The following is a 68,169-nucleotide window of genomic DNA, read 5'->3' on the forward strand; positions in this document are numbered from 1 at the left end:
TCAAACATTTTGGTCTCAGAACAGCATTACACTCTTAAGTATTTTGATGACCTCAAACCCTGTGTGTGGAATATAAATAACAAAAACAGGTTATATCTCTCAACATTGACTGTGTTAGAGATGAAAACTCGGAAATTTGTATATTTATTTATTAAAAACAATAGTAGGTTTAATATTGCATGTTAATATAAACAACACTTCATATAAAACAATATTTCCAAAAGAAAAGCTTTTAGTGAGGTGAGTGACTTTGTCTTTTATATATATGTATATATATATATATATATATATTTATTTATTTATTTATTTTTTAAAGGTTTTATTTATTTGACAGAGATCACAAGTAGGCAGATAAGCAGGCAGAGAGAGGGGGGGAAGCAGGCTCCCTGCTGAGCAGAGAGCCCAATGCGGGGCTTGATCCCAGGACCCTGAGACCATGTCCTGAGCTGAAGGCATAGGCCTAACCCACTGAGCCACCCAGCTGTCCCTTTGTCTTATATTTTTGCAAATGTCTTTCTTGTCTAGCTTAGTAGAAGGCTGCTGGATTCTCTTATCTGCATCTGTATTGAATCTGTTGACACGTACCATGTATTGAATCTGTTGACACGTACCATGTGGCCTCTGGAAAACTCTACTATAGGCTTGTAAGAGAGTGAGAGAGAATATTTTAATATTATTATAAAAATACCTTTTATCTTATGTTTGGGGAAGTCTCAGGGACCCGAGGGGTTCTCAGAGCACACTTTTAAGGACCTCTGCTTCAGCCTACAATAAAAGTGGTTTAATGCAGTGTTTAGGAATGTGGACTCCAGCAGCCATTCTGCCTAGATACAAATCAAGTCTCCACAACCGAGTTGGTGGCTTCAGAAAAGTTATTTACACCCTACCAAGCTATATATGCAAAAAAGTAGCTAAAGGTGCCTCCCCTACATAGTTGTGGTGAGAAGGAAAGGAATTAAAGGGATTAATGTTGTCAGAGTCTTAAAAACATGCCTGGAACAGGGTTAGTACTATATGTTTGTCCAAGCTGTGTATTGGAGTGTGTTTCCGTATTTGTCATTCTTTCCCACATATCTTTCTACATCTGTAACAGTTCCGAGCTGTTTTAATAATTATTACATTGATACATTTTTAATATCTGGTAGGACAGAGCCTCCTTCATTAATCTTCATTTTCAAAATATCTTGGCTGATAAAACTTGTTTAGTCTTTCAGATCATTTACCAAGATCTAGGAATATTGAGAATTGATCAGGATTACATAATAATTAAAAACAATTTGGCTGTGGTTTTTTTCATTATAATATTAAGCTTTTAAATTGTGAAACAAGATATTTCTGCTTATTTGAACAGACACTTTGAATTCTCAGTAACTTGAAAATAATTCAAGTTCTCATGTTGCTAGATAGGGGCTCCGGGGTGGCTCAATGGGTTAAGCCTCTGCCTTCAGCTCAGGTCATGATTTCAGGGTCCTGGGATCGAGCCCCACATCAGGCTCTCTGGCGGCAGGGAGCCTGCTCCTCCTCTGCCACTCTATCTATTTGTGATCTCTGTCAGATAAATTAAAAATCTTTTTAAAAAAAATAAATAAAGTTGCTAGATGGGGACGCCTGGGTGGCTCAGTTGGTTGAGTGTCTGCCTTTGGCTCAGATCATGATCCCAAAGTCCTGGGATTGAGTCCCGCATCTAGCTCTTCTCAGTGGGAAGCCTGCTTCTCCCTCTGCCTGCTGGTCCCCCTGCTTGTGCGCGCTCTCTCTCTCTGACAAATAAATAAATAAAATATTTAAAGTTGCTAGGTAATCAAAGAAGAGTCTTTATCATGAAAAGATTTCAATTTTTAAAACTAAGAAATAAAACTTCAGCTTAGAAAAGTTTAATTTGAAACCCCTAATAACAATGGTTTTGATAAACACTAAAATAAATATGTTCAATGCCTTTGTTGGGTCCGGATGCTTAGAGCCATAATCAGCAGCATTTGAATTTGGGTAGATAACTCCTCTTTGTAAAATAATTCACAAGGAAATACACTTCTATGATCAGAATTTTCTTATGTCAGTAACAGGAACAGATTTGCTTTCACACTGATTTTTTTTTATTTCACCAAATAATCATAATTAACATTACATATAAATCCCCCATAGCTATTGACTTCACTGATTACAAAACTATCAAAGAATGACATTGTTAATTGCACATGTGGTCAGCAGAAACTGGAAAATTTTTCATCATTGTAGAAGACAGCCCAGAACCACCTAAAGTAAAACAAAACTAAATCGGAATATGGAAGGAAATGTTCTACCTATAAAATGTAAAAATACTATTTTCAGGGACACCTGGGTGGCTCAGTGGGTTAAGCCACTGTCTTCTGCTCAGGTCATTATCCCAGCATCCTGGGATCGAGTCCCGCATCGGGCTCCTTGCTCGTCAGGGAGCCTGCTATTCTCTCCACCTCTGCCTGCTTGTGCATTCTCTCTCTCTCTCTCTCAATCTGACAAATAAATAAATAAATAAAATCTTTGAAAAAAAACTATTTTCTTCTTAAGATTTTATTTATTTGACAGAGAGAGATCACAAGTAGGCAGAGAGGCAGGCAGAGAGAGAGAGAGGAGGAAGCAGGCTCCCCGCTGAGCATAGAGCCCGATGCGGGACTCGATACCAGGACCCTGATATCATGACCTGAGCCAAAGGCAGAGGCTTAACCCACTAAGCCACCCAGACGCCCAAAAATACTATTTTCAGTGGAAATTTATATATAAACACTGCTGAAGTACATTATTGATTGAATGCCATGTTACCAGTAAACATCTTGGGCCATTTTATAAGATATATAATCTCCTACCTTGAGCTCTGAATGGTTAAGTCATTTGCTAGAGATAAATCATACAGCCATGAAGTAACAGAGGCCAGTTTTTAACCCAAATCTGTTTGACTTCATATCCTATGTGCATTTTTTTTCTCTGGGGAATTTGGAAGTTCTTCTTCTTTTTTTTCTTTTTTAAAGATTTTATTCATTTATTTGAAAGAGACAGCGTGTGTCTGAGCAGGGGGACGGGCAGAGAGAGAACGAAAGGTACAAGCAGAGTCCCCACTGAGTGCAGAGGGGATCCCAGGACACTGAGATCCTGACCTGAGCAGAAGTCAGATATTTAAAGGAATGAGCCACCCAGGTGCCCTTGGAGGCTCTTTGACACCACAACGATCTCCCGAGAATAAGGAGAGCCTGTCTGTCTGTTCACAAGCGGTTACTCCTGTATAAACCTTTAAGACCCCATCATTTCTGAGGTCTCCCCTCATGCAGTAAAGGCTCCTTCTTTCTAGCTTGAAAGTATTCCACTTAATGTTGGAAGAGTTCCTGCACCCAGACTTCCCTTCTTCCTACTACTTCTCAGAACACATTTTCCGTCAGTCCGCACGGCTCCTCCCTGTCCACAACCTTTTCCTCTCCCTTCTCCTCCACTGTTAATTCTTCATGCACGTGCTTATTCACTCCTACTCAAGTATTTCCGTATCTACCACATGGCTTCGCCCAAAGTTCTAAGTGCTGATGGTACCTGCTCGCTCTCCTCTCTTTTAGCCTTTCTTGGTCTTCTCTTACTGAAGTCCTTCTTTATCCCAAGGCTCTGTGGTTTATGAGTGATCCCAATGAATCCTTGAAGGGAAGCAGAGCTAAAAATCTTGGCCTGGCAAAATGCCTCGAAGGCCTAAAATAAAGTCTTCCTTTTAATTATTCTGTTTAGTGACCTTGGTAAAAACTTTGCTTCTCTCTCTCTCTCTTTTTTTTTTTTTTTAATTCTTGTTGAGTGTATGTAACTGCTAAAGCTGGATATTGATTAACTTCAGCAAGATTGGATCACCTCCCAGTCCTGTCTATAGTCTCCACAGAGCCAGGTCACTTGTACTATGTTAAATCGCATGCTATTTCAGGAAAACTCTTAAAAGGTAAATAACAGGGGGTAAAAAAATGGTAAATAGCGACATTACAGAGTTATCCTGGAACTACACTTTCACTGTTCTCTATCAGGAAAATTTGAATATTTGTTCTGCTAACAAATGATATTCTTTAAACATACCTTTTTGTGGAAAATAAAAAATAATTTTCACATTTAATTTTTCCAGGCAAATAAGTCCCCCCAAATAACTAACTTTGTATAATTCAAAGTAGAGCAGATTAACATCACCCCTTTATATAGATTGTAAAAAAATCTATTTTTTGACATCAATACCTGCTTCCAACTCACCTCCTGTTAATCTATGAATGCTAAAAGCATTAATTAGAAATTGTGATGTCACATTTACAACCAATTTTAAAAATGTCCAAAACCCTTGTCTCATAGCAGTCACAACAAAATATTACATTGAGAAATTAAGTCTTCTAAAGAAGGATCAAGTGAACTGGTCAATGTCCCTGGGCTGCAAATACTCACTTGGCTTTATGAACAAAATGTAAGGTACATTTCTACACACTCAAAATAGAAACAGTAACATTAGAGGATTAAAGGATGTATTCCTAAGAGGCTGAATTAATCATATATCTAACTTTACTCCATTTGTAAACTTGAGTAGAGCTCATGAGTGTAATTTTTGGAGGAATAGAAATTATTTTACTTTTTCTCTGATCGCCAGGGGAAGGTGTTGGTTGGAAAATAATAGACATGATTTTTCATGTATTAAAAAAATCTTTTCAGAGGTGCAAAAATTAAAACATCAAATGACAAACCAAGTGTTTGTTATGTTACAATATTTAATAGAACGCTATCTTGGCACTCTGACAATCCTAACATAATTTTGTCCTAAAATGTAGAGCTCTTTGAAGTCTGTGACTCCAACTTTATCAGTGTACTTACAAAGAGAAATAACATCCAGGCCAGGAGACTTGACCACATAAACTATGTCTGAGAAAGTTGTCCTCTGGTAGAAGAATTTATAGGGGCCGCTGCACAAGTATTGACTGATAATAATAGAGCAACACACCATACATACAAGGAGAGCCAACCACCCCATCCTACATGAAGAAGGGACCAACAGCTTCTCATGGGATCTCTTAGCAGCCCTCTCTCATCCACGTTAATTCTATTACTTGCTCTCACAAGTGGCCTCTGGCCTGTCCAATACCTGGAATTGACTGATTTACTGACTGACATTTATTTAAATTTCTTTGCAAGCAGTAGGCATATAAGAACTTCTTGTTTGGTAAAAGTCAGGGCCTTACCTGCATTCTTTCCAACATTATCTCAAAGGCTCTCGTGCTTTTAGTGGACGTGCCTGCCTGCCAGCCTTGACCTCTGGTCAGTGTTTGTTCTTCCAATTTTTGTCTTGTCTGAAACATGCCTGACTCTAATTCCCTGTGTCTGTCCACTTGCCTCTGAGAAGCTCTTGCTCTGTCCTTCCCTACCATCTCAATCACTTCGAGATTTCCCCTAATAACTTTGGTTTCTGGGTGCTCTGAAATGTCTGGTAGCATTTCCACTGCCTGTTCTTAGTCTTGTTAATCCACATGATCTTAGGCTTTGCCAAAATTCAGAAGAGTGAGCCAGCAGGATGATTGGGTCAGAGTTAGTTTCTACATTGTATTTTCCTTTGACTACACATTTTTATTTATTTTTTTAAGATTTTTTAAAAAATTATTTATTTGACAGGGAGAGATCACAAGTAGGCAGAGAGGCAGACAGAGAGAGGAAGGGAAGCAGGCTCCCCACTGAGCAGAGAGCCCGATGCGGGGCACAATCCCAAGACCCTGAAATCATGACCTGAGCCGAAGGCAGAGGCTCAACCCACTGAGCCACCCAGGTGCCCCTGACTACATTTTTAAAACAAAATAGTATTTGTTACTTAAAATGGATGAAGGAATAATTAGCATACATATAGACAGAAATCCCAGGAAGTTGTTGGGTGGTTGGTTGGTTTACGTAAAGGTCTACCTTCCCTCCAACTCTCCCTTCCGGCTTATCAACCTGAATTTGTTCTTACTCTAAAGTATTAAGATCAAAGGTTCAAAATAGCCAAAGAATCACTGAAGTACCAATGAATCACAAAATACAGAAGAATCACTGAAGTAGTAATTAGTAAAAATTTACTCTGCACACACCAAAAAGTTTGCAAATGGGAAGTACTTAAATCAGAACATGCAAAAATACTCAGGGGTATATTGTTAAAAAGCAGCTTAGGGGCGCCTGGGGGGCTCAGTCAGTCGGGCATCTGAGTCTTGATTTCAGCCCATGTCACAGGATCCAGCCCCCTGTCAGACTCTGCACTCAGCACAGAGTCTGCTTGTGGTTCTCCCTCTGCTCCTACACCCCATTTGCTCTCTTTTTCTCTCTCAAATAAATAAATAAGATCTTTAAAAAAACAACAACAACAACAAGAAAGCAGCTTTATATCATCATGAGAAAGCAATGGCAGTTTATTCTTCATGGCGATTGGCTACAAGATTAGAATTTTCAGTGATTACTTCCTATCAACCTTAAGAAAGGGTTCAAGTTTTGCATATCATTTCCAAAGGCACAAGCAAGAAATGATCCAGGTCAAGTTAGCCTTGCAAAATAAGCTAAATTGAGCTTTGGATGATTAAACAGGTTTAGTGTGCTTAGAATTAAAAAGAGAGAGAGAGAAAGAACAGTGTTAAGACAAAATAAAACAAAGATCAAAATAAAACACACTATCCCCAGGACCAAAGATCTCAATAGTAAGTGTTCAGTAAGTATTTGTTATTGCTATGATGATTGCCACTTTTGACATTTCAGGAATCAAATGACCCCATTAAAAGCAAATTTGGTCGTATTTACAACATTTTAGAAATTTAGAAAAAGAAGTCACTTGACGCCCTAAGTGACTTTGCTCCTTTCTCCTGGATAAAAAGAAAGAACAGAATAGTCTCAAATCAAATTTAGGATTTTTACAAACTTTCAAGTATAGCAGTCTTTTAAAATGATCCCATCATGCCATGACCCTCTATGAGCCATATGATGTCTGTAATGCTCAGTTTCTTCATGTAAAACACAGGAAATGGACAGCAGGGTTATAAAGAAGCATTTCCCCCTGAATACCTCAGATGTATGATTTTAAACACATCGGTAAGTTGGATATATTGAAATGTACTGCAGTGGTAGGCATGTCCTTGTCATATATATTATTCAAGGATTTTTTTGTGCAACAAGTTGCTTTAATTAATCATTCAATCTGTCATTTATGATTTAAAAAATTCTTAGTATTGCATACATACAGCTTTGAAATTAATAGAAATTCAGTTGATAAAGTGCCTTTGATGATATATAAGAATTTAGGATGAATTTTGATATTGATAAGAAAATTGAATCAAACATAAGTTCCCAATACTAGGAGAAAATACTATATTGCTGAGTTTTATGTAGTGCCAAAGATCATAAATAAGTACCCGAACTTTTAAAATGTACTCAAGCTGAAACTTGAGAACCTAGTTAATTTGTAAAGTTGGAAATTATTTTTATAAATTTGTGAAATTGAAATACCACTTATCTTTATAAAAATCACTTGAATTTTCAGTTGTTGAGATATCTCTCATAACTATATTTCTTTTTAAAGTTGAAATAAAATTCTAAAAATGAATGTAAATATGTTCCTTGCAATTTTTTGGCAATTCTTGAATAAGAGGAGAAAATTACCAAAGAAAATTATCTTAATCCAAAGACTCTGGTTCCAAACAAAGCCTTCCCTTAAAGTTTAACATAGTTCAATAATATTTTATGAGAAAGAGCTCAGAACACGGATTTCCACTGCAATATTCAGCTCTGCCACTAATTTATAATACATGCCTTTTGTGTATCAGTTTACTTCACTGGACCTAAATTTTATCTCATTAAATAAAGGTGTTGCCTTAGAACAGTGTATCCTAAATTTTGACTCTGAAACAGTAATTGTTCTTCTATTAAGGTCAGGTTGTATAAAACAATAAAGGTATCTATCCCAATTTTTTCTTTGAGAACATCAATAAAGTACGCATTCAAACTTTTCCCTTTAAATTAGCCTGTGTAGTTGCACACTGGCAGAATATGTCTCCACACTAATATTTTCCCAGTAAAAACCCTTCTTAATTTCAACACGCAAACTTTCCAGAATGTAAATATCCTTCAGTAATTTTTTCATCTAATATTTACATATGGAAATTTTAACTTGACATCCTTGGAACTCAATACAACATTTTAAAAAAAAGAGTTTTATGGGAAAAGTCTTGAGATACAATCCAATAATAATTAGTAGTAAACACGGATTATTAGAAAAGTCTCAACAAAACATCAATAAAGTGATTATGCATCTTAAATGTTGCTGGTATTAAAGGAGGTCATGGTATTACATACTCAAAGATGTTTTTGTTTTGCTCTGTTTTACAAGCATGTTGTTTGATGATTTCAAAGTGATGGTTTCCATATTCCTAATGTAATAATTTGTTATTATATATAGGCCTTTCCCTCCCCACCAGCTTTGATTAAGAGTTTGGAGTTGACTGACATTAATTTTTCCTTTTAAAGTACTAGGAAATGACTCCTGTCTGGTTTTTAAAGTTTTTAATTTTAATTCCAGTGTAGGTAACATACAGTGTTCTACTAGCTTCAGCTGTACAATGTAGTGATTCAACAAATCTGTACATTACTCAGTGCTCACTGTGATAAGTGTACTCTTTAATCCCCATCAGCTATTTCAATCATAACCCCACGCACTTGCCCTCTAGAAACTGTCAGTTGGTTCTGTTGAGTTAAGAGTGTTTCTTGATTTCTCTTTCTCTCACTCCTTCCCTCCCCCTCCTTTTCTTTGCAAAGAATGTCTGAATGGATTAGTCCTGTTAAGCTAGAGATTCCTATGTGTAGCTTTTATCATATTTTGGTTAATATATACATACAATAAAACTTCTGTTAAAGACAGAAAATATAAGGAAAAGAAATAAATAGCTGATGGAAGAGTATATAAATTAATCACCAATAAGTTTTTCTCTAGTTAATGGGAAAGACAATAATAATTGTTTCTATTTCTATTTTTATTTTTTATTAAGTTTTTAATTTTAATTCCAGTATAGTTAACATAGTTACATTAGTATCAGCTGTACAATATGGTGATTCAGCAATTTTAAACATTACTCAGTACTCATCGTGATAAGTGTTCTCTTTTCTGTTTTTAATTAGAGGTATGGAGTAAGCTTGAAATAGGATTATAGGACATCGCAACACAACTGTGAAGGAATAAAACACAGAAAGTTGGGCAAAATCTCATATTTATTGAGTTCCAAATATAAGCCCATCAATGTGCTGGACACATGGTATATGCTGTCCTAACACAACTTTCCTAGAATGCTATGAGATAATCAGTAGTAATTTTATCTTACAATTGAGAACGTAACCTTAAGGAGGTTATGTAATTCACCCAGACCTATCTGGCTATGCAATGTAGAATTCAGATTTGAATCCAGTGTCTCATTCTCCAAAGTTCATTCTTATTCCTCCATAAAAATTGTTACCTCTAAGTGAGCAGATTTAGAGGAAGGAATTAGAATAACTACTCTTTTAGCTAAATTTTATTAAGTGTTGATTTGCTGCACATCAAATAAATGGTTAGCACGTTGCTTATATTTAAAAATTTTTTAAGAATTCAGATTTGTAGTAAGTACATTTATCTCAGGATATGAGAAATGAACAAGTCCACTGGAATCCTGCCTAAACCATAGTAGTTGTGATATTTCTGCTTGATTTTTATCTATAGTTCTTACCATCTAGCTAAGTTACTCATTTTGTTTGTCTTCTCTCTCCCATATCTAATGTGTAAGCTTCATGAAGGTAGAAATGTTTATTTATTTTTTTAAAATTATTTTTATTAACATAGAATGTGTTATTTGCCCCAGGGATACAGGTCTGTGAATCATCAGGCTTAAACATTTCACAGCACTCACTATAGCCCATACCATCCCCAATGTCCATAACCCAACCACCCTATCCCTACCACACACACAACCCCCCACCTCCCAGCTCCCAGTTTGTTTTGTGAGATTAAAAGTCTCTTATGGTTTGTCTCTCTCCTGATTCCATCTTGTTTCATTTTTTCCTCCCCTACCCCCCAGAAATGTTTATTTTATTGTTTGTTCGATTTCTAGTGAATGCAGCTCCCATCCTTATTGCATGTATGTTCACTGTGAAAGCTACTGGAATCTCTTTAATTTTTGTGTTCCCAACTTTGCTGATGCTGTAGCTTTTGGGGGGTTTGGAGGTGATATTCAAGGATAGCTTTCAATCTGATGGTTTTTGATCTTCACCTCTGAAGAATTTTCCTCTATTATTAATTTGATATCCTTCCACTCCCCTTTTTCTCTTGTCTGCCTGCTGGTCAAGGGGTTAACAGAATTTTTTTTTTTTTTAATTCTACGGTTCATTTATTTGTCATTTCCTTTTTCTTTCTGAGAAATTTACTTAACTCTATCTTCCACTCTCCTTTTAAAATTTTGGTTTGTCGATCTCTCTCATGTTTTCTGATTATTTTTTCTTTGATGGTATTTTACATCTGATACCATAGTGCTTATGATGTTTGAAATTTTTAACTTTTCCTGTCTTATTTCCATTTTCTTAGAACTCCTTTTATTGTATGGGGTTTTTGTTTGGTTTGGTTTTTAGTATTCCCTCATTCATTTGGAGGTTTTCCTCAAATATCTGATGTTCTCTGGCTGCTCATTCATATTTTAAAGTGTAGCTCTTAGAAAGTTGATTACATCAAGGCTGGTAGATCTCACCATATCATGAGCAATTAGGCAGAAAACTGACCATTTAATTTAGTGCTAGTCCCACTTTACAGTTTGCAAGAATTGGAAGATCCTTTCTGTTAGACCTTTTAGTTTCTTCAAAAGAGATTAAATGCCCATACTGGTTTTTTTTGGAAATAGAGCAAGGTTGCCTTCAATATGCAGAATTTTTACTTAGTCTGTGGACCTGTGTGTGTGTGTGTGTATTAAGATTTTATTTACTTGACAGAGAGAGATCACAAGTAGGCAGAGAGGCAGGCAGAGAAAGAGGAGGAAGCAGACTCCCTGCCGAGCAGAGAGCCCAATGCGCGATGCTCGGCTTGATCCCAGGACCCTGGGATCATGACCTGAGCCGAAAGCAGAGGCTTTAACCCACTGAGCCACCCAGGCACCCCGTAGTCTGTATATATTATCCCATCCCTCTGGAATGCTTAGCATTCTATAATCCAGGCATCTTTTGCTTAAATTATCCCAAGAACACACCTCCAAACTACGCTGGAGAGTTACGGAATTTGACTGTCTGTAAGAGAAGAAGAAGGCACCACAGGTACTATTCCATTTACAGATGGAACCTGCTTATGTTCAGCCATATACCTCCCTCACAGATCTGCTATACCAACTCACTCCAAGACTCAGTCCCTCAGTGGTTCTTTGTGGCAAGTTAAGAAGCGTTTGTGGAGAAGTCATTATCCAACTAGCAAAAACACAAGATAGAAGCTCCTTCTGTCCTGCTCATTCGGGTACCATCTACTTGCTTTAAGCCTACAAACTTTTGTTGAAATCACTGGTCCATTAAAGCGTCTTCTCTTATTCTTTGTCTTGATGACTTTACACACTTTTGTTCTTTAATTCTCCTTTAGTGGGAAAGGAAGAGGAAAGAGAGAAAATACACATAATCAATTTGCCTTATTTAGTCAGAAAGCCCCCCAAATCTAATTTTTTGAGAAGTACTTACACATGACTACCTGAAAAAACTTCCCTTTGTTCTCATTATTTAGAAACAAAAATACAAACACTAAAAAAAAAAAAAACATTTTTGCAAGAGTAAAAAACATAAGAATTCTGAGTATTAGGTCATGAAACCTGTTTCTGTTTATCTTGATGCCATAGCAAGTAAATTATAATTACATTTACAATGATAAAAATTGAATAAGTTTATTTTACTTTGAAATGCATATTTATATTATATATTTTTATGTTACAATTATTTTAAAGTAAGCAGAATGGGAAAATTTTTAATAGATCAAATTCAAAATTTTCTTTATGTATTATGAATACTAGAAAGTATGCATTAAAACTAATTTTATAAAAATCTTTAATAACTGAGGGGGGTTGGGAGAAGGGGGGTGGGGTTATGGACATTGGGGAGGGTATGTGCTATGGTGAGTGCTGTGAAGTGTGTAAACCTGGCGATTCACAGACCTGTACCCCAGGGGATAAAAATACATGTTTATAAAAAATAAAAAATTAAAAAAAATTTTTAATAATAAATTGGTCTAAAACATTTTACTTCAAATAACTTCATCATATGCTAAGTACATTTTTAATGTTTTTAAAGCATCACATAATAAATTTTACTCTGAAAAGAATTTGTGGTTTAATAAATTTTATAGAGTGTTGAGTTAGATCCCCTGTAGCCCTTTCTGATGTTGGTGAAACTTTAATAGTTCTATTATTTGTAAATTATATTTTAACATTTACTTATTGCTTAAAGTGCATCCTGAATGTAAGATTTTTAAAAATTATTTAACAAGCACAGATATTCCTCAACTTATGAGGAGGTAATGTCTCAATAAAGCCATCCTAAAATTGAAAATATTATAAGTAAAAAATGCATTTATAATACCCCTAACCTACCAAATATCATAGATTTACCTAGCATGCCTTAAATGTGTTCGGAACACTTATATTAGCCTGAAGTTGGGAAAAATCATTTAACACAAAGCCTATTTTATAATAAAGTGTTGAAAATCTCATGTAACTTATTGGACACTGTACTAAAAGTGAGAGAATTGTTGCATGTTACAGAATGGTTGTAATTACATGGGTTGTTTACCCTTGGGATCAGGAGACGGACCGGGAACTGTGGCTGCAGCCCAGCACCACGACAGAGGATCTCACTGCATATTGCTAGCTAAGGAAAAGATCAACATTCAGAATCCTACTGGTTTCTGCTGAACATGTATTACTTTCACACCATCGTAAAGTCAAACATTCCTACATGGAACCATTGTAAGTTGGGCACTGTGTTTGCGAAACAGTAATTATATGCTAGAAATTCTTCTAGACACCAAGGATATAATAGTGAAAAAAGCAAGTAAAATCTTTCATGAAGCTTATATTCTTGGGATGGGAAGTGCAGATAATAGTAAACTAACATATATGGACAGTATAAGTGTAATAAAAAGAAATAAAAGGGTATGATAGAGAATATATCTGGCATTACCTTTCAGGTGGGTGACATTTTTCCATCTCTTCAAGTTTGGGGGACAGAGAGTTGGGCCCACTGTTGTTCCGTCCCTTCTTTCAAATTGTTGAAGTAACAATTTCAATTTTATTGAGGCGTAGTGGCTAGACACCTGGCACTTTGGGCATGGTCAAGGTGGTCAGCACTTGGTGGAAGCCTGGACTAAAACAAATAAATTATTTAATTCTAGCTATATAACATTGACTGTTAAAAGGCTGTAAGAGGTTATCTCTTAGCTTTTGTTTTAAAGGAAGTTAGTACTAAAAACAAATAAAAACAAACCTTTTCCTCTTGAAGTAGTCGGAATATATGAATAAGAATTGAAGAATAGTTTTCTCACTATGTGGTTCCATCCTATTTAAGACCATGTTTGTGTATTTCCCAAAATCATTTCAAGAACTACCAGGGGACACATTTTACACTTTAGGAAAGCTGGCTTACAGAATTTTGGTGATGGAGATGATAACAAATAGACAGGAAAGACTTCAAATATTTAAGGCCTAAGGGGCCCAGCCTACACAATTGTTAAAATGTAGTATAGATTACTTACACCATAAAAAAGTTAGGAAATGAGTCAGGGCTTAAAGGAGAAGCAGGGCTGTTAAAACAAAAAGGAAAGCAGTTCATACAAGGTAAATTGCTTTGGCAAAATATATTGTAGTTGCTCAAAAAATGTTTGTTTCCTGGTACACTGAATAAGGAGTCAAAAAGAGCACAATTGTTGGACAGTAAGGAAAGAGTATCTGGAAGAAGTAAGAAATCCATTTAATAAAGAGGGTGTGAGTTAACATTTTATTAGACTGAATTAGCATTATTTCCCTCTAAAATCTGTTCCTTCCCTCTTTCCTGTTTCAGGGAATGGCACTACTTCCTGGATGTGAATTTCTCAGGTTGCAGGACTAGGAGTGGTTATGAGTTTCTGTGGCTGTGGATTTGTTGCTACCTTCCAGGCAGATGCCTGGATGTTGTAACTTGTCATGTTCTTTTTACTGAGTAACCTACTAAACACCTTGTGCTAAATCGATTTCTGACCCATCTCTAACAAGTGCTCAAACCTTCATTAAATTTGTTCATGTACTCATGCCACTTCTGGCTTTGTGTGTGTGTGTGTGTGTGTTGTTATGTGAACATACTTTTCTATGTGCCTCTTTTTCTTTTTCCTTTGATATTTCAAAAAATTTTGCCATGGATATTTAATCATAAGCCACCTTAAAACATTTTTGTAAAATTTTGTGTTTGTATATAAGATAAAGAAACAGACTTCAAATTCTGCTCAGTTACCCAAATCAGAGTCTGTAGTCCATTTCCATATTGACTTGTTTATATATCCCAAATTGAATCCAGCAATAAATGTTTCCTATTCTATTTTGAACCTCTTTTCAATCTTATTACATCAATTTAGAGTTGCTGCTTTCATTATGGATTCAGATTTCTTAAATAAGTTGATATAGAGCTATCTAACTGGTCAGATGGCCCTCAGTTTCTCCTGTTCTGAAGTTTCTTCATAAAGTTCCCAGAATGAAATTTCACAAAGTAACAAAACAAACAAAAACAGTAATTCATAATATGTCTCTTCTGCTCAGTGTCACTCAGTGCCTCTCCAACTTTCAGAATCAAGTCCATACTCTTCCCTTCGGAATATAAGACACCTAAAAATATGCCTTCCATCTTTTGCTGACCCCTCCTTCAAACTTCTCCAGCCTCATCTGTCATAATGAACCTCTTGAATGCTGTTTTGATCCACTAAGCTAGTTGTGATTTTCTACTGTACCACGTACTCTCAGATTTCTCTGGTTGAAATACTCTTTCAGAACTGTGCACCACCGAACACACTGTCCTTGAATTAACAAAGTATCAGATGGTTATTTTTAAATTAATTAATATTGGCCAGTAGCCCAGGTCTATGAGCAAGGTCATCTTAGGAAGTAGATGACAAAATGGATGTATGAGCTAGACCTTGTCCACGGTTGCTAAAAGAACTAAGAGAGAATAAGAAAGTCTCAACTCCACCTTGCCTAAAGCAATAGATATATTGCAAATTCATAAAAGAATACTTTGTTCTATCACCATCTACCATCATACATCTTAGATTATTGGCAGATGGCCTAATGTTGTGTGAACAACAATGTAAGTGATTGTAACTTCTGGTCAAAAGAATACCATGACTTCTTTACTCTCAAGATGCTTTTCTTATTTTTTGTAAAGATAGAATAAGAAATCTTCATTTCTGGCAGTCTCTGTAATCCCTAACTTCTTGAAAGAATCTGTACAAAATGAAAAAAAAAAGTGGCCCTGTGTACCCTAATCTGGAAAGAAATATCCAGCTGATCTCAAAAGATAAAATGTATATTTATTATAGAATAAAACTCAAAATTCCGATACAAAATTCTGTATTTTAAAATTCTGTGTTATAACTTTTATACATTAATTATTAACATCCAATTTCCTCTCTGCTTTCTGGCATGGAAGACCAACTTTAAATTTCCTTGAGAGAATATATAGATTCTTAAACACAGCAATATCAGTGGCAAAAAGGGGAATAGTAATTACTTGGAAACAAGAAACTGTTCCTTCAACAACGGAGCGGATGTTGGATATAAGCAATGGACTCCATTTGAGAAAAGTGTACCCATTAAAAAATCAATACTTTTAGCTCTAGGGGGTCAGAGCAAATGTTTTCAGATCCTGCCCAAAAAATTAAGGACTTGGAAGCATTTCACCTGGCAAACATTTTAAGCTTAAGATATGGCAGACTTTTAAACTTAAGAAGATTAAAAAAAAAAAAAAAACCCTTTAAGAATTGATAGACAAAGACTTTGCGGAATCAAAATATCATGAAAATAGTATCTGTAGAAATAAGCTATACATTCATACCTATGATAGAATTGCCTATGTCAGAAGGGAGGATTCAAATTGCTTACTAATGCAATTTTTTCTTCTCTTTTTAATTTTTTATTTATTTTTTATTAACATATAATGTATTATTAGCCCCAGGGGTACAGGTCTGTGAATCGCCAGGTTTACACACTTCACAGCACTCACAATAGCAATACCCTCCCCAAGTTCCATAACCCAACCACCCTCTCCCTACCTCCCTACCCCCAGAAACCCTCTGTTTTGTGAGATTAAGAGTCTCTTATGGTTTGTCTCCCTCCTGACCCCATCTTGTTTCATTTTTTTCCTTCCCTATCCCCCTAAACCCCCCACTTTGCCTCTAAAAATACTCATATCAGGGAGATCATATGATAGTTGTCTTTCTCTGACTTATTTCACTCAGCATAATACCCCCTAGTTCCATCCACATCATTGCAAAAGGCAAGATTTCATTTCTTTTGATGGCTGCATAGTATTCCGTTGTGTGTATTATATACCAAATCTTCTTTATCCGTTCATCTGTTGACAGACATCTAGGTTCTTTCCATAGTTTGGCTGGCTATTGTGGACATTGCTGCTATAAACATTTGGGTGCATGTGCCCCTTCAGATCACTACATTTGTATCTTTAGGGTAAATATCCAGTAGTGCAATTGCTGGGTCGTAGGGTAGCTCTATTCTCAACTTTTTGAGGAACCTCCATACTGTTTTCCAGAGTGGTTGCACCAGCTTGCATTCCCACCAAGAGTGTAGGAGGGTTCCTCGTTCTCTGCATCTTTGCCAACATCTGTCATTTCCTGACTTGTTAATTTTAGCCATTCTGACTGGTGTGAGGTGGTATCTCATTGTGGTTTTGATTTGTATTTTCTTGATGCCGAGTGAGGTGGAGCACTTTTTCATATGTCTGTTGGCCATCTGGATGTCTTCTTTGCAGAAATGTCTGTTCATGTCCTCTGCCCATTTCTTTCTTTTTAAGATTTTATTTATTTATTTGACATAGATTACAAGTAGGCAGAGAGGCAGGCAGAGAGAGAGGAAGGGAAGCAGGCTCCCTGCTGAGCAGAGAGCCTGGCACGGAGCTCAATCCCAAGACCCTGGGATCATGACCTGAGCCAAAGGCAGAGGCTCAACCCACTGAGCCACCCAGGTGCCCCCCTCTGCCCATTTCTTGATTGGATTGTTTATTCCTTGGGTGTTGAGTTTGATAAGTTCTTTATAGATTTTGGATACTAACCCTTTATCTGATATGTTAACTGCAAATATCTTCTTCCATTGTGTCAGTTGTCTTTTGGTTTTGTTGACAGTTTCCTTTGCTATGCAAAAGCTTTTGATCTTGATGAAGTCCCAGTAGTTCATTTTTTGCCCTTGCTTCCCTTGCCTTTGGCGATGTTTCTAGGAAGAAGTTGCTGCGGCTAAAGTCAAAGAGGTTGCTGCCTGTGCTCTCTTCAAGGATTTTGATGGATTCCTTTCTCATATGGAGGTCCTTCATCCATTCTGAGTCTATTTTTGTGTGTGGTGTAAGGAAATGGTCCAGTTTCATTCTTCTGCATGAGGCTGTCCAATTTTTCCAACACCGTTTGTCTTTTTTCTATTGGACATTCTTTCCTGCTTTGTCTAAGATTAGTTGACAATAGAGTTGAGGGTCTATTTCTGGGCTCTCTATTCTGTTCCTTTGATCTATGTGTCTGTTTTTGTGCCAGTACCATACTGTCTTGATGACAACAGCTTTATAACAGAGCTTGAAGTCTGGAATTGTGATGCCACCAACTTTGGCTTTCTTTTTCAACATTCCTCTGACTATTCGAGGTCTTTTCTGGTTCCATATAAATTTTAGGATTATTTATTCCATTTCCTTGAAAAAAAAAATTATGGTATTTTGAGAGGGATTGCATTAAACATGGAGATTGCTTTAGGTAGCATAGACATTTTCACAATATTTGTTCTTCCAATCCATGAGCATGGAACATTTTCCCATTTTTTTGTGTCTTCTTCAATTTCTTTCATGAGTACTTTATAGTTTTCTGAGTACAAATTCTTTGCCTCTTTGGTTAGGTTTTTTCCTAGGTATCTTATGGTTTTTGGTGCAATTGTAAATGGGATTTACTCCTTAATTTCTCTTTCTTTTGCCCTGTTGTTGGTGTATAGAAATGCAACTGATTTCTGTGCCTTGATTTTATATCCTGACACTTTACTGAATTCCTGTACAAGTTCTAGCAGATGTGGAGTAGAGTCTTGGGTTTTCCAAATAAAGTATCATATCATCTGCAAAGAGTGATAGTTTGGCTGTAATTTTTTCTTCTTACACTGAAGACTAAATGAGAGAACATGGACTCCCCAATAATACAAGTTGAATGAATTCTTTTTTTTTTAAAGATTTATTTATTTATTTGACAGAGAGAGATCACAAGCAGACAGAGAGGCAGGCAGAGAGGGAGTTAGAGGGAAGCAGGCTCCCTGCTGAGCATAGAGCCCGATGTGGGACTCGATCCGAGGATCCTGAGATCATGACCTGAGCCGAAGGCAGCGGCTTAATCCACTGAGCCACCCAGGCGCCCCAGTTGAATGAATTCTTAAAGGTGTTTGAAACAGATTTTTTTTTCAGGCTTTTTTTAGGGGATTTGGAAAATTTTTAACATCTTGCTGTTTTTGAGGGTAATATTCAACTGCTAGGGGTTTATCTGTCATCCCAGTGGCATTTGATAATTCAGTTCAAAAACAATGACAGTTCATTGTTCCCCACAGGACTTCAATGTTTCTATTTGAAATCTATAGAAAGCTGAGCCAAGAACAAGCAGCAAATTTTATTTTGGATCCCCAGCTGGGATAATTCTGTGGTAAGCTGAAGAGTGAAAAGTCCAGTTCTTCTAAGGCTCAATCAAAATATCCCAACTTTAAAACTAGGGAATCATCAATGAAAATAACATATTTGGAATCAGTTAAATGTGTTTATTTTTTTTCCTTCAGCCTACCACGTATCAACAGATCTACCCCCTCACAATAAAATAGAAGGGAGCCTGCCACATTTTCCACTCTCACTATTTTATGAGTTATAAGAAGTAAAAACCAAATGGAACACATATGTGAACTCTGCTTAGAAAGGTGAGTCACAGAGGCAAGATAGTGTGAGGGAATTACATGGAATTTCCCCTAGGGTGCAGGATTATTTCATTCTGATTAGACACCTGCACAATTTATTTGTTCATGAAATATGAAAGGGATTATTAGGAACACTAATGATATCTTTTGCTTGTAAGTTAAAAATAAACTAAAAGTAACTCTGATGTTTTTATTATATGAAACAATTAGACTGGCTAAGGAGAACAAAGGAAAATGCTGGGTAGGAGTGGCTGTTTCAGTTGCATGCAAAGAGCCTCATTCAATCTGTGCACTTAATTTCTACTCTAAAATAACCTAAGAGATTCAAGGCTTTCAATTCTTTTTTCTTTTTCTTTTTGCATGTCCTTTTATGAATACTTATAGACATCTAACCAATTTATATCCTTTCAGACATTGTTTTCTTCTTGCAGGGAAGTTTTTTTCTAAGCAACTAGTAAATATTAGCTCAAATCCTAACATCAATTTGATTCCTGATTTGGGTCAATTTTATAAGTCACCTTTGTATTTCTCCTTGACTTTGCTTATCTTTCCTTGAGCTTTTCTCTCTAAATCACTCTTTTTTTTAGATTGTTTTCCAATAAACAGAGCTCTGTATCATTCTGTTGATATAAAGGGCTGTATTTTGAAGACAGCAAAATGGTAGTTAGATATTGATTTGTTGATACACTGGAACTTTACTACCACATTTCCCACTAATCTCAGACTTCTGGGCCATGATGGATTCCAAATTTGATGACAACATTGTCTTGAACTATTCAAAGAGTAGCATGAGCAAAAGGCAGTGTCTTATAGGGTAAATGCACAGATGGGACTTCAGAAATCATGCACTCAAATCCCTCAGTTCTACAGATGAAAAAGTGACCCAAGAAACACTAATTTTTGCACCTAAGGATGCAGATTTCCTAAGTAGCAATTGTAGCACTTGAAATTGAGCTTTATGATTTCCTCTCCAAGGAGGAATACCACAGATGACCTTCCCTAAATTAAATATGGGCATGTGTTAGTAATCTGCTATGCCTTCTTTATAGGAATTAATCACTCATTTGCTCTTAATTAAATAGTTCTTCCTTTATTAAAAGTTAAACCTAGATAAGAGAGTATAGAGAATTAAATATGTGTATTTCCACTAGCATCTGGAAACCCTATGTATTGACATCTAACGACTATCTCAATTTTAAAACAATAATATGTTCAGTATTTTATATAATTGTTCTCATTTAGACTCAAACTACCCTATGAGAAGAGTATACATAGTATCCCTATAGTTTATACGAGGAAATGGAGGTAAAAAAAGTCAACTAACTTGCCCAAGACCACACAGCAAGTAAAGTCGTGGAGCCACTTAGAAGAGGTAGAAATCAGGGTGTTCTGCATAATAGAATGTTTCCATGGGTTTAGTTTGGGGATCATAGTTCAGGAATCACAGTAATTTTATCTCTTGAAAAATGATACCTTTCACTAAGTTGCATTCAGTGTTGTGGCCTTGGCTTACGTGTTGCAAGGCCTATGTGTACAGTTGGGCAATGTAGGTCCTATATGATGTCAGTGAGAGCCAGGGCATGGAGAGCATTGAAGTGATGCCTCCTACAGAAGCCATTGCATAGAGACATGGAAATAGAAACTGCTATATTATGCCATTACTGCACTTGTTAGAGGGAAGAAAGAAGTGCTTGTTTTATGGGGGAAGGGGGCAGGGCGGAAGGAGAGAGAGAATCTTCAATAGATTCCATGCCCAGGACAGAGCCCAGCATGAGGCTTGATCTCATAATCTCCCTGAGATCATGACTTGAGCCTAAATCAAGAATGGGATACTTAACCAACTGAGTCACCCGGGTGCCCCCCAGAAACTTTTTTTCTGGGTGTACTGGGGTGGCTCAGTCGGTTGAGCATCTGCTTTGGCTCGGGTCATGATCCTGGACTTCCAAGATTGAGCCCCACAGTGGTCTCCCTGCTCAATGGAGAACTTGCTTCTCCCTCTGCCTCTCACCCAGCTCATGCTTGCTCTCTCTCTCTCTCTCTCAAATAAATAAATAAAAAATCTTAAAAAAAATTCTTTTCTAAAGAATATATTCATACTTTCCTTGTGGGAAATTTAGATTAGTGTTCACTATTTGTGTTTTGATTGCCATGAAGTTCAGCTTTAGGACCATAGCTAAAACATTGACAGGATAAATTTTTTCTAAACTTTATTTTTTGTTCTATTTTTATATTTCCTGTCTCTCAGAAGTATCTTAATTAAAATAAAGAACAGAGATTTCTTATTTTTCAAAGTACAAATAAACAGAAGAATAGTAAAATGAAATGGTTAGAGCCTCTAAAGGTCAGGCACAGGGCAAAACTAGGTTAAACCAGGGAAGCAGAAAACCTTCCCTGTGACTACAATTAGGCTATCAAATACAGAGTAACAAAAGACACTAGTAGTTCACTACTGGGCAGTGGCAAGATAGTGGAAAAACCTCCCTCCCCTCCCCTTCCCATGATCAGATATATAGGGGTGCATGAATATTGAGGGTAAAGAGAGCACAAACATTGAGAAGATTTCAGCAGCACTCCAGTCTTCACTCTATGAACAAGATATTGCTAGACTAATGTGAAGTCTGGGGTGCATTGTAGATGACCATTAGCAGTAACAAAATCAAACTCGTTTCATGACTACATTTACTCATTCCTCCATGGTAACTGACAGAAGAGTGTCCATTATAAGCACAAAAACTATTTACTTGTCTCTATTGTTCTACTAATGATATGTATCATTAACTCTTTTAAAAAGTTATGAGACACAGATAGATAAAACAACAGATACAGAAGATAAAACAACTCATTGTCAAGAGACAAAGCGATCAACAGATCCAGACTCAAAGGAAAGACACATGCTTGCACCATGAAAGGGATTTCAAGCTAGTGTGACCAGTGTATTAAAGATTTTGTGGAAATGTGGACAATATGTATAAACTGGTATGGAATTTCAACCAAAAATAAAAAAAAAATTTAAAAAAAGATAAAATGAAAATGCTAGAAATTACACACACAGCATTAGAGATAAAGAACTTCTTTGGCAGATCCTCCAATAAAATGGTAATGGTTGAGGAAAGAATCAGAGAGCTTGAAGAAAGCTCAACAGAAATTATTCAATGTGTGGGGAAAAAAGCAGAAAAAAAATTCAAGAACTGTGGGACAATATCTAACAAACTTGTAACTTCAGTCCCAAAAGAAGAGAGAACATAGGGCAGAAGAAATATCTTTTGCAGCAACAGATTTTCCTGAAATAGTAAAATATTACTAACAGCATGTCCAAGAATCTCAGAGAAACGTAAGCAGTGTAGATAATTTTTTAAATCCCAAAGACAGTACACATTCAAACTGTTAAAAAGAAAAAAAACAATAAAGATAATGAGAAAATTTGAAGACTGATGTGGGAAAAAGACCCATTACATAGATGAACAAAAATTAAGATTACAATGGACCTTGTTAGAAACTATACAATCCACAAGACAATGTCACCTTTAAAGTATTAAAAGAAAGAAAGGAAGAAACCTGTCAATTCAGATTGTATACCCAGTAAAAATAAGGGGTTTTGTTTTATAAACAAGAGGTAATAGAATTCATTACCAGCATTTATATACTTTAGGGAATGTTAAATGGAGTCCTTCAGAAAGAAATGTGGAAATGTATAAGATTAATAGCCCTGGAAATAGTAGAAATTAAGGTAAATATAAAATGGTACTTAAAAATGTAACCTAAAATTGTTTTTTCAAGCAAAAAAACAAAACAGAAAAGCAGGAATAATGTTTTTGAATTTATAAGATAGGTAAAATAAAAGTATGACAATAATAACACAATGGAAGGGAAAGGACAATTGAAAGTATGCTGTTAGAAGTTTATTACAGGATAAACAAAGTGATATTTAATATTTGAAGTTAGATTGCAGTAAATTAAAGATGTATACTGTAAACTCAGGCAACCACTAATAAGAAGATTAGAGGAAGTGGTTTAACTAATAAGATAATTGTGGAGATAAAGTATAATAGAAAATATTCAACTAATCAAAAAAACAGAAAAAGAAAACAAAAGAAACAAATAACAGGTCTTTCAAGAATGAGCAAAGGACTTTAAGCTGAAATAAAAGTTCACTAATTAGTAACAGGAAAAGTTAAACATGTAAGTATTAATTTCACCAGTAAAGGCAGATAAGTAGTAAAATTCAGAATAATCAAATGTTGCAAATTTTGTGGGTTAATTACCTAGAAATCTAGTATGAAGTTAAAAGTCAAAAGTAATAAAATATAACTGTATCTCCAGTAATTTGTTAATGAATACACAAGATGAAAAGATGTATATTCAAACATCAAAAACATGAAGTGCATGTATGTTTTTGATGTCATGAGGAGTTTATTTTACCTCCCAACATAAAGTTGGGGAGGTAGAAATGTAGAGCTTTAGAATACGTTTAGACTTGTTATCAACTTAAAATTACTATTATAGGTTGTTTTATGTAAGTCTCATGGTAACCACAAAGTAAAAACTTCTAGTAGTTATACAAAAGTTAAAGGGAAAGAAACAAATAAGAGATATGAAAATAGAAAAAAAAAAAAAACCTAAAAGAGTATTAATTTAAATCTAACAATAATTACATTGAATGTGCATGGCCTAAATACTCCAATTAAAAGGCAGAGATGGCAAGAACCCAATTTTAAATATAAAAATAGTAGGGCATCTGGGTGGCTTATTCATTTAAGTGCCCGCCTCTTAGTTTTGCTCAGGTCATGATCTCAGCATTGTGAGATGAAGCCTCACACCAGGCTCCACCTAGGTGTGGAGTCTGCTTGAGATTCTCCCTTTACCTTCCCCTGTGCAGTCTCTAAACAAATAAATAAAATCTTTAAAATAAATAAAGAAATACAAAAATAGTGATATGTTAAGAATAAAAGAATGGAAAAGGAAGATGCCATGTAAAATTTAGTCAAAAGAAAAATTGATCAGTTATATTAATATCAGGCAAAGTGGACTTCAAAACAAAATTACCAAAACTAAGGAGAAAGATTACATAATGTTAGCTATTATCATCACTAATAAAAGTGTTAACTCATTAAGAAGGTACTATAATGCTAGGTGTATATGCATCTAACAACAGAACTTCTGAAAATACATGAGTCAAAACTGGTAGAGCTGAAAGTGGAGCTCAACTAATCTACAGTTGTGGTTGGAAACTTCATGCATCTCTCTCAGTAACTGATAGAATATATATGCTGGGAATCAATGAGGATATAGAATTGAACACCCATCTACGAGCTTGAACTAACTGACTGTATTAAACAAAAGTTGATTACATATGCTTTTCAAGTATATAAAGGCATTTACAAAAAGAGCATATTGAACCATAAAATAAACTTCAACAAAAATTTAAAAGAATGAAAAAACATACTAATTATATTATCTGATAACAATAGAATTTAACTAGAAAACAGTAGTCAAAAGATATTTGGAAAATATCCAAATATTGGGATTAATGTATTTCCAAATAATTGCTGGATCATCAAGAAAATAAAAATATTTTAATCAAATGAAAATTAAAACATCACAATAAAAATGGATGTATTAGAAGGGCTTAGAGGAAAATTTATAGCATTAAATGATTAACAAAGGAAAAAATATTGAAATCAGTAATCTCAAGTTCCACCTTAGGAAACTAGGAAGAGAAAAATAAACTAAAAGCAAGCAAGAGGAGGGAAATAGTAAAGACAAGAACAGAAATCAAAGAAATTGAATTATAGTAGAGAAAAATTAATGTAACAAACTTGTTTCTTTGAGAAATTACTAAAATTGTCAGACTTATAGCCATGTTTGTCCTTTAAAAAGGGAGACTCAAGTTGAAAACATCAGGACTGAAAGAACAGCATCACTACAGATCCTGCAGACATGAAAATATAAGGAAATATTATGAATGATGTTTTGATAAATTCCACAATAATGAAATGGACAAGTTCACTGGGAGACATACTCTACAAACACTCATTCAAGATGAACTAGATAAGTTGAATAGTTGAATATGCATGAAATTTAATTCATAATTAAAAAATAGTTTGTAGATTTCATATGAAGTTAAGTCATTTGATTCAGCAATCCCCAAAATATGTGTTAACCCAAGTCAAATAAAAACATATTTTCACATAAAAACCTCTATGATCCTTCTTCTACCCACTTATGAAACAAGATGGGATTGGGAGGGAGACAAACCATAAGTGACTCTTAATCTCACAAAACAAACTGAGGGTTGCTGGGGGGAGGGGGGTTGGGAGAAGGGGGGTGGGATTATGGATATTGGGGAGGGTATCTGCTTTGGTGAGTGCTGTGAAGTGTGTAAACCTGGTGATTCACAGACCTGTACCCCTGGGGATAAAAATATATGTTTATAAAAATAAAAAATTTAAATTAAAAAAAAAAACAAAAAACCTCTATGATCATAACTATGGTGGCTTTATTCACAGTCATCAAAAATTGAAAAAACCTAAATTGTCCATCAACTGGGGAATAAGCATATGTAAATTCATACAGTGGAAGCCTACTGAGGGATAAGAAATAAACTATGGATAACATGCAACAGCATGAATAATTCTCAAAAGCATTATGATCTGTAAAAGAACTATACTCAAATGTTCTGTAAATTTTATTATTTCACTTAAATGACATCTTGGAAAAGGAATGTCCTTTGGGGCAGAACACAAATTAGCCATTGTCAAATACTAAAAAGCAGGGAAGGAATTGACAACAAAGGGTCATAGGTGAACTTTTTGGGGCAATATAATGTTCTATTTCTTTGTTATGACAATAGTAGTACCATGACTGTACTTTTCAATATTCATTGAACTGTAAAACCAACAAGGTGAATTTTATTTACATCCGACAAGAGTGAAATTTTATCAAGTATAAATTGAACTTCAATAAATCTTACTATAAAAAAAGAAACTTTAGTCTCTAAAAGATTTAAGACAAAAATATATCAAAATAATTCAATATATGGACACTATCATTTCATTAAAATCAGGAGTATTTACTAAAACTCAAACCCCTATTATTTCATAGAAAGCTATATATAGATACTTACTGCATCTTAGATTCCCCTTGAAACACCCTGAGCCAAATATTCAAGTAGAACTTTTGTCTAGTAGAGGATCTCAGAAAACTCAGTAAAGCAGTGGGGAAGTGTGAAAGAAAAGGAAGCAAGCCAATAAATTATGTATAATCAAAAAAGTTACTGCTGTGGGCAGCTTGAACTGCATTTCACCACGAAATTGTGGGAGGCATGACGGAACCCACATCTCAAAGTCAGCCCACTTACAGGGCAAGAGATTTGGATAGTTATCTATCAATTCCTATCAGTCAATGGTAGAAGGTTGCCTCTAGATGTTATCAATGTCTAGTGCTTCTGATTTGCCATAAACGCTGCAAAAAGAGAGAAGGTCTTTGAACAAAGGGATGTATATGCTGGAAGTTGGATGTATTGCTGATGTGACTAGGAATTATAAGACCCAAGGGTATAGACAGGACAGGTCTACTACACCTAAACTAGAAGAGAGCATTTCTACAACCTGAAAAACATATAGACAATACATTCCTATTGGGGAAATTTTAGAAGCAGTTTCCTTAAAATTAGAAATAAGACAAAAATATGTACTATCACTGATGCAAGTCCGTATTACATTGGCAGACCTCACTATGCAATAAAAACTGGATAAAGAGATAAGTGACACAAGGACTAGGAAGGAAAAGATAAGATCGCCATTATTTGCAGGTGATATATATATATTTCTACATAGTAAATGCTGGTAAAGCCATAGACAAACTATGGAATAATATTAAGAGTTCAGCATGATTTCTGAACCTTAATCAGTATATGAAAGCATACCTTTCTTACATACCTATAATAACCACATAGGAAATGTAATAGAAATAAAGATTATGTACTCACTAGCAATAAAAACTGTAAACTAACAATAGCATTATAAATTAAGTTACAAAATTTTAGTAATATAAAAAGATCTAAGTAACTTGAAAGTTAACATTTGTCACAAATGTTAAGATCCAATACTGTAAAGATGTCAGTTCATTCAAATTAATTCATAAATTCAGTGCCATTCTGATAGAAATTCAAAGAATAATTCTGAGGGAACTTGACAAAATCATTCTAAAATTCACACAAAGTAAGGAAGTTCTGAAAGAAATGTGGAAAAGGAACTTACCATATATCAAGATATGTTACAAAATACAGGCATTAAAACTATTTTTGGCACAGGCCTAAGTAGGTAGATCAGTAGAAGAGAATGGAGAACCCGCAAAGAGACACAACTCTTCCAAAATCTGCTATAAGATAAATGAGACATTTCAAATTAATTAAGAATAGACTATATTCCATTAAAAGCATGGACTCAATTGGCTTTTTGTAGGAAAAAAAAAACAGTGAAATCACAACATTACCTCACACTGTACAGAGAAATAACTTCCAGTTGGATTAAAATCTAAATATAAGAATCTTTTTATTATGTTCAGTTAGCCAAAGAAACTTTTAAATCATGGAAAAGAATATGAGATTGTAGGAAATAGGAAGCTTTCCTTAACTAGAGTAGCAAAAGCTAAATTATAAAAGAAGTATTGGTTAAATCTGACATACAAATTATTTTTGTGTGTGTGGAAGATAGGTACTATAATATAAAGAACAGAAGGGGAAAGTGTCCCAACTCATTTAACAAAAATGTAAGCCAGATAACTAATACATAGACAGATTAGACATAGGTGGTGATAAAGGTGATATTGATAGATGGATAGATAGAGAGATAGAGAGATAGATGATATTTCTTTAATAATTCTGATTAGAAGTCAGTTAACCCCTTTCTCTATATCTTTCCCACATCTAATAGACTTAAATTACATATACCATCCAAAATAAAACCACTTCTGAAATTGTGCACTCAGGCTCAAGCAACATAATCCAGAAGCTCACTGTTACATTTCTTGTACTTACGTTTACATTGAACAAACAGGATTTGCTTTTCTAGAGATGGTGGATAAATCAGGCCATGTCTCAAGACTCCTTTGTGCGCTGTCAGCAGGCAGTCCTCTGATTCATAAGCAGTCACCTAATAATATTGTTCTGATTTCAAAACATTGTGCAATTCCCTATTCTCAAGGGATCTCTACTTTCAGTCAAGATGGAGGAACAGGGACCAGATTTTGAATTTTTGAATTTTGAATTTTGAATTTCCGGGAGACCGAGCTTGAAGGGGGAACTGAGGCAGAATTATGTTGATTCCCTGAGCTGAGGAGGCAGAGGTGAAGCCTGGAAACACTAAGGCAGCTGGAGCAGTGGGGCAGAATGACAGAAAAGTGAGAACTGCACAGGTGAAGAATACAGGAAGTCTACAGAAAGTCCCACAGAATTCTGTAGGACTAGAGATCAATGTGAGGAAACTACCCAAGGATGGAGACAGAATCATCTGAAAGGAATAGAGTCCAATGCCCAGTTCTCACACTGCCTTGTCCCCAACCCAGTCTCAGCTAACTGTTCTCTCGTCTTTACTAATAACCCTACTCCTTCCGTAAGGCCAACTTAAACCTTTCTACTCTCTAGCCACCACCTGTTCCTTCCTGGGCTTGCTTACTCCATATGCTGACTGCAAAGGGGTTAAAAAGGAGTAAGAAAACTTCAGCAAATCACTACAATTGCTGCCACCAAAACCAGGTAAGTTTTATCTCAATCCTAGCACAAAAGAGATGCTATGATAAAGGAACACACACACACAAAAGCACTTGGAAATTAAAAATATGATAACCAAAATTTTTAAATTCCATGGAATGGTAAAAGACACCTTCAAAAAAGTAAGACTAAGAAATATACCTTGTCCTGCATGATTTCTCTGAAAGCTCGTGAAGGATGTCATCCAGGAAAACAAAGCAATATTCCACAAAGAGGAAACTATGGGATCCAGGAAACAAGAGTCTAAAGCAGGAGAACAGAAAAAGAAGTAAAAAGGGACATCTTTGCAATAGACAAAACCTGTCCGGAATAGAGGATAAATGAAAGGTCTGGAGGACACTCTCCAGAAAGAAAAAGCCATATGTATACACACACAGACACACACACACACACACACACACACACACACAGATTAGTTGTATGGAAACCCATATGAACTTATTGGTGTTATTGGGAAAAATTAGTGACACACACTTAAAGTAAAGGAAGTGAAAAAGAATTATTTGTTTGGGGAATGTGGAAGATAGAGAAGATTGCGCTAGAAGGGAAACAGTCATGATATGCTCCTTGGCTTCACAATGAATAATATCCATAATGAAATGAGGTGGGCACTGCCTATTGACTTAAGTAAATGTTGTGATTTAATTATTTTTAAAAGGTTGGAGAGGAGAATCAATGGGGATAGAAGAACGAATATAAAATCAAGTTAATGATATAAGTTAGGCCAAGTAATAGCAACAGAAGTGTACTATATAAAGATACTAGGGGGAAAAACCGGAAAGATTTGAAAAATGATTGTTCCTGAAGAGAAGAACTGAAGGATAAAGTGGAGAAAGCCTTTTAACACTGACTTTTTCAATTTTACCTCAATCAAATTGAAGATTTATTTTAAAATATGCTTATAAGCCTTTTTATTGTAAGCCACCTCATATTCTTTTGTGAATCACATGAGTGGAAAATATAAATAAGTTAATAAATAAATAAAGGCTCCGTGTGCATTCGTTTATCCACCATCACTCACTGATTTCCTAGATTTAATTGTCCTTGAGCCAAAATGTATAGAAATGTAATTCGATAATGCTTCCTCAGAGGAGTTTTCAAAAGCTTTTTATTAATCTGACCCAGTATCAAGCATTTCAAGGCAGATGCTGTCCAAACTGTGTAAATGTCCAGGCCTGTCTCTGCTGTGGCTTCTCATTTTTTAATCAAAACGGTCTTAGTTATCTTCATGAGAGTCGGATGTGTTTTCTCTCAAACAAAAGACAGATACTCTCCTTCATACTGACAGCAGGGACTCTTTCTACTAGACGAAGCATTTTTAGGAATTGCTGTAGGTATTGACTAAGTGTGCAGCCTGCCCTCTTTGGTACCAGCTTTTGCTTCGGCTTTTCAAGAAGTTTCGCTAATTGTGGCAACTGCCCTCCCCAGGGTGCTGCTGATTAGCGGCTGTGCACTAGTGTCATTGCTGCTGCAGATTGTCTCCTCTTGGCCAGCTCAGCTGACACTTCGTGTTTGACCACAGTCTTAGAAAATGCCTCTTTTCTGGAAATTTGATGGCGCCATGCTGGCATGCAGAACCTTGCTGACCCTAATTAAGGACAAACCCAAAGTTGAAATGTGAAGTGTATTGGGAAGCCAATAGGCCTAAGTTCAAATGTCTGATTACCCTCTGAGCTATTCTGATCTTGAATTCAGCATGTAACATTACTTAACTCAAAAAACACATGTTTCTTTCTCTTTCTATGAATGATTACTGACCTCCCTCTCTCTATCAGCTGCCTGGCTCTCTTCCAGAGCTCTGGGCCACTCTGTCTAGTGTTTGTCATGTCACCCTTTAAATGCAACCACAGTGACTCAGCTATATGTCTCTAACTTATCATTTTCCCCTTCATTTTTTCCTAATCTTAGTAAAAGTGCCATTATTTATGTGATCCTCATTCTAGTTCCAATGCACCTGCTTCTCCATACTGGCTAACAGAATCATCTATGGAAGCTTTATAAAATGCAGATGCTCAGGACCCTCCTAGGCCTATGAAATCGGAATTTCCAGGGATGAGGTTAACTAGGTATAATTTTTAAAAGCACCACAGTAATTAGCTAGGGAAATAAGTTTGAGAACCGTGCTATGTCTCGTCGTCCCCCATTCACTGTCTGCATTCTGACCTCATTCCCTTTTGCCTCGATGATTGCTGTAGTTTGCAACTGCCTTTCATGTATCCTGTTTCAAAACTTTTCATATGCTGTCTTCTTCTTTTTTTTTTTTTTTTAAATTTGACAAATATTGATAGGAGGCTTTGCTTGACAAGGGGTTTTCCTCCACCCTGGTGCTAGAATCATTTTTTTAAAACACAGGTATTGTGATGTTTTGGTGCTTAAAATCCTGTAATAGTTCTTTTTCCCCCCTCAGATGAAACTCCAGCCTTTAAAGATTTAAAGATTTAAAGATCACTGATGCTGTCCCATCTTTTTTTTTTTTTTTTTTCTTTTTTAACCAATTCAAGTCCTTTCAATATCTTGGCCATGGTATTTGCTGGTTTCTAAATAGTCAGAAATCTAATGGAATCATCTAGTATAATATTTAAGAGCTCATGCATGGAATCACTTAGATCTGGTTTTAGTATACCACTTTGGTACTTACAATCTACGTGTCTGTAGCAAGACGCCTAACTTTGTAAGTCTCAGTACTCTTCTCTACAAAATAGATGTAATAATGACTACCTTATATGGATATCAGGATGAATAAATTAAATAATTTATCTAAAGTTCATAGCACAAAATAAGTACCCAGTTTTGGTGACTGTTACTGGTGGCTATTATTTACACATGATATTTGCTGCTTAGAATGCTATTCCTTTGCTCTCTTTCACCTGAATTATCCCCTACTTGATATTTAAGCTTCAGCTAGTCATACTTTTCTCCAGGAAGCCTTCCCTTACAATCACTTTTCACAAGAACCCTAATCTTTCTTTGATCTCAGGGGTCACCCAACTATGGCCTACAGATCAAATCTGACCTATTACATATTTTGTATAGTCCCTGAGCAGAGGATGTTTTTATATCTTTAAATGGTTTTTTTAAAAAATCAAAAGAGTTGGGGCGCCTGGGTGGCTCAGTGGCTTACGCCTCTGCCTTCGGCTCAGGTCATGATCTCAGGGTCCTGAGATTGAGCCTCACATCGGGCTCTCCACTCAGTGGGAAGCCTGCTTCCCCATCTCTCTCTCCGCCTGCCTCTCTGCCTACTTGTGATCTCTGTCTGTCAAATGAATAAATAAAATCTTAAAAAAAAAATCAAAAGAGGATGCATGGAAATCATACAAAATTTAAATCTCAGCATCCATAAAGTTTCAAGGGAACATGGCCATGCCCATTTGTTTACAAATGGTCTACGGCTACTTGAGCACTTGCAGCAGAAACGGTGTGACCCACAGAGCCAAAAATATTAGCTCTCTGACTCTTTTCAGAAAAGAGTTTGCCAATCTCTGCTCTACCTTATCCTAGCAGCGACCGTCCTGTATAGTCTGCTCACTTGTCTTACCACACCAATGACCCCCTTTAGGTCAGAAACACTGTTTGATCCTTCCTCCAGCACTTCGCACGCTGCCCATGTGGTCTCAGAGAGTAAGCTCTCAATTTATCCTTATTGAGAGAATGAAAGAATTATCTTCCTAAAGGTGGTTCTTTTTTCCCCCTTTGTCAAACACGGCAACAATGTATAACTAAATATTTTGTATGAATTCAGAGTAATCAGGAGTTCCAAATTTCATTTAGGTATTACATTTGTGTCAGTCAATTTTTTTAACCCCTAACATATATTATTTCATAAAGCAAAGCCCTAAGAAATAAATCGTATTATTGTTCCTTTTTGATCTATAGAAGAAACCAAGGTCACAAAGAGCTCAAGTAATTTGATTAAGTTCCCAGGATTAGGAACTAACAAAGCTGAACAATCCCACTCAGAGCCCTCTTGATCACTTTGTTATAAAGTTATAGTGAAAATGAGGAGGAGCTGAGATAAGATGAGGTGATTGTTTTAATAAGGACTATTTTCAACAACAGTTTTCTAAAATAAGTTCAAAATAAAATGTGAAAATGTACCATCCTTTGTGATAAAATACAGAAGAGTACATGTTAGATCATGGTAGATGCTTGAATCTTAATGATGTGTTCTTGTTATCACTTTTGTCAGCCAAATGCTGAAAAACATTTAAAGAGCCTTATTACTTCTCTATTATAATGTATCTTAAAGCTAGTCTGTTGGTTTTGCTTAATGTTGAAAGTGAATAGCAACAATACATGACAAATGCAACCATTTAGAAATAGGATTCTGTCAGCTCCCAGAACACATCTCACATCTTTGATGAAATATAAAGAATCATTATTCAATGGAAACTGTCAAAAGTCATGTCAAAATTAATAAGTGATCATTTAAGTGTTATAGTAGGGGAAAATTCAGTTGCATTCAAACATATTGAAAGTATTTGCTTAGACATTGATAAAATACGACAAAAATAAGATCTTTAAAAATAGACAGATTAGGGGCACCTGGGTGGCTCGGTGGTTTGAAGCTTCTACCTTCGGCTCAGATCATGATCACAGGGTCCTGGGATCAAGCCCCGCATTGGTTTCTCTGTTCAGTGGGGAGCCTGTTTCCACCTCTCTCTCTGCTTTTCTTCTCTGCCTGCTTGTGATCTCTGTCTGTCCAATAAGTAGATAAAATCTTTAAAAAAATAGATTATGTTAATTAATATAATTTCAGCTGTTGATAATGTATCTCAAGTTGCTTTATATTTATTAAATAATTCCACTGTTGTTTTACCTGGAATTCTGATTATTTAAGCCTTTTTTCATATCAATATCATTCTTATTGCTTTTGCATAACATAGGTCTCTCTACACACAAAGAATGATTTTGCTATCCTCAACTGTTTATAACTAATAGTAAGATAAAATAAAAATTGTAGTGATCATCAAGTGCTTAAAGCGAATAAAAATTTTCTCAGAAGACTTAAATTTTTCTATATGTTAAGTAGAATTTATTAAATAGAAATGATAAGTTTAATTTTTCATTAGAAAATAATAGCCAGTGTTGGATCTTTATTTTAAAAAAGTAAAAAATTCATAGCAATGTTATAGATGTAAACCCAAAGATAACAATAATAATATTAAATGAAAATGGACTATGCACTGAAAGTAAAAGACAAAGATTTTCAGAGTGAACTAAAAAAAAAAAAGAAAAAGAGAGAGAGAGACCAAACTCCATGCTGACTTAAAACAGGCTATTCAATATGAAGACACAGGGGTGCCTGGGTAGCCTGGTTCATTAAGTGTCCATTTATTGATTTTGGGTGGGGTCATGATCTCAGGGTCTTGAGATCAAGCCCTATGGGGGATTCCATGCCCAATGTAGAGTCTCCTTGAGATTTTCTCTCTCTCTTCCTTTCCTGATGCCCCCCAAAATAAATAAATAAAGAAATAAATAAAATCTTTTTAAAAATAAAATAAATAATTTTAAAGACACATATAAGTAAAAGTAAAAAAAAAAAGAAAAAGAAAAAGATATACCATGCTAGTGATAAGCATAAGAAATCTGGAGTGTCTTTATTAATGCCAAAGTAAATTTCAAAACAACAACTGCTCTGATACCAAAACTAAAAATAACCAGAGAGAAGGAATAGCAGACCAATATACTGCTTGAACAACAACAACAAAACTTTTTAAAAAGGTAGCAGTCACATTCAGCAATAAATTATAATAAATCTTGATCAAGTGGAATTTATGCCAGAAATAACCTTTATCCCAAGTTTTGTTTAATTAACACTTAAACACCAATCATAATTTACCATTTTAACAAATAAAGAGAAAATTTTTAGAATCATCTCAATAGATGTAGAAAATCATTTAACCAAATTTTATATCCATTGATGACAAGCTCTTGGGAAAAAAAAGGAATAAGAGGGGCAACTGGGTGGCTCAGTCAGTTAAGCATCCCCTTGCTTTCAGCTCAGGTCATGACCTCAGGATTGTGAGATGGAGCACCACATCGGGCTTCCCACTCAGCTTGGAGTCTACTTGAAATTCCCTCTACCCCTCTCTCTCTGTCCCTCTCTCTAAAATAAATAAATAAATCTTTTAAAATAAGAGGAATAGAAGGAAGTCTCTTCAATTGGAATTAGGGTTTTATTTAAAATCTTTATAACACCATAATTAATAGTGAAACACTAGATGCTTTCCCTCTAATACTAGGAACAACTTTTTTATAAGAATACAAAAAAAGAAGCACACAGATTATTTTCTAAAGTACATGCACCATTTTACAAGCCCACCAGCAATATGTGAGGGCTCTTATTTTACCACATCCTTATCTACTTGTTTTCTCTGTGAAAGATATTGTATATTTTCATAAATATATCCACAAGTATACAATAGGTATATTTTCATAAATATTTCTATAAATATAAAAAAGAGGCATACAAATTGGAAAAGAAGGGATAGAAATCTCTTATTCTTTATCCAGATGACAAAAAATATACTGAAACTCCTAAAAAGTCTGTGAAAAATCCAGTAGAACTAAGAAGTAAGCTTGTATTGTCACAGGATTCTAGGCCTCATATACAAAATGCAATTACATTTTTATACTAGTAATGAAAAACTAGAATTTGAAATTTTTAAAATTTCAAATTTATACCATTTATAATATAAAAGAATAAATGAAACAAGATGGGATTGGGAGGGAGACAAACCATAAGTGACTCTTAATCTCACAAAACAAACTGAGGGTTGCTGGGGGGAGGGGGGTTGGAAGAAGGGGGGTGGGGTTATGGACATTGGGGAGGGTATGTGCTTTGGTGAGTGCTGTGAAGTGTGTAAACCTGGCGATTCACAGACCTGTACCCCTGGGGATAAAAATATATGTTTATAAAAAATAAAAAATTAAAAAAAATTTCAAATTTATACCATTTATAATATCATTAGAAAACACGAGTATTTTCTGGATAATAATATATCCAACATCTGCACAATGACAACTGTAAATCATGGCTGAGAAAAGACTGCAATAAATGAAGAGATATATTCATGGATTGGAAGAGTCAATACTTTAATTTAAAAAAAAATTTTTTTTTTTTAAGTAGACTCCATGCGCAGGGTGGACTCAACACAGGTTTTGAACTCAATCAAGACCTCAGCTGAGATCAAGAGTCAGACACTTAACTGACTGAGCCACCCAGGCATCCTGGAAAAGTCAGTATTTTAAAATATCAAATCTACCCAAGATGATGAAGAGATTTAGGACAGTCTTGATCAAAAACTCAGCCAGACTTTTTATAGCAATTGGCAAGTTGATTCTAAAATTAATATTGGAATTGGAAGAAGCTAGATAGACAAAACAATTTTGAAAAAGTAGAAAAAATTTGGAGGAGTTATACCACCTTATTTCAAGATTCACTTCATAACTACAACCATGAAGACAACACAATGTTGGTGTGAGGTTAGATATATAAATCAATGGAATTAAATCAAGGGTTTAGAAGTAGATCCACAAATGTATGGCCAATTAATTTTTGAAGTTGAGAAGGTAATTCTGTGGGTAATGGATAATGCTTTCAATAAATGGGCCTGGAAAAATTACATATCTCTTATATGTAAGAAAAATGAATCTGATTTTGATGAACTTTATCTTCCTCTACATGCAAAAAGTAATTTAATAATATTCATAAAAGCCAAAAGTTTAAAGCACATAGAAGAAAATGTAGGAGAAAACCTTCATGATTTAGGGCCATACTAAATTTCTCAGCTAAAACAAATGAACACAACTTTTAATAAATGACAAATTGGCCTTTTTTTTTTTTTGGAAGAGAGTATCCGCGGAAGGAAACAGAATCTTAAGCAGGATTCACATCCAACATAGAGCCCAATGAAGGGCTTGATCTTATGACCTTGGGATCACGACCTGAGTCAGAATCAAGAGTTAGACGCTTTAACAGATTGAGCCATGCAGCATCCCCAAAAGTGATAAATTGGTCTTAATCAAATTGAAAACCTTTTATTCTTCAAAAGACATGAGAAAATGAGAAAGCAAGGCACAAATTGGGAAACAGTATTTATAATACATGTATCTGATGAAAAACTTGCATCCAAACTATATAAGTAAGATGGCAGATGATGATAGAAGATAGGTAGATGGGTGAGTAGGTAGGTAGGTATATAGATAGACAGACACTAGATATAGGTATAGTTATAAACTCTTAGAACTCTGTAAGAAACAAACAACTAAATTTGTTTAAGTAGCAGAAATTTGAATGGAAACTCAGAAAAGAAGATTTAAGAATGGTCAGTGAGAATAGGTAAAGACGTTCAATATCCTTCATCATCAGAGAAATGCAAATTAAAACTGTAACAAAATAACTTACATATTCATAAATGACTGATGAAACCAAGTGTTAGCAATAATTTTGAGCAGTTGGAGCTCTCTGTATTAGTGACAGGAATATAAAACTGTATAACCAGTTTGCTCCATTTAGCAACTGTCTGATAATAAAGTTTGACCCAGAAAGTCCACTGTTAAATTCTCCACCCCCCACAAATAAAAAAACATGTGTACACATAAAAATTTGTACAGGAATGTTGATGGTAACTTTATTCAAATGTCAAAAACTAAAAATAACTCAGCTATACATTAGTAAGTATATTGTTAAATGAATCATATTTTTATAATGGTATACTACTTAGGAATCAAAAAAAAAGAATGAACTACTGATAAATACAAAAACATGATTGAATATGGACACAAATGAATATATACTGTCCAATTCATTTATGTGAAATTTAACTAATAGCGTATCTATTTTATAGTAACAGAGAGCAGGTTTCCAGGTGTTATATGGGAATCACTTGGATGAGGCTCAAGGGAACACTTATAGGAGGTAATTATACAGATGTGCACATTTTTCAAAGCATATTGATATCTACACTTAAAAGAGTACATTTTGTCATATGTAAATTTTATCTCAAAAAATAAATACATTTAATTTAAAAAAGTAAAAACAAAAAATAAAATAAAATATTACAGTAGATAAAATATTTCACTCATCTCTAAAAAACTAAAAATTTTTTATTATAGGTATAGATTTGTCAAATCAGCACATTGTACACCTGAAACTAATGTAACATTGTTTGTCAGCTATGCTTCAATAAAATAAATTGATAATAGGTTCTGGAAAAATAAATGCTTTTAAACATATTACCTGATACATGAAATGTGTAACTTTAAGCTAGCGCAATTTGACAATATTTTTAAAAATTAAAAGCGTATATTTTTAATGTCTTTAAAATATATATATATGTTTTCTGATTCAGAAATATAGACTGTATACTAGAGATACACACTTCCATTTTCAGTATGACATGTGTATAAGGTTTTCATTCCATAACTGTTCATAATAGTAAAAAAAAGAAATAACCCAAATCTCTGTCTATAGATTAGTTAGTAAAACAAATGAGAATATATTCATTCAATGGAATACTATCCAGCTATTAATAAAAGGCGAAAGATTTATGCGATCTGAAGAGAAACCAGAGTATTAAAAAATGACAATGTCGGGGTGTCTGGGTGGCTCAGTGGGTTAAGCCTCTGCGTTCGGCTCAGGTCATGATCCCAGGGTCCTGGGATCGAGGCCTGCAACGGGCTCTCTGCTCAGCGGAGAGCCTGCTTCTCCCCTCTCTCTCTGCCTACCTCTCTGCCTACTTGTGAGCTCTCTCTCTGTCAAATAAATAAATAAAATATTTTTTTAAATGACAATGTCCTTTATATATTGAAGTGGAATAATCTGTAAGATATACTGTTGAAAAACATAAGGTGCAGATCAATTTTTATAGTATACTTTTTTACAAGATTTTATTTAATAATATTAATAATAATATTAATAGTACTTAATATTACCTGAGACTAAGGCAGAGGCTTAACACACTGAGTCATCCAGATGTCCCTATAGTATACTATTTTTTGGCTCATTATGTATTTGCTGTATGTGCTTAAAGTTCTAAGGGAGGATATACAGAAAATCTGCCAAACCGAATATTCTAAATGGAAAAACACTGTGATTGGGGGTCAGAAGTTAAAGGAGAATTTTTAATGAGTACAATTCTAAACTTTCTGACTTTAAACCATTTAAAAAATAAATAGCATTAAAAAGCAATGTAGGGGTGCCCAGCTGGCTTAGTCAGTAGAGCATGCAAATCTTGATATCAGGGTTGCAAGTTTGAGCTCACATTGGGTGTAGAGATTACCTAAAAATAAAAAAATCTTTAAAGAAAAAAAGACAATGTAAATTTTTAAAAATGAGAATGCCAGTGGCATAGGAATAAACAAAATAGACAAAGAAGTGGAGCATTTTTAAGCAACAGACTCATGATTTGATGTCAAAGTAAAGATGTCATCTAAATTATGATGACAGAATTGGCTATTTCATATATAGTGTTAGATAGTTGAAAAAAATAAGACTTGAATAATGTGAACAATGTTTTTAAGTCAAGTAACTCAAAAGTAAACTCATACTGGTTTCAGATAGTTTATTGGCTTACCCAACAAATGTTTAGGGGGATACTGAGTTCATGTGTGTCTTAACGCCATGCCACAAATACACACAATATTATCAGGATCTGGTACTCTTACTCTCTTAGTTTTGTTCTGCTTTTTTTCTGTGTGCTGACTTCATTGTTAGATAAGGTCTTTGCCTAATTTACAGCAGCTCTAAACATCATATTTCTCTCTCCACATCCAGTGAATAGTCTTATAATTTAAAATGAATTGCATTTCATCTATCAATTATAATTCATGATATTAATAGACTAAAAGGAAAAATATATAATTTTTACAATTGAGGCTAAAAAGACATTTGCTAAAAGGCAAGCTATAGTTTTCCAAGAAGCATTAGCAAATTAGTATTAGAAGAGGACTATCCTGGGGCATGTACATGGCTCAGTTGGTTGAGCATCTGACTCTTGATTTTGGCTCAGGTCATGATCTTGGGGTGAAAGATCAAGCCCTGTGTCAGGCTCCACACTTAGTGGGGAGTCTGTTTGAGATTCTCTCTCGCCCTCTCTCTCTGTCCCTCCCCTCCCATGCTTTCTCTCCCTCCCTCCCTCTAAAAATAAATAATAAATATATAAATGCATAAAAAAGTAATAATATTTTTTTAAAAAAGAAGAGAATTATATTTAACTTGGTAAATTATATATACCAAAATCTACAACAAACTTTGTACCTAATAGAAAAAGTTTTAATGCATACCTTCTAAGATGAGGAACAATACTAACACTGCTACTATTTAACATGCTATTGGAAATCCTGGCAAATAATATAAAGAAAGAAAAATAAATATTATAAGCATTTGAAGGTAAGACATAAAACTGACATAATTTGCAGATAATGTGGACTCTTACTTAAGAGAGATTTGGTTCTCTACACCAACAATAGCCAATAGAAATTAACTTTAAGAAGATAATGAAATAGCAACAATAACAATAAATTGCCTAGGATTATCCTTAAAAAGAATACATAAGATCTCTGTGGACAAAACCTCAAAGTTCTGAATAATGTAGAAGATGATTTACATAAAGGGAGAAATGTTCCCTGCTCTTGGATGATGTGTCTCAATATCATAAAAAGTATCATCAACCTAAATGTTCAAGGGAACCATAAACTGAACTTGTTGTATTTTTTTAAGGAATAATTACTCTAAAATTTATTTTAAAGGAAGAAATGATCAACAAATAGTTAATTCAATCTTTAAAAACAAGAGAGGGGCTTTAGCCTGCCTTAGCTTGTGGAGGAACATGGCTGATGGGCTCCCACAGCGGCAGGATGTGATGAACTGGCTTGAAGATGGGTTTTAAAATGCCATCAGAGTGTTGCAGCACTGTGCCCCTCCTGCTTTACGAATATTCAGACAGCAATTAACAAAGATCAGCCAGCCAATCTTACAAAAGAATACGTCAGGTTTTTTGCAGCAGAGATTGCATGAACAGCAAAAGACATTGATTTTTTTTTTAACCTGGTATTTTTTTAAATTTATTTTTTATTTTCAGCATAACAGTATTCATTATTTTTGCACCACACCCAGTGCTCCATGCAATCCGTGCCCTCTATAATACCCACCACCTGGTACCCCAACCTCCCACCCCCCCCTTCAAAACCCTCAGACTGTTTTTCAGAGTCCATAGTCTCTCATGGTTTACCTCCCCTTCCAATTTCCCCCAACTCCCTTCTCCTCTCTAACTCCCCATGTCCTCCATGCTATTTGTTATGCTCCACAAATAAGTGAAACCATATGATAATTGACTCTCTCTGCTTGACTTATTTCACTCAGCATAATCTCTTCCAGTCCCGTCCATGTTGCTACGCTAAACTGTGGAAAGAACCAAGATGCCCTTCAACGGACGAATGGATAGGGAAGATGTGATCCATATACACTATGGAGTATTATGCCTCCATCAGAAAGGACATTGATGTTTTGATAGATTCATTGCCCAGTGAAGAATCTACAGGTGCCTTACAAGCTGCTAGCTTGTATAAGCTGGAAGAAGAAAACCACAAAGCTGCTACATGTCTGAAGGATGTTGTTTATGGAGCAGACATGTTTCTAGAAAAGATACAGAATGCACTTGCTGATAATACACAGTCACAATTGAAGACAAGGGGTGGTAATCATAGCCAGTCTCTTCTAGACTCATAGTACCAATATGTATTGTGGCTGAAAAAAAGGACTATTTCAGTGCCATTAAGAATTCTGCATCAGCTTTAGATGTAACCCTTACCAACAGTTATAGAAACATTAAGCACTAAGACACATGCTCTCTTTTTAGCTGTTTTTAATAATCCTTCTATTTTCACTCTTGATAAATAAGCCTCTAAAACTGCAATTGAACTAACTTTAAGCCATCATTATACAATCTTTTTTTATTATCAGAATGAAATTATTGAGATAGATATTGCATTAATGGTTTTAATGTAATTAAGCAGATGTACTTTAAAATTCAAAGGACATAAAAAAACAAAAAAGGTAAGACTGTTCTACCTGATATATTAAGATATTCTACAAAATAGTAATAGATGTTCTGTGCTATTGGTGCAGTAACATATAAATGAACTATTCTGATGAGTCCAGACAGACCTATATAGATAGGAGAACTTAATGTATAATAAAGGCAGCACTACAAAACAATGAAGAAATCTGTCAAGACCAAATGTTGCAGAGGATTTGGTTCAATGGGAATTTTTATGCCAGAGGGAGTGTAAATTGCTGCAGCCACTTTGGAATGTAATTTGGAGTGAGCATTCTCATGTACTATTATACAACTTTTGCACAGGTGCCCTGAGATTCTTACATAACTATTTTCTTTGCAGCACTATGTTCATAATAGAAAGAATGTGGAACCAATCCAAATATCAGTCAATGAATAAATAAAGAATGAGGATGAAAAAAATTATGTTGACTCAACTTTATTCACAAGAGAGTACACATAGTAGTAAAATTAATGAATGACAAACATACAAAAAAAAAAGATGAATTTTGGAAACTTGATGTTGAATGGAAAAAAAATAAGCCCAGAGAGCTACAGATTGTATAGCACATACATGATACCACAAAACTGAACATTATATTGTGTAGAGGGATGTGTGTATATGTGTGTGTGTTAAATTATACTAAACAAGAAAAAAAGTGGGTGCCTGGGTGGCTCAGTGTGCTAAAGCCTCTGCCTTCGCCTCAGGTCATGATCCCAGGGTCTTAGGATCGAGCCCCGCAATGGGCTCTCTGCTCAGCAGGGAGTCTGCTTCCCTCTACTCTCTGCCTGCCTTTCTGCCCACTTGAGATCTCTGTCTGTCAAATAAATAAATAAAATCTTAAAAAAAAAAAAAAAAGAAAGAAAAAAGAAGAAGAATTAAAAACAATTTCTCTGGAACTCCTAGCCTACCTTATCCAATCCAGAGAAATCCCCTAGGCAGGGCATTGCAGACACTTGGAGTTAATACTCTGCATTTATAGTGATGGTGAATGCCAAGAGGTTGTAGGTGGGACCCTGACAATGTCTGCTACACAAAGGTATGTGAACACAAATGAAGGAGAGCAATGACTTGTAGGACAGAAACAGGTTTATGCAATAGGGGAGAGCACTTAGCAGATATCTGTGACCTTCTAATTCTTATATTGCGGCCGGTTTGTGTTGTTAATTTTATTATTAGGCTTCCTATCCTACATATATTTTTCAACACTTCAATAATATGATAAAAGGAGAAATAAAACACTTTTCTTGACATGAAAAAGTAAGTTAAAAAAAATAAGAGTTCCCAAATAGGAAAAAAATTGTTTCTAGTTACAAAAACCTGTTAATTGCCCAGTCTGTTTTCAGCAGAGTACAAATATGATAATGCTTTATTTTTTCTTCAATAATTTACTTTCCCTTTTTTGGTGTTTTAAGACGTTTTGGGCAGAATATATAGGCATGCATTCATTTTCAGATGTTAAAAATCCAGTTGATTACATCTTATAGATAATTCAGTGCTCACCCTCTTACTGCCAGTGCGTGTAAGATATCAGATGGAAAGCAGGTGCGCTGTGATTGACAGTTTCATTCCTCTTGCCCCACAATGTCTCTCCTCCTTCAAGCAGCTCCAGGGTGGGGAAAAGAAAGGAGGCATTAAAGAGAAGGGAGTCAAGGAAGGTCATACTAGCTGTTACAGTCTACTTTTGGTTGCCGATGTTCTTGGCACAAGCAGGTGCCCGTTTGCTTCTCGCTGAGCCATTTGGGAAGCCCCATGAGAGGAGTCTAACTGCCACCATTCACTTTCCTCATATGGAAAACACACCATCATCTCCACTCCCCCTATGCTCCCACAGCCTTTGGTACATGTTAGAGGAAGTCATCTAGGGGATGTGACTGGCCGTTAACTGGAGAACTGGACCCAAACAGTCAGAGGCTCCTCACCACTCCTCAGTGCTTGAAATGTAGGTTCTCTCCACACTGTCCCACAGTGGGAGCCATTCTCAAGGACATAGGCTTGAGAGAGCAATACATTGCTGAGACTATCGGATAGTATATGTAACTGAATCCAGTTAAGGCCTCTATAGAAGGCCTCAACAAAGATTTGGGAGACAGGTATAGAAATCTCATCTTTTGGCTGTCCAAGATAAGCCTGCTACGTAAATTCCCTCACTTACTAAACCTTCTCCCTACCAATAGGGAGTGCCCTCTTTGCTTGGTGTCTCCTGGCTCTCCTTCTCGCCTTGTGGAGCGTGTTTCAGATTACACCAGGGAAGCTCCCGGAGTTTGTGAAGCTACAGTATATTCCATAGCCTCTGGTTACTGGGGTTTTCTCATCTGGCCATGTTAAGAGGCGTACCAGGAAAAACCGTGGAAACTCAGGTATCTGCCATGTCCATGTAGCTTATGAGATGCTTGTTTTAGCATCTTGGTCTATATTATCTTATTTAGTTCTTGTGACAACCCTTATGAGTTAGGTACTGTTTTTAACTTTTTGCAAATGAGAGAAATGTAGCTTAAAGATACTGAAAAGCCTGCAGCTAACTATTGAATGCTGGGGCTGGATAGAACCAAAGCACTCTGACTTTAGAGCCTGAAGACAAACGATAATCAATATAATGCTGAGAGGAAATGGAATCAGACAAATGGAGGTAATTTCATCCAGGCCATGTTCAGATATGATGAATCATTCCTGTCCAAAACAGAAACTTTATTCATTTTCCTTAAAACTCAGTGTCTATCATCCCTGAAATGTGCTGATTGTTTAATTACTAGTCTCTAAAAGTCAACACCTTGACCTTTGGCTTATGTTTTCTAAATTCCCACATCTATTAACATTTTCTTTAGATATTTTTAAAAACATCAGTTAGGCTACAGTTTTATCATGATTAGAATTTGAATGAATTTTAGTTTCTTTTTTAAAGAGGATGATCATCTCTCTTCCAAATATAAGTTATTTGGGAGACATAGTACAGTTTCTTACCTTTGTAACTACACAAAGAGCTGCAATATCCAAATTTACGATGATGTATGTAGGAAAACCAAAAAAGTCTGTAAAACAGTTTCTGGAACTAAGAACCATTTTTAGAATGGTCTCATGAAAGAAGATCAATACATAAAGTCAATCACAATCTTAATTACTAGCAAAATTGGAATTTTAAATTTTAAAAATACCATTTACACTAGCTAATCTGAATGTGAAACCATTAGTAATAAATCTAGCAAAGTTTGTACAGAATTTACATGCAGAAAACTAAAAAAAAAAATCATTGGTGAAAGAATTAAAAGAAAACCTAAAAAATGGAGAGATACACAGTTTATGTTTTGAATACACAATATTGCTAAGATATAAATTCTCTTCATTTAAATCTATAGATTCAAGACATTCTAATCAAAACCCCAGGGGCTTTTTTTTTTTTTTTTAATTTACATGTAACTTCTAAAATATGAGCAGAAAGACAATGAAACAGAATAATCAAAACATTTCTGAAAAAGATCGAAGTGGAAGACTCCAGCACCCAATTTCAGGACTATGTATAACCTAGATTAATGAAAAAAGGAAAAAACATTGTGGTATTGGTGAGAGAACAGACACACAGATCAATGGAACAGCACAGATTGATTACTGAATATTGGTAATTTGTGTCACTTACTTTTTCTTGACTGGTCGAAATAGAGGTTTATCAATATTCTTGATCTTCTTCTATGAGATCAGGCCTAGCATTTGGGTCAGATTTATATTTCATTGATTTTCACTATGACCTCTATTATTTCTTTTCTTCTGCTTTTTAGGTTCATTTGCTATGTTCCTTTTCTTCTAGTTTGTTAAGTTGGAAGCTGAAGCAATTGATAGAGGATCTTCATTCATTCTCAGTATAAATGTTTAATGGCATAATTTCCCCCTTAAGCACTGCTTTTGCTTCATCCCTCAAATTTTAGCATGTTGTGTTTTAATTTTTATTCAGATAAAAACATATTTTTAACTTCCCTTTTGATTTTTTTCTTTGATGGTGGGTAATTTAGATGTTATTTACTTTCTGTTAATTTACTTTCTTTTTTATATAAAAAAGTTAATTTTATATGTCAACTGGGCTAGAGTATAGTGACCATAGTTTGTTGGGCAACCACTAGTTTAGATGTTCCTGTAAAGGTAATTTTTAGGTGTGATTTAGATTTGCAATCGGTTGACTCAAAGTAAAGCAAATTATCCTCCATAATGTGGGTATACCTTATACAATTAGTTGAAAGCCTTAAGAGAAAAGACAGGTATCCCAAAAAAGGAATTCTGCCTCCAGATGGCAACATTAAAAATTCTGCCTGAGTTTGCAGCCTTTTTAGATGCAAAAAAGCAACATCATCTCTTACCTGAATTTCTAGTCTGCTGGCTTGAAAAACAGATTTCAGATTTGCCTGTCCCCACAATTACGTGAGCTGGTAAGCTAAATCTTTGAAATCTTTCTCTATTTTATATATAAAATCTATAAAAGATTGTAGAGAAATAGTGTAAATATATATAAATGTGTATGTGTGTGTGTGTGTGTGTGTATATATATATATATATATATATATATATATATATGGCTTTCTTGGTTGGGATTCAAGGGATCCAGGAAAATTTATATATTATTATATATGTATGTTTGCAGGGGAGGGAATTCTTAACTTTCAGGATATTCTCAAAGGACCCCTTCGGTCCAATAGAGGTCAAGGATCATTGTTATAATCAAAAGCAAAAATGAAGTATGAACACATAATACAACATGGAAACATGGATAAACATTAGATGATAGATAGATAGATAATAGATATAGACGAACAGATGATAGATACAAAGATAGATATAGATGTAGATGCAGTATATTGGTTCTGTTTCTTTGAGAATTTTGTAGAATTTCTTTGGAGAAATTGACTAAAACAATTTTCAAATATTTGGGGATTTTCCAGAGATCTTTCTATTTTTGGTTTCTAATTCGTTTCATTGTAGTCAGACAACATATTTTACATGATTTAAATCCTTTTAAATTTAGTGAGAACTGTTTTATTGCCCCAAATATGACAGTCTTGGCAAATGTTATGTGTGCATTTGAAAACAATGTGTAATCTGCTGTCATTGAAAAATATGTTCCAGAAATGTCTATTAGGTCAAGTTACTTGAGAGTGTTATTTAAATTTCTATGCCTTTGTTGATTTAGTGTTCCATTATACAAGATACTTGTTTTGTCCATTTTGCAAGAGGGAGACTGAAATCTCCCACTGCAATTATGAATTTTTTTTTAGTTTTCTTTACAGATCTATCAGTTTTTTTTTTTAATTTATTTATTTGACAGAGAGAAATCACAAGTAGACAGAGAGGCAGCCAGAGAGAGAGAGAGAGGGAAGCAGGCTCCCTGCTGAGCAGAGAGCCCGATGCGGGACTCGATCCCAGGACCCTGAGATCATGACCTGAGCCGAAGGCAGCAGCTTAATCCACTGAGCCACCCAGGCGCCCCACAGATCTATCAGTTTTTGCATCATTATTTTCTTTCTTTTATGTTATGTTAGTTACCATACAGCACGTCATTAGTTGTTTTTTTTTTTTTAAGATTTTATTTATTAGAGAGAGAGAATGAGAATGAGAGAGAGAGAGAGAGCATGAGAGAAGAGAGGTCAGCATGAGAAGCAGACCCCCGACCGAGCAGGGAGTCTAATGCTGGACCCAATCCCGGGATTCCAGGATCATGACCTGAGCTGAAGGCAGCCGCTTAACCAGCTGAGCCACCCAGGTGCCCACGTCATTAGTTTTTGATGTAGTGTTCCATGATTCATTGTTTGCATATAACACCAAGCGCTCCATGCAATACATGCCCTTCTTAATATCCATCACCAGGCTCACCCATTCTCCATCCCACTCCCTTGTAAAACCTGTAATTTGTTTCTCAGAGTCCACAGTCTCTCTTGGTTCATCTCCCCCTCTGATTCCCTCCCCCTTCATTTTCCCCTTCTTTCTCCTAATGTCCTCCTTGCTATTCCTTATGTTCCACAAATAAATGAAACCATATGATAATTGGCTAATTTTCTGCTTGACTTATTTCACTTGGCATAATCTCCTCCAGTCCTCTCCATGTTGAAGCAAAACTGGTATTCATCCTTTTTGAGGCTGAGTAATATTGCATTGTGTATATGGACCACATCTTCTTTATCCATTTGTCTGTTGAAGGGCATCTCGGCTCTTTCCACAATTTGGTTATTGTGGACATTGCTGCTATGAACATTGGAGTGCTTGTGGCCCTTCTTTTCACCACATCTGTATCTTTGGGGTAAATACCCAGTAGTGCAATTGCTGGGTCATAAGATAGCTCTATTTATAATTTTTGAGGAAACCCCACACTGTTTTCCAAAGTGGCTTACCAACTTGCATTCCCACCAAAAGTGTAAGAGTGTTCCCCTTTCTCCATAGCCTGTCCAACATTTATTGTTTCTTGCCTTGTCAATTTTTGCCATTCTAACTGGTGTAAGGTAGTATCTCAATGTGGTTTTGATTTGAATTTCCCTGATGGCTAATGATGATGAACATTTTTTCATGTGTCTGTTAGCCATTTGTAAGTCTTTTTTTGAAAAGTGTCTGTTCCCTCATTAAAATTCTTCAGAGTATAGGGACAGAGGGAACACTCCTCAACTTCATAAAATCCAGCTATGAAAAACCCACAGTGAATATCATTCTCAATGGGGAAAAGCTGAGAGCCTTTCTAGTGAGATCAGGAACACGACAAGGATGCCCACTCTTACCACTCTTGTTCAACATAGTATGAGAAGTCCTAGCAACAACAATCAGACAACAAAAAGAAATAAAAGGTATTCAATTTGGCAATGAAGAAGTCAAATACTCTCTTTTTGCAGATGACATGATACTTTACATGGAAAACCTGAAAGGCTCAACCCCCAAACTACTAGAACTCATACAGCAATTCAGTAATGTGGCAGGATACAAAATCAATGCACAGAAGTCAGTTGCTTTCTTATACACTAGCAATGAAACTGTAAAAAGAGGAATTAGAGAATTGATTCCATTACAATAGTACCAATAAGCATAAGATACCTTGGAATAAACCTAACCAAAGAGGTAAAGGATCTATACTCTAGAACTATAGAACACTCATGGAAGAAATTGAAGAAGACACAAAAAATAGAAAACCTTTCCATGCTCATGGATTGGAAGAATAAACATTGTTAAAATGTCTATGCTGCCCAGAGCAATCTATACCTTCAATGCCATCCCAATCAAAATACCATCGACAATTTTCAAAGTGCTAGAGCAAACAATCCTAAAATTTATATGGAACCAGAAAAGACCCCAAGTCATCAAGGAAATGTTGAAAAAGAAAAACAAAGCTGAGGGCATCACGTTGCCTGATTTCAAGCTGTATTACAAAGCTGTGATCACTGAGACAGCATAGTACTGGCACAAAAACAGACACATAGACCAATGGAACAGAATAGAGAGCCCGGATATGGACCCTCTACACTATGGTCAAATAATCTTCGACAAAGCAGAAAAAAATATCCAATGGAAAAAAGACAGTCTCTTCAATAAATGGTGTTGGAAAAATTGGACAGCTATATACAGAAGAATGAAACTCAACCATTTGCTTATGCCATACAGAAAGATAAACTCTAAATGGGTGAAAGACTTCAGTGAGACAGAAATCCATCAGAATCCTAGAGGAGAACATAGGCAGTAACCTTTTTGACATCGGCCACAGCAAATTCTTTTAAGACACCAAAGGCAAGGGAAACAAAAGTAAAAATTAACTTTTGGGACTTCATCAAGATAAAAAGCTCCTACACAGCAAAGGAAACAGTTAACAAAACAAAGAGGAAACCCATGGAGTGGGAGAAGATATTATTTACAAATGACACTACAGACTAAGGGCGGATATCCAAGATCTATAAAGAACTTCTCAAACTCAACTCCCCCAAAAAACAAATAATCAAGTCAAAAAATGGGCAGAAGACATGAACAGATGCCTCATTATTTTCAAATTCTCCTCATAAATTTATAAATATTTAGGAATGCTGACACAAGGGTTTGTTAAAAAAAGGAAGAAGTGTTTAGAAATGCTACATGTATATTTGAATTTACCCCTTTTTCTTTATGAAATGACTTTCTTTATGCATGACAAAATTTTTATTGGTCTTAAATCTGCCTTTTCTGATATTAATATTGCCACCTCAGCTTACTTCTGAGTAGCAGTAGCATTTATTTATTTATTTATCTGCTTATTCCATCTGTTCTTTTTCTTTCTTCTTTGTTTTCTTTCTATTTGTTTCACCTGCTTTTTCTTTTTCCTTCTATTTTGGATTGTGTATCTTTAATTATTTTATTTCATCTTTTTTGTTCACTTACTAGTTATAATACTGTCTTTTGTTATTTTAGTGGTTGGATTAGCATTTGGAGATTATATCTTATCTCACTCTAATTCTAAGTAATACTCTCTCTCTTTTTTTTTTTTTTTAAGATTTTATTTATTTATTTGACAGAGAGAGATCACAAGCAGGCAGAGAGGCAGGCAGAGAGAGAGGAGGAAGCAGGCTCCCTGCTGAGCAGAGAGCCCTATGCAGCTCTATCCCAGGACCCTGAGATCATGACCCAAGCTGAAGGCAGTGGCTTAACCCACTGAGCTACCCAGGCGCCCCAGTAATACTATCTCTTAAAAAAGTATACTTTCATTTCTCTCTTCTGGCCTTTGTTGTCCAACACTTACTTCTACACATGTATAAACCCCCCACACAAAGAAGAACAGTTACCCACCTATGTTGTTATTTGTCCTGAAGTTAACTTATATAGCAGGTTACTACGGTTCTGGGAAAACAGTTCCGTTTCCCTATAAATGAAAACATATGGCCTCTCTTTGCCTATAATTAGAGCTATCCAAGTAGAAAAGGACAAACTGAGGTCTCTTCATGCCTTCAATAAACCATATTCTTTTTTGAAATAACTTCGTTGAGGTGCATTTTGCCAAACTTCAGCTGAGTTTCTTTTCTTTTGATGGTGCCAAGCAATTATTACACTAGCATCTAATGATCTTATGGGGGAAAAAATATAAATCATATATAAATTATTTATAACATATAAGTCATTTAATATGTCAACATAGATAACAAATAGGTTATTATATTTGTGAGCACATATAAATACGGTCTTTATAATTCAATATTCAAATTTTACCTGTGTAACTTCTAATGTGTCAGCTATTTTGCATCTTAATATAACATAGAAAATGTTTATAAAATTATTGTCACATTAGAATTTTTTCGTTTAGATGCTTGAGAAATTGGCTTATGGCTTCTGAAAAAAGAAATCGATGTAGTCACAGACAAGTATATGGTAACTTCTCAAGCAATAAATCATTGGGTTCAATAATGACTATATGAGAAGACAATGAAATATATGAGTAAGTGAATGCATGATTTCACTATTTTAATAACTGCAAAGATCTAACTGAATGGCATATATTGTCCCAAATATAGGTATTTTAATGAGAGAACTATGTTATTGAAAAAGAACTATAAAATTTTATTGAAAATTGTGCAGTATGATCTGAATAAATGCAGAAATATTCTATGCTTCAGTATTTGATCTTAGGTAGTCCTCAATATTCCAAAATAGTAATCTTTTCCAAATTTTTGTGCACTTGTCTATATATGTATATTTAATACAATTAAATTATATTTGATATAATGCTTAACAAATTTTTTTTAAGATTTTATTTATTTATTTGACAGACACAGAGATTACAAGTAGGCAGAGAGGAAGGCAGAGAGAGACGGGGGGAAGAAGCAGGCTTCTGGCTGAGCAGAGAGCCCGATGCGGGACTCAATCCCAGGACACTGGGATCATGACCCGAGCCAAAGGCAGCGGCTTAACTGACTGAGCCACCCAGGCGCCCCTTTAACAAAATTTTTTAACTGAAAAAATCATTCTAAAGTTCACAGAAAAAATAGATGTGTGAGAATTTTGAAGAAAATCATCTTATCAGAGGATGAATCTTATTAAAAAAGCAATGGTGATGAAAAAATATAGTAGTGAAAAAAAAACACACAGAAATATTGGTGAAAGATAATAGAAGTCCTGATAATGGATTTAGGAATATGTTTAAAAAGTTCACATGTGAAAGGGGAAAAGAAAGTGTTATTTAATTAATATTTTAGGAAGTGGCTCTTAATTCAGAAGAAAATGAACATATAACCTAATTTTATACTACACTTAAAAATAAATTCCAGGGCGCCTGGGTGGCTCAGTGGGTTAAGCCTCTGCTTTTGGCTCGGGTCATGATCTTAGGGTCTTGGGATAGAGCCCTGCATCGGGCTCTCTGCTCAGCAGGGAGCATGCTTCCCCCTCTCTCTCTGCCTGCTTCTCTGCATACCTGTGATCTTTCTCTCTGTCAAATAAATAAATAAAATCTTTTAAAAAAATAAATTCCAAATTTAGTAAAAATAAAATATAAAGAATAAATCAACAAAGCATGAAAAATAATATGGCCAAATATATTTATAACTTGAAGTTAGGAAGACCTTCCCAAGCATTAGAGGAAATGGAGTCATAAAGAGAAATGGTACTTGATTTGAGTATGTAAAAATGAAAACTTCCATATGATAAAAGAACATTACTAAAGTTAAAAAAAAAAACACAGGAAAAAGGAGTAACACAAAAGAGATGAAGAATTAATATTCCTAAAATTAATTTTAAAGAACAGTAGATAAAAGTGGGCAATGATTATGAATAGGCATTTGATGAGCACTGAAATATAAATGGCCAATCACCATATGAAAATAATCTATGAGGTAGTGAAAACAGAAATCACTAGAAGCATTTCTAACAGGAAGGAGTTTATTCCAGGAAATCAAGTGTTCACCCACTCATTGAAATAGCTGAGAAGAAGTCAAAAAGGGCCACTAAGGCTCTGAGGTTCACGACTTGGCTTCAGGGAACCAGGAAGTTGTTTCTGTTGCCAAAGCCAGGCACTGTGGTAATCTCTGATAGTCACAGTGGCCACAGACAGACGCGAGAGATTTGCAGAGGTTGCTGCAAAGCCTTACTTGTGTGTGTGTGTGTGTGTGTGTGTGTGTGAGTTTGGGAGGTGGAGTTTTTTAAAACAGTATTTATATTTCAATTTTTTATCTAAATTCCAGTTAACTAACATACAATATAATATTAGTTTCTGGTATAGAATTGATTCATTATTTATATACAGCACCCAGTGCTCATCAAAGAAGTGCCCTCCTTAATCCATCACCGATTTAACCCATCACCCTGCCCATCTCCCCTCCAGCAACCCTCAGTTTGTTCTCTGTATTTAAGAGTCTGTTTTATGGTTTGCCTCTCTTTTTTTTCCCCTCTACGTTCATCTGTTACATTTCTTAAGTTCCACATATGAGTGAAATGATATGGTACTTGTGTCTTTCTGACTGACTTAATTCACTTAGCACAATACTCTAGTGCCTTCCATATCATTGGAAATGGCAAGATTTCATATATATGTGTGTGTGTGTGTGTGTGTGTGTGTGTGTGTGTGTATACATACATACCACATCTTCTTTTCCATTCATCAGTGGATAGAAAGTTGGGTTCTTCCTATAATTTGGCTATTGTTGGTATGCTGCAATAAACATCAGGGTGCATGCATCCCTTTGAATCAATATTTTTGGATCCTTTGGATAAATACCTAATAGTGCAATTTCTGGGTTACAGGGTAGCTCTATTTTTAACCTTTTGGAGAAACCTCCATACCATTTTCCAGAGTGGCTGCACTAGTTTGTATTCTTACCAGCAGTATAAGAGGGTTCCCTTTTCTCCACATCTTTGCCAACACCCATTGTTTCCTGTGTTGTTAATTTAGACATATTAAAGGTGTGAGGTGTTATCCCATTGTAGTTTTTATTTATATTTCCCTGATCATGAATGATGCTGAGCATCCTTTCATGTCTGTTAGCCATCTATGAGTTGTCTTTGGAAAAATGTTTATTCATGTCTTCTGCCCATTTTTTAACTAAATAATTTGTTCTTAGGCTATTAAGTTCCATAAGTTCTTTATATATTTTAGATATTAACCCTTCATAGATATGTCATTTGCAAATTTCTTCTCCCATTCCGTAGGTTGCCTTTTAACTTTATTGGTTATTTCCTTCACTGTCCAGAAGCTTTTTATCTTCATGAAGTCTCAATAGTTTTATTTTTCCTTTCCTCTCCCTTGTCTCAGGAGATGTATCTAGTAAGAAGCTGCTATGGTTGGTGTCAAAGAGGTTACTGCTTGTGTTCTCCTCTGAGATTTTGATGGTTTCCTGTCTCACATTTAGGCCTTCCATCCATTCTGAATTTATTTTTGTGTATGCTGTAAGGAAATAGTTCCGCTTCATTCTGATGCATGTTGCTGTCCAGTTTTCCCAACACCATTTGTTGAAGAGACTGTCTTTCTCCCATTGTATAGTCTTTCCTACTTTTTTGAAGATAAGTTGACCATATAGTTGTGGGTCCATTTCTCGGTGCTCTACTCTGTTTCATTGACCTATGTGTCTATTTTTGTGCCAGTATCATACTGTCTTGATCACAGCTTTGTAATGTGGTTTGAAGTCTAGAATTGTGATGCCTCCAGATTTTCTATTCTTTTTCAAGTTTGCTTTGGATATTCAGAGCCTTTTGTGGTTCCATGCAAATTTTAGGATTGGTTGTCCTAGCTCTATGAAAAACATTGATGGTATTTTGATAGGGATTGCATTAAATGTGTAGATTGTTTTGGGGAATATAGACATTTTAACAATATTTGTTCTTCCAATCCATGAACATGGAATGTTTTTGCATTTCTCTGGGTCTTCTTCAATTTTTTTCATGTTTTATAGTTTCTGGAGTATAGATCTTTTACCTCTTTGTTTAGTCTTATTGCCAAGTATCTTGTGATTTTTGGTGCAATTGTAAATGGGATAGATTCCTTGGTTTCTCTTTCTGCTGCTTCATTATTGTTATAGAAATATAAGGGATTTCTGTATGTTGATTTTGTATCCTGCAACTTTCTTGAATTTTTCTAGCAATTCTAGCAATTTTTTGGTGGAGTCTTTCAGGTTTTCTATACAGGTACCATGTCATCTGCAAATAATCAAAGTTTGACTTTTTCCTTGTCAACTTGGATGCCTTTTATTTCTTTTTGTTTCTGATTGCTGAGACTAAGATTTCCAGTACTATGTTAAATAACAGTGGTGAGAGTGGACATCTCTATCTTGTTCCTGACCACAGAGGAAAAGCTCTCAGTTTTTCCCCATTGAAAATATTAGCTGTGGGTCTCATATATAATCTTTGTGATGTTGAGGATGTTCCTTTTATCTCTACTTTGTTGAGGGTTTTTTATCAAGAATGGATGCTGTACTTTGTCATTTTTTTTTCCCTGCAGCTATTGAGAGGATCAGATGATTCCTATCCTTTCTTTTATTAATGTGGTGTATCACATTGCTTGATTTGTGAATATTGAACCACCCTTGCAACCCAGGAATAAATTCCACTTGACCATGATGAATGATTCTTTTAATGTACTTTTGGATTCGATTTGCTACAATTTTATTGAGAATTTTTGCAACCATATTCATCAAAGATATTGGCCTGTAGTTCTCTTTAGTGAGGTCTTTGTCTGGTTTTGGAATCAGGGTAAAGCTGGTCTCATAGAATGAGTTTGACAGTTTTCCTTCCATTTCTATTTTTTGAAATAGTTTGAGAAGAATGGGTACTAACTCTTCTTTAAATGTTTCATAGAATGCCCCTGGGAAGCCATTTGTCCCTGGACTTTTGTTTGTTGGGAGTCTTTTTTCATTGTTGATTCAGTTTCTTTGCTGATTATCCGTTTGTTCAAGTTTTCTATTTCTTTTTGTTTTAGTTTTGGTCGTTTATATGTTTCAAAGAATTTAGCCATTTCTTCCAAATTCCCCAATTTGTTGGCATATAATTTTTCATAAGATTCTTTTATAATTATTTGTATTTCTGTGGTGTAACTTGTGATTTCTCCTCTCTCATTTGTGATTTTATTTATTTGAGGGCATTCTCTTTTCCTTTTGATAAGCCTGGCTAGGGAGTTATCAATTTTATTAATTTTTAAAGAACCAGATCCTGGTTTGATCAATTTGTTTTACTGGGTTTTTTTGTTTGTTTGTTTGTTTGGTTTGTTTGGTTTTGGTTTTGATTTCTATGTCATTTATTCTCCTCTAACCTTTATTATTTCCCTCCTTTTGCTGGCTTTAGACTTCATTTGTTCTTTTTCTATCTCCTTTAGGTGTAGGGTTAGGTTGTTAGGTATATGTGAGATTTTTTTTTTGTTCCTGAGGTAGGCCTGTATTGCTATATACTGTTTTTACTGCATTCCAATGGTTTGGGACTGTTGTGTTTTCATTTTCATTTGTTTCTATGTATTTTTTATTTCTTCTTTAATTTCTTGGACCCATTCATTGTTTAGTAGCATATTTGTGAACTTCCATGATATTTTTGGTCTTTCCAGATTTTTTCTTGTGATTGACTTCAAGTTTCATAGTGTGGTCAGAAAATATGCATGCTATGAACTCAATCTTTTTGTACTCATAGAGCCCTGATTTGTGACCTAGTGTGTGATATGTTCTAGAGAATGTCCCATATGCACTTGAAAAGAATGTGTATTCTGCAGCTCTAGGATGAAATATTCTGAATATATCTGTTAAGTCCATCTGATCCAGTGTGTCCTTCAAAGCCCTTGTTTCCCTTGTTGATTTTCTGCTTAAATGTTAAAGTCCCCTACTATTATTGTATTATTATCTCCTTTATATTTGTTATTAATTGTCTTATATATACATGGGTGCTCCCATGTTGGGGCCATAAATATTTACAAGTGTTAGATCTCCTTGTTGGATAGCCCTCTTTGTTATTTTATAGTACCCTTCTTTGTCTCTTGTTACAGTCTTTGGTTTAAAATCTAGTTTTTCTGATACAAGTATTACTACTCTGGTTTTCTTTTGACATCCATTTGCCTGGTAAATATTTCTCCATCCCTTTGCTTTCAACCTGGAGTTGTCTTTAGATCTAAAATGAGTCCCCTTGGGGTACCTGGGTGGCTCAGGTCATGATCCCAGGGTCCTGGGATCTAGCCCCCCCCACCCCCCGCATCTGGCTCTCTGCTCAGCAGGGAGCCTGCTTCCTCCTCTGTCTCTGTCTGCCTCTCTGCCTACTTGTGATCTCTGCCTGGCAAATAAATAAATAAAATCTTTAAAAAATAAAAATAAAATAAAATAAAATGAGTCCCTTGTGGGCAGCATATAGATGGATCTTGTTTTTTTTTTTTTTTTTTTTTTTTTTTTAGTTAATTTAGTGCTATTTTATTACACGTTTTTGTCATTGTTCCTGGAGATTTTCTCTGTTCCTTTCTTGTCTTTCTCCCTTTTGATCTTTCCCACTCAAAAGTCCCCTTTAATATTTTTTGCAGGGCTGGTTTAGTGGTCACCAAATCCTTTAGTTTTTGTTTGTCTAAGAATCTCTTTGTCTCTCCTTTTATTCTTAATGATAGCCTTGCTGGAAAGAGTATTCTTGGATGCAAATTTTTCCCAATCAGCACATTGAATATCACTCTCTTCTGGCCTGCCAAGTTTCTGTGGAGAGATCAGCTGCTGAATTTATTTGTCTTTCCTTATAAGATAGGGACTCCTTTTGTCTTGCTGCTTTCAGGATTTTTTTCTTTATCTCTATAATTTGCAAATTTAACTACAGTGTGATTTTGCTGGAAGATCTCTGTGACTCCTAGATTTGGATGTCTGTTTCCTTCTCCAGATTAGGGAAGTTTTCAGCCTTAATTTCCTACCCCCTTTTCTCTCTCTTCTTCTTCTGGAACCCCTGTGATATGAATGTTATTATGCTTTATGGAGTCACCAAGTTCCCTAAGTCTACATTTGTGATCCAATATTTTTCTTTCCCTCTTCTTTTCCACTTCATTATTTTCCATAATTTTATCTTCTATATCACTTATTCATTCCTCTGCTCCTTCCATCCTTGTAATCTTTATATCCATTGGTTTTAAATCTCAGTTATTACATTTTTCACTTTGGTCTGACTAGTCTTTAGCTCTTTTATCTCTGCAGTTAAGGACTCCCTGGTATCTACTATGCTTTTCTCAAGCCCAGTTTGTACCTTTGTGATCATTGCTCTAAAACCTGCTCAGGCATATTACTTATCTCTGTTTTGATTAGATCCCTCACGTTTTCCTTGTACAATGCCCTGTGCATTCCTTTCTCTCTGTGGCTTCTGTCTGAGTCAAGGGCTCCCTTGTCTCTGCAACACCAGAGATCTGTTTCTCCCTTATCCCCATCTCTGCCCTTCTACCTTCCATGATGTGACCTCTTCTCTCCCTCTAGTGGTGCAGTTTGTTCTGTCAGTCCTCACATTGATTTCTTGGGTATTCAGAATGATTTGATATTTATCTAGCTGTGTTCAAGGAGTCCTCCTACTACTCCACCCCTCACTTTGATTTTTAAGCTCATTCATTTGCCTATCATTGACAGAGGAAGAGTATCTTCTGTTTACCTTATACCTTTCTAATATTGCAAGACAATTCTAATTGGCAGAGTTTTAACTGAAATGCTTCTGGCAAGGGATTCGGAAAAGATAATTCTCAGAATTGCAGGCTAAGTTTGTAAAGGATAAAAGAGAATGGGGGAAAATGGTAGTAAATGCCACAATCATTTTCATCTGAAAACATTATGAATGCAAAATAAACCAGATACTATTTTTTTTTATCAGATTGGAACACATTTTAAAAGTTGAATATGTGCAGTGCTAGCATATAATCTGAAACACAATTAATAAGAGAGCAAATTTGTAAAAATTGTCTTGTGCAATACTGTGAAAACAAACTTGTAACAATCTAATTAAATTATTTATTGAATTATTTATTTAATCTAGTAATTCCATTCTGAGGAATTCTCCCCTCAAAAACTATAGAAATAGTATATAAAGAATCATGAGTGTTTATTGCAACATTGTGCATGATATCAAAAAATGTAAGCAATTCCACTAAGGGGAAGTTCACACATATTTTATGGAACATTCATTTTATGGAATAGTATTCAGTTATTATAAAGAATTAAGTAGGTCTACACATAATGACCTATAAAAACAGATATGACATATTAAGTTAAATGAATACTTTATATATATATATACATCAAAATAAATTTATATATAAATATAACATTCTTATATATAAAAATGTGTACACATTTCTCCTATAAAATTATGTATATTTTGCTCTGTATGTATATATTAGAGAAAACTTAACAAGGTTATAGGTCAAATCATCACCAGCAGTTACATATATGTGATGAATATGTATCACAAAATGAATATGATATTAAAATTATTACTTTGTAAATTCCTTTAAAAAGCTTATGGCATTATAGTGGCTTGGTTGCTACTGTTCATACATTCCGGACCCAGACTAATGGCATAATCAAAGAAATGGTAAGCAAAAAATACTTTCAAAATAACTCTTTTTTATTTGCCTTTCTTGAAAACTGTAGGGCACACATAGATCAAAGTCAGACTTCTTAAAATCTTGCATGCTTCACTTCCTCAAAGGCAAACAATTTCATGATTCTTTCTTTTAAACTATCCCAAACCAAGCCTATGCACAAAAATCTTGACTTTATTATTCAAACAGCCACACCAAACCCCAAAGAACCAATCTTGTAAATGGTGGTTTCACCAAGTATACTATGTTTGATATTTCCAAAATAATTTTTCTTTACCCTAATAATAGCATGGGAATCATCTATTTCTCTGACATGTTCAAGTTGTGCTTAGCCATGGCACTTGTTTTGGCCAGTGGAATATATGATGTATCTAGGCCTTTAGAGGCATCCCAATGTTTCCACTTGTCCTTCCAAGTACTTCCCTTTTTGACCATAATAAGACCATGTCACTGAAAACTGCCCCCCTCAGTCTGGGTCCCACTTGACTTGCACGTTGGTGTGTTACAAATATCCTCATTACTTTACATAGTTGAACAAATTCTATCCTTGTAACAACCTGTGAGGTAGGTAATGTTATTGCCTCTATTTTACAGATGAGAAGGCTGAAGCAAAGAGAACTTAAAGTACTCAAGTTTATAGCAGTAGATGAGATTTAAATACAACCTGCTTCAGATACTCTTTGACCAATGGTATTTATTCTAACTATGCCTTTCTTTTCCAAAATGTTACCAGAAGATCACCTGAAATCAATCCTATAAGGGTTTAAAAGTTTCATATTTCTATTTTCAATCTTTCAGCCATCTAAGAAAAAATTTGTGTGATATAGATTTTCCTTTTAGCATGAAATGTTGATTAAAATGTCCTCAGTACCTGTTACTTATTTTTCTATAGAAAGCAATCGAATACATCTCTATAGAATTTAATTTTTCTGTGTGTGTTTCTTTATTTTATGCCATCATTTATCATTTAAAGCAAAGCACACTGACTCATGATTCTCTAGGCACCACTGCCCCAATATGTATCCATATGTGGTAAATGGATAATAATATTTATAATATAGAAACAGAAACATGTCCACCCTTGATGCAGAAAACTTTCAGTTTTATTGCCTGAAGTCTTCCCAGTAATCTCGATTCTCAAATTCATCATAAAAATCAGACCACTGAATTTTTCTTTCCATATGGCTAAAAGAACCCTGACAATGAGTAAATGCACCCATAAGTTACAATTGAAGATCATTAAGAACCTGGAGTGAAGAGGAAGAGGTGAAAGAAGAGTGACTGAAATTGTTGACATGACCCGTGCAATTTATAAAATAAAAGCTTATACTTACCTATTGTACTTTTGGATGACAATATAAAAGACAGATAAGTATGATGTATATTAGATTAGAGTGAGTTCATCTGTCACTAAGCCTTAAAAATACATAAAACTAAAACTAGATTACAATATATGGAAAAATAATCCATTTTTTGCACTTACCATTTTTTGAAAATGAAAAGGTGGGCTAAAATCTGATTTTTGAAATGAAAAATTGAGCTAAGATATAATTGGGTAATTTTTTAAAATTTTATTTTATGAAGTGCTTTGTATACGATGTGTCAGTGACTTTTATTGTGTCTGCTGTGTATTAAAGATTAATTGAATTGTTCATGGAATATTCAAGGCTTGAGGGAACATAGTCTTTAATGGAAGTATAAACCCAATAGTCTTTATGGATTATTCATTGTTTTCAACTTCTCATGGCATTTATATAAAGTTATATATTTGAGGCGCTTTGCAATTATTTCTAAATTTTGGCTCCTCACTTGCCAGTGATCTAGCTCAATATTATCATCTCCATTTAATTGGAAGAAAATGTGAAGTTGGAGATTGAATGAAGTAGTCTAGCTTTTCACACAAAATTAGGAGATGTGATAAGTTTATTATTTTTAGATTTCATAGACTAAGGTAACAATTTCTTTTTCTGAATTATAATTTAATGAAGTATAATGTGCTCTTTCTATTCAACTCTGGATGTTCCTAACATTGGCACAGTATGTACTCAAATAGGAAAAAAATACTCACTTTTGTAAGGACATATTAATAAGTGAAAGCCTAGTTCTAAACTTCTGTTTGTGCATATTTGTGTGTGTGTATACATTAACCACTCATCTCTCGAGAATACAAGGATTCTCTCTCTTGCTGTACCATCAATAGCACTTTTCCTAATATGACTACATTTTCTAGAACACAATACACAACCCATTATCCACTATTTCCAGCATTTTGCTTCCTGGAAATTATAATCTCCTGATAGTTGTAGAAAGAGAGTAGATGCAAGGGAAGAAAGGCAAGGGAAGAGACCAGATGTTGGTGTGGCAAAGGAATAAAGGCAAGGAAAGCACACTGATGTTTATGCATGAAGTTTCACTCATGTCCTGATAGAATGCTTTGGGCAACCAAATGTTAGATGCTATCTCCAGAGATGAGTCTAAGTTTTATGTATCTCCTTTCGACCAATAATTCTTTTCTGGGTCAGAATGAAGGGCATATAGACTGCTAGTTTATTCTTACAAAAAAGGTCCCCAATGAAAATGATGCTACTAGAAATGTTTCATGGAAGGTCTATTTTTATTCCTTCTTTTCAAACACACATGCAAGGTAGGGATGTGTGTGTGTGTCTGTGTGTCTTTAAGGACATTCCAATGGAAAGTGTTACGGGTCTCAAAGTCTGCTACTCAAATAATCCCTGTCCCCTACTTTTTTGACATTAGAAGTTCAGCTAAATACTGACTGTATATGGAAATCAGCCTAGTTTCTGGATTTTGATCTAAGAAGGTGCAGTATGTCACTGAACAAGTGGAATGTAAGGGACTATAAGAAAATTCCATCTACTTTATCTGACAACAAATGTAAGACCTGCATAGATCTCTTCTACTTGAAAATGAGTAATACAGAAAGAGAAACAAGAATAACAATATGGAACCTTTGAAAAACATTTTGCTGCCAAGGGAAAAGAATCAGTGAAGAGAAAAGTGAAACACTGGAAACAGAAGAAGATGTTATAATTATACTTCATATCTTCTGAAACTCAAGCAGGCATCTTCACAATGTACTGTGTAATCAAGGTTCAGTTGAAAGTCAAGGCAGGAGTGCAAAGGCATATGGCTGAAAGAGAAATAATACAAGGGAATGAGAATGGGTTAACAGAGCTAGGTCTGCACTTAAGAAAGTGAGATCATAGACACATGACAAAAATAAATAACTGATATCAAGGGAGGTGAGAGAGATTGACATAATTGAAAAAATGCAAGGAGGCACCATCTCCATCAAAAATAAGCTAGTGGAATGAAGAGTGCAGGTGAAATTATGTGAGGCAAGATGGCCTTCCCCATCTACCCTACTCTTTTTAAAAGTAGGTTGATGACCAGATTTCCTCACGTAAAAACAGTTATATCAAATTGATCTGAGTGGTATTGCTCCACTCACAGCAAATAGGGAGGGAAAACGCTTCCTTTTGTTATCGTCCAAACAAGCTTGTTTGTTTGTTTGACACAGTAAGTGTGTGGACTGGTAGTACCATGGGATAGCAATGCAAGAAAAATTCTAAATAAAATATTAGCAAGTAGAATTGAAAGTAGGATTTGCCGTGATTAAATATGCTCTTGCTGGGAGTGGAAAGATGATTTAATATAAAGCAATCTATTAGGATCCACCATTTAGTATGTCCAGGGGAGGAAAGTTATGATCTTAATAGACTAAAAAGTATTAAATAAGATTTAAAACATCCATTTAAGAGATTCCCATTAAATAGGAACACAGAGATATCTACTTATTATGATGAATAAATATACATGGAGATATATATCCCCATGTATATTGTATGTGTGTATACATTATATAATGTGTATATGTATATATACACACACACACATATATATACATATAATGTAAAACACTAACATGGGTGTGTGTGTGTTTGTATATACATCAGTCCAAAAGCTAAAATCAGACTGAATGTTTCCACAACAGAAGCATTCATATTAAATGCAAAAATGCTACTATCATTAATTATCTTGGCAGATCTAGCCAAGGTAAATAGCAAGAGAAAGAGTACGAAACATAACATTTAGAGGAAGAATGCAGTATTTTCATTAATGCAGGTATATTATTCTATTCTAAAAAGAACAAAAGAATAATCTGTCAAGTTATTAGACACAAAGAAACCAGTAAGTATGCTAAATATATAAAAATGTATTACATTTCTGTATATAAACAGCAACCTGTTAGAAAATATAATGGAAATAAAAGTTAAATTTAAAAGGAACACTCCATGTGAGACACTATAGAAAAAACTTAATGAGAAGGGTAATATATTTATATAACAAAAAATTTTAAATGCTACTAAAGGACATTAAAAAAGATCTGAATAAATGCCAAGATGTATTATATTCTTGGATAAGAGGAGACAATATTGTAAATATGGCAGTTCTTTGAATTTTGAAACCAGGCAAGCTAATCCTAAAGTTTATAGAGAAGAAACCAGTTACTGAGAACAGCCGGCAACTTTGAAAAAGGAAAAAAAGAAAGATTAATCCTACCCAACATTATAATGTCACGGCAATTAAAACTCTGCTTATATAAAAATATATGCAATAAAGGTGGAAAAAAGATGGATGGATTTAAATAAGCACTACCACATTCCTTTTATAAAATTAGGTTTGAAATAGCAGTGATTTAGTAAAATCATAAAAGACCTAAAATGAAATATGGGAGTATTTTTCCACAATAATCTTAGAATTAGGAATGCTTTATAAGGCATAAACCCCAGACACCATAGGGTAGGAATGATTAATTTGACCAAATAAAAATCAAAATATCTGCATAAGAATATATAAAGTCTTAAGACAAAGAGTAAGAAAAAGTGCAACACATTTGACAAATGGCTAATTTCTTTCATCTTTGTAGAGACACTTCAAATTGGTAAGAAAAAGAACAGCAATAAAAAAATATGGGCAAAGGACAGTTCTCAGAAACTGAAAAACATTAGGCATTTAAATATTTTTTAAAAGTTGCTGTGTCTTATAAAGCTATACTAGATGAAAGTGATGATATCACTTCTTAACCTATTATTTTAAGAAATGAAAAGATTTTTGAAAACTCACACTGTTGGAGAGCAGATAGGAGAAAATGCATCCTCAGACATGACCAATAGGAGTATAAATTGCATAAACTTTTGGAGATCAACTTTGTAACGTCTACCAAATTAGAAATATACACACTCTTTTACCTAGTAGTTCAACTTAAAGCGATATCTTAGAGATAAACTGGCAAAATTGCCAAATGACATGTGTACAAGTTTTTGAATTTTTGTTTTTAACAGCAAAAGGCTGGATTATATAAATGTCCATCAATGGTTCCTTAGTCAATTCGGGCTGCTCTAAGTGGAATACCGTAGACTAGGTGGCTTACATAACAAACTTTTTTTTTCACTGTTCTGGAGGCCAGGGAGTCTGAGATCAGGGTGTCCCTGTGGTCAGGTTTTGGTGAGGGCCTTTTTCCAGATTTACTCATGTATGGAAGAGAGAGTAAGAGTTTGGGTTTCTTCATCCCCTTGTAAGGACACCAGTCCCACCATGGTGGCTCTATCTCCACCTCCATGACCTCACCCAAACTTAATTCACAAAGGCTCTACCTCCAAACACCATCATATTGCAGGGTAAGGCTTCAACATGTGAACTGGGTGGGGCGAAGGGGACACATAAAAATGGAGTTCATTGCAATGGTCAAACAAATTATGGTTCATCCATGTAATGACACAGTTCGTAGTAATGAGAAATTTTTTCAACATTTTTTATGCAGCATTTTCCTTGGCTTACAGAATCTGCTTTAATAGTTTTGTGTGAATCTATGAGGAAAGAATTTCCTGTTTTTGTTTGTTCAAAAATCTTAAATGCACCTTCATTTTTGAAAAATAATTTCATTGTTTAGCAGTGGGTTCCTTGCAGCATTTTAAAACTCTGCTTCAGGTTTTGGCTTGCTTGTCTTGAAACTCTTATTTTTCTATTTTAAAGTAATGACTCCATTTCTTTTTGACAGTTTACAATGTTCTCTTTGTCTGATACACCTCGATGCCATTTCCTTTGCATTTTCTTGCTTGATGTTTATAACAATTCTCGAATCTATCAGTGAAGACTCCAGTTTCCAATTTGTTAAATCCTTAGCCATTATCTCTTTCAAATATTGGCTCTTTATCATTCTCTCCTCTACCTGGAGACTTTAGTACAAGTATTTTAGTTTTCTTTTCTTTTTTTTTTTTTTAATCATTTCCATGTATCTTTTAGGCTCTTTTCTGAATTTGTCATCTTATTTTCCCTCTCCGTGCTTTAGTCCAGATATCTTATATTGACTTTTCTCCCAATTCCCTAATGATCTCCTCAACTGTCTTTAATCTGCTGTCAATCAATGCATTATTTTCTTAATTTCAGTTATCTTATTTGTGCATTCTAGGATATCCGTTTTGCTCATTTATGGGTTTCAGCTATACTGAAAGTATATATTGTGATATATTTACAAAATATATTAAAGTTATTTTAAAGTCTAAGTCTAGTAACTCCAATACGTGTATCGCCTGTGGGTCTATTTTTATTGCCTATTTCTCTCTTGTTTTCAGATTATTTAATACACTATCTCATCCTCCAGGAGTTATGTTTTATTTTGCTTTTAATGCCAGATGATGTGCATGCACAGTGTAGTGCTAGATGCTGTCCTCTTTCTTCAAAGATTTACATTTGTTTCTGGCTGTCAGCCTGATATGGCAGTGCACCACCTTAATCCAGTGTGGACTGAGCTGTTGAAAAACTAAATTTCAATCTTTGTGAGGGATAATCTGTTTTCTGTTTATCCTTTGTAGGATTTTTTGCTTATCAGTGTATTTGTAGGGGATGTAACCATTCAGGAATTCCAACTGAGTATCTAACGTAACTTCCAGGTGATTCATCCTTGCTAGGTCCTTTGTCTTCCTCATACCATAAGCGCTGAAAATTCTGCTAGGTTTAGTTACTGCTTTCTGCTTGACTTCTCATTCTTAGCTACAACTTAAAAACAAAAACACTTCAAGGGGAATAGTGACACCAAATGTTAGGCTAAGCTCAATGCATTTTCGTTCTTTCTGGGATGCTGGTCTCTCAGGTTCTGAATGCCGTCTGCGGTTGTTCCCCAATGATTATGAATGGTCTTTATCTTTTTTTTAATCTAAAAAGGATTCACTGTTGTCCATTGTAGGACTATTGGTCTAATACAAGTTAACTCCTAATAGCCAAAAGTGGAAGTCTAAATTAGGTATTTCTGAGTTGTGACCATTCTGAATAACTTTTGATTTACTATTGTCATTACAAAAAGGTTTTTTTCACATATGTCTGTTATAGAAAATACATTTGTTAGACATAGGAGGACTTCATTTGCAGATGACTAAAAATGAGTACATAGGACAGAAGTAAAAAACCAAGAGGACATGAAATAATGAAAGTTAAAGAAGAAGATTATTCTTTTTAAGAATAATTTGTTGACTAATCCTGGGAAGTTAAATAAGATAAGAAAAAAGGGAAATGTGTAAGGATATCAATATTGATTCCAAATATTGATGTTAAGGTACAAATATTACAAATATTATGGGGTATAGGCATCAGATATATCGATAAAATAAAAAGCCTATAAACAGACACAAAAGTCTACACAACTGTAAATGTCACTATTTTATTATAAAGGTGGTGTTTCAAGTCAATGAAGAAAATTAGTAATTAAATAAAGAGCATTGCAACCCGTTGGGCACTTAATAGGGAAAAAAATCTTTAATTCATACCTTAAATCAAAATAAATTCTAAAGAGATCAAAGACAGAAACCTTATAAAATACCATATAGAAATAGGGATAAATATAAGGGTCAATTCTTTTCTTTTTCTTTTTTAACAAAGGAAAAATTGGGAACCTGGATGGCTCAGTTGGTTGTCTGCTTCCGCTCGGTCATGATCCTGGCATCCTGGGATGGAGCCCCACCAATCAGGCTCCCTGCTCAGTGGGGTGTCTGCTTCTCCCTCTCCCTTGCCCTACCCCTTGCTTTTGCTCTCTTTCTTACAAATAAATAAATGAAATCTTAAAAAAAAAAAGAAAAAATTTATTCATAAATATTCAGGAAGACATATTCAATCTTAAGATGTAAAAAGGCTCTGGGGAAAATAATTTTAAAAAATAAAGATTTATTTTAGAAATCATGAAAACATTGGAATTACTACTCTGTAAAACAAGAATATTGGAAAAGAACTAAAAAAATAAATCTACTTATAAAAAATGAGAAATTTAGAAGTAATATAAAAAAAGCAAGTTAACAATAGGTAATTGTTGTTTTAATTTAAAAGAATGTTATATACAGGGGGCCTGGGTGGCTCAGTGGGTTAAGCCGCTGCCTTCGGTACAGGTCATGATCTCAGGGTCCTGGGATCGAGTCCCGCATCGGGCTCTCTGCTCGGCGGAGAGCCTGCTTCCCTTCCTCTCTCTCTCTGCCTGCCTCTCCGACTACTTGTGATTTCTCTCTGTCAAATAAATAAATAAAATCTTTAAAAAAAAAAAAAAAGAACGTTATATACAAATCCAAGCTAGTGCATCTCAATGAAATATATATTTTTGTAGAAATTTAAAA

The 68,169-nt window shown here is 35.0% G+C and overlaps 1 pseudogene; it reads left to right on the forward strand.

Annotated features, from left to right (window-relative positions):
• Positions 1-40,784: 40,784 nt before the first annotated feature.
• LOC131810246 (mediator of RNA polymerase II transcription subunit 21-like) lies at positions 40,785-41,683 on the forward strand (annotated as a pseudogene).
• Positions 41,684-68,169: the final 26,486 nt, after the last annotated feature.

Source organism: Mustela lutreola, chromosome 10 (genome assembly GCF_030435805.1).
Source record: "Mustela lutreola isolate mMusLut2 chromosome 10, mMusLut2.pri, whole genome shotgun sequence".
In the NCBI taxonomy this organism is placed as follows: domain Eukaryota; kingdom Metazoa; phylum Chordata; class Mammalia; order Carnivora; family Mustelidae; genus Mustela; species Mustela lutreola.